Source organism: Cryptomeria japonica, chromosome 8 (assembly GCF_030272615.1).
Source record: "Cryptomeria japonica chromosome 8, Sugi_1.0, whole genome shotgun sequence".
NCBI lineage: Eukaryota > Viridiplantae > Streptophyta > Pinopsida > Cupressales > Cupressaceae > Cryptomeria > Cryptomeria japonica.
In genome coordinates this window covers 8,353,504-8,425,592 of record NC_081412.1, presented here as the reverse complement: position 1 = coordinate 8,425,592, position 72,089 = coordinate 8,353,504, and the positions used below count along the sequence as shown (strand labels likewise).

The 72,089-nt window shown below is 35.4% G+C and overlaps 2 protein-coding genes across 2 annotated transcripts; one reads left to right on the top strand and one right to left on the bottom strand.

Moving 5' to 3' along the window:
* The first annotated feature begins 39,916 nt into the window (after positions 1 to 39,916).
* LOC131045926 (cysteine-rich receptor-like protein kinase 10) lies at positions 39,917 to 55,578 on the top strand. The gene is made up of 8 exons (XM_059209796.1): positions 39,917 to 40,259; positions 40,718 to 40,835; positions 41,630 to 42,090; positions 42,186 to 42,310; positions 54,011 to 54,224; positions 54,316 to 54,547; positions 54,665 to 54,815; positions 55,264 to 55,578. Exons 1-8 carry the CDS (start codon positions 39,917 to 39,919, stop codon positions 55,576 to 55,578), a joined length of 1,959 nt encoding a protein of 652 aa, XP_059065779.1.
* An 8,324-nt stretch (positions 55,579 to 63,902) lies between these two features.
* LOC131045935 (tubulin beta-1 chain) lies at positions 63,903 to 67,898 on the bottom strand. The gene is made up of 3 exons (XM_057979583.2): positions 67,316 to 67,898; positions 66,930 to 67,199; positions 63,903 to 64,894 (listed from the first exon to the last, which is right to left on the bottom strand). Exons 1-3 carry the CDS (start codon positions 67,707 to 67,709, stop codon positions 64,218 to 64,220), a joined length of 1,341 nt encoding a protein of 446 aa, XP_057835566.1. The 5' UTR covers positions 67,710 to 67,898; the 3' UTR covers positions 63,903 to 64,217.
* Between the last annotated feature and the right edge of the window lie 4,191 nt (positions 67,899 to 72,089).

The following is a 72,089-nucleotide window of genomic DNA, read 5'->3' as shown; positions in this document are numbered from 1 at the left end:
ACTCTAATACATGTATATTTTTGGCGATATGTTATGATATATGAGGAGATCCCATTTTTGTGAGGATATGCATTTTGATGATATGTATGGATGTTTATGTAGGATGATGATTTTATGATTTTATGCTCAGATGGATACTTTATACTTGCTATATGTATGTGTTTTTATGAGATGATTCCTATATGCATGTTTTTATGATAATTTATGCCTACATGATGTCTATATGCTTATTGTATGATGTGATGCTAACATGTATATGCAAGTTTATATATGTGTGCATGATGTGTTGGTGATGTAATGCCTTATGTATGTAATGTCATGATGATTATGTATGCATAATAAAATGATGATTATGATGGTTGTTTGGATTTTGATGAGACAATGAGATAATGATATGCAATGTTTTTAGGATTTAATGCAGTAAATGAATGATTTATATATGTAAATGCATCTAGATGTTGGTTAGATGAATGTAACAAATGTAAAGTACAAAATGTTGAAATGATGATTTCTGAATGAACGTGTATGGATAATGTATGAACCTATGTGAAAACAAATGGTTTTGTTTATGAGTCTAAATGGTGAAAAATATGATGATGTGAAATGATAATGCAACTCATGAATAATTGCACCTTAATGCAATTTAAAAAGTAGAATGAATGCATGTTTGTAATGAATCCTAAATGAAAAGCATTGAATGAGTATAAAAAATGTACTAAATGGATAAATGAATTCATTTTTAACTAATGGATAAGATAAATAGATGTATGCAACGATGGGAATCTAAAGAAAATGTATGGTAAGTGAGTTTAAATGATAATAAATGATGAGTTGGTAATTGACACTAAATGAATGCATAATAATGGTTAATACAATTAAGGACAATTTATCATATGAATGAATCTAAATGTCATGATTATGCAATGATGAAATGATATAATAAGACTAATAAGTGATAATGAAATATATGTAATTTAAATGATATGAAATGCACTCGATGCAAATGCAACTAAATGTAATGATGATGATATGATCATGATAGATGAATGCAAGGTTTTTTAGAGTTTGCATGATGCACTGATGATGTATTAGAGTACTCCATCGTGATTGTATCCAAGACCAACTCAATTTTCACATAATTGTTCACATTAATTTTGTTCACACTTGCACACAAAACTATGTATACGAATAATGAATGAGTAAATGGATGGGCGATATGCAACGGAATGCCATATAAACAGATGAGATGAAATGACGATCCATAGTGCTTTATTTTCATCATTGAGCTTTAAAATGTTGTAAGAAAATTCAAGCAACTTGACATAATGATTCAAGATGACCTGAGTAGTTCTTACATGAATTTTGATATAGCAAGTTAATACAAGCAACTTGATATAATGGATCAAGTTGACCTGAGTATTGCTTGCGGAACAGACAAGGATTATCTCCTTTCATGCATGACTTGGAACATCCTCCTTGATCTTTTTCCGACCATATCCTAAGACAAGTTCATACTGTAATCAAAGATAAACCATTATCGAGTTCTTGTTTGATGCTTCGGCCTGACCATTGCCTTGTGTGTAATAGGGAGTGGAAAAGCGGTGTTGGATGTGAAACTTCTCACAGAGCTTATGAACATCTTGATTCTTGAATAGAAGTCTATTATCTGTGATGATGGACATGGGTACACCATACTGGCAGATGATGTAATTAAGGATGAATGAGGCAATCTACTTGTCGGTGACTTGGGTAAGTGGAACAGCTTCGATCCACTTTGTGAAGTATTTGATGGTGGTTATAATGAATTTGTGGTCGTTGGATGAAGATGGATGGATTTTACCCACAAGGTCAAAGCCCCATTGACAAAAGGGCCATGGTGTTGTGATTGGTTACAATTCTTGTGCTGGTGCATGTATCAGGTCTCCATGAACTTGGCATTTCTTGCACTTTCTGACAAAGTAGTAGGAGTCTTTTTCCATAGATGGCCAATAGTATCCAGTGCGCAGGAGTTTCTTGGCTAGTGACAGACCGCTTGCATGAGTTCCACAAATTCCTTCATGTACCTCTTCCAAGGCCTTTGTTATCTCATCCTGTTCCAGACATCAAAGGACAATACCATCAAGACTACATCGATATAGGGTTTCAACAATAATGGTATATCGAGCAGTTTGGCGAATGAAGGTTTTACGTTGGTTATTTGATTGGTTAGGAGGACGTGTGTGATCACAGAGGTAGGCGTAGAACTCACCATACCATGGGGATTTAGAATCGATAATGTGACATATCATCTCAGTTTCAGGGATATCATAAGCGGGGATCCAAAGTTGTTCTACCAAGAACTTGTAGCGTGTTGAATTTTATGGAAGATCTAGGAGAGATGCAATGGTATCCATAGTGTCAGCAACTCGACTCTGATCTCTTGGTATCTGCTCAAAGGTGATAGTAGTAAACGATGCCTTTAGACTGTCCACCATTTGTTTGTATGGCATGAGTTTGTCATCTTTAGTCTGATATTCATCAGTTGCTTGTCGAATGACCAGTTGAGAGTCTCCATATACTTGCAGTTCTTGTAACTTCCATTGTATGGCTAGCCTGAGTCTTGTGATCAAGGCCTCACTCTTCTATGTTGTTTGTGCATGGAAAGGTGAGCCTATAAGACTTTGTGATGCTATCACCTTAAGGTGTGATAAAAAGAATGCCTGCCCCCGAGCCATGCCTAGTGTATTAACCATCAAAGTATAGTTTCCATGGTTGTGTTGTTGTGATCATGGATATCTCTTCATCTAGAAAATTGGAAATGAGAGGATGATTGCCTATGAGTGGTGCATTGTCCAACTGATCTACAATGACTTGACCCTTAATAGCTTTTCGGTCTACATACTTGATGTCAAATTCACTTAGAATCATCATCCATTTGGCCAAGTGGCCTGTCAATGCTGCTTTGTTGAGTAAGTTTTTGAGTGGATCGATCTTTGCAATTAATTGTACTTTATGTGTCAATAGATAGTGCCTTAGTTTAGTGGCTGCCAAGGTTACTGCTAGGCAAGCTCGCTCAATAGGTGTGTAATTGAGTTCATAGCCAACCAGTGTTCGAGAGATGTAGTAAACAGCACACTCTTTCCCTTATGCATTATGTTGTGCCAATAGTACACCCAATGTTGTACTTGTTGCTGATATATAGAGTAACAAAGGCCTACTTGGATCTAATGGGATCAACAATGGCGTATTCATGAGATAGTCTTTAAGTATCTGGAATGCTTGCTGGCATCTGGTATCCCATTGAAAATGAATGTTCTTGTGCAACAGGTGTGTAAATGGGTGACACTTATCTGCAAGTTGTGCAATGAATCTTCAGATTGATTGTAGCCGCCCTTGTAATGTCCTTAGCTGACTGATGTTCTTTGGAGGTGCCATGTCCATGATTGCTTTGACCTTTGTAGGATCGACCTCAATACCTTTGTTGGAGATAATGTATCCTAGAAGCTTCCCTGAGGTTACTCCAAAGACACTTTTCTTTGGATTGAGTCGAACATGATATTGTTCTAGTCTATCAAATATTTTCTCTAATATTTCTAGATGACCTTCTCTTGTGAATGATTTTGCCAGTAATTCATCAACACAATCTTCCATTATAGTATGCATCATATCATGAATGATGGTGGTCATTACTCTTTGATAGGTCACACCTACATTCTTTAGACCAAAAGGCATTACATTCCAATAGTATGTTCCCCATGGACATGTGAAGGTCATGTTATGTTGATCCTCTGGTGTGATCTTTATCTGATTGTATCCTAAAAAGACATCCATGAGTGAAAGCATGGCATGTCCTGCTGTTAGGTCCACTACTATGTCGATGTTTGGTAGGGGAAGTCATCTTTAGGACATGCTTTGTTCAGATCTCTGAAGTCAGTATAGATACGGATGCCCCCATTTGGTTTGCCGATAGGCACAATATTGGATATCCAATCTGCATAATCAATTGGTCTAATAAAACCAACATCTAGGAGTTTCTTGAGTTCTGCTTTAACTAATACCGCAATCTGAGGATGCATCTTGCGAAATTTCTACTTGACATGTTTGGCTCCTTTTCCTACGGTGAGGTGATGCATGACTAAATCTGAATCAAGACCAAGCATGTCTGCATATGACCATGCAAAGTTGATCTGATGCTTCTATAAGAACTCTACAAACTTGGGTTGTCCCTCTGGAGTTAAAAGAGATGCAAGATGTATGTGGTGAGGAGTTTCAGGAGTCCCCACGTTGTATTCTTTTGTCTCTTCGATGAGAATTGTTGATCATTCCTGGTGTGTACTACAAGGGAGAATGTCAAACCTTTCATCCTTAGGCACCTTAGAGAGGTTTTCACCATTGGATATGCTCTTTCTTTTTACTTTTGTGGGATCAAACCGTGCCACAATGTGGCTTTCACTGGAAGATCCATGTTTTATTGTTATATTTTTGTAGCTGAAAGGTTTGGCATCTGCCCCAAAGTATGTTGCACTATTAAGTTCAATGGTGAATCTAGCTTTGTGATCCCTGCTTGGTATGTTATCCCATAGTTCCAAAAAGTTAACGATCACCTCATCATTTTGGAAAAGGTCAAGACATGGGGGATTAGGTTGGTTCCATTTAATGAGTTCAGGATGGATAATGGGCATTACCTCATCGATTAGGTTAAGTTCATTAGATGTGTCAGTGAGGGTTAAGATGTTATGGTGAAGGTCATTGATGGTACTCTCCCTATTAGAATCAGGTGTAGGATGTGATGTAGGGTTTGTGGAAGAATTTTCCAGCTCAGGAACCCAAGAGGTCTTTATCTATGCTTCTCCATAAATAGGGATGTCTTTGTGAGATGGAGGTGGTGATGTGTCTTCCTCATTTGAAGTGTTAAGCTGTATGGAATCAAATTCCCATTCATGTGAGTCAGTCTCTGAGTCACTTTCTAGTAGTTGGTTACTGTACCATACTGGCTTATCTTTTGAGTTAAACACTACAGGTGTGATTGGCTAATGTACCATTGTAGATGAAATGATCAGTGTTGTAGGTTGGATTATGGGGATCAATGAATCCGATACGGGGAGTATAGGTAGTGGTGACTTTGTTGCTTCTGCTAGAATTGCCAGTGTTGTCGATATTGCTAGGGGTTCTAATATAGTTGTTGTTGCTAATGGTGCTTTTGATGTTATTGCTATTGCTGATGGGGTTACTGGTTTGTTTGGTGGGATGATTGGTGTTGTGGATGGTTTTGCTAGAATTTTTAGCCTTAATGGGACAGTTTCCATGATGTTTGATGTTGCTTTTATAATCAAAGGTGACCTCTTTGTAATAGGCTAGTATAGAGGTTGGTTGGGTTTTCCTTTGAATCTGAGCTTAGGAAAGATCTCCTTTTGAAAGCCTAGGCCAGTTTTATCTTTGGGCTTTAATTCTGACTGCAGTGGTTCATGTTGTCCTTGCTTGCAAGGTCCTAGAGAACTCTGACCATCATAACCCATTCTTTGCATAATGAGAAGGCCTTTGCCATACTGATCTGTGGGAAGTTTAGCTTGCAGAATATCGGTGGTGATGGGATCTTTATAGATCCATTCTGCTAAGTCCTCATCTCTGGTCTCTTCTTCTTGACTCTTTCTAAGGATGAATGGAATCAAAGTACATGTTGGCTTGTCCAGTGGCATTTGAAGTAACTGTTGAGGTTTACCATGTGTTCTAGGAGAAGTGGGCATTTTTCCAACAAAAAAGAGTTGGCTGAGATTGTATTCCCCAGGACCTTCCTCTGCTATCTTCATCTTGAGCTTCTCTTGCTTGGGTATAGTAGTGTTTGAAATGGAAAGAGAGGCTGGACTTACGTATGATGTGGAGGCAATGGCTTCTCTGTTGTTGGGAATGGTAATCTTTGGTTGATGATTGATATTATGACAATATGCAAAGGGGTTTGCATCACCTAGGATTGTGATTTCTACACCATTATGCGAGAACTTGATACACTGATGGGAGGTGGATGGGACGGCTTGCATGGCGTGTATCCAAGGTCTTCCTAACAATAAATTTTATGGCAGAGGAAGGTCCAGAACTTGACAGATGATGTGTTTCACCACAGGGCCCACTCGGATTGGTAGCATCATAGCTCTTTTGGATGAACGCTCTGCATCGTCATAGGCTTTGATGGTGATCTTCTTGTGGGGATCCACTGATTCAATTGCATATCCCAAAGTTGTGACTAATTGTAGAGTATAGATATTCAGGCCTGCTCCATTATCAATCAAGACTCGCTTGATCCTATGTTGGTTGATAAAACCTTCAATGTGGAGTGAGGCATTGTGAGGTTGCTAGAAGGAGGAGTTGTCACTTTCAGAGAAAGTGAGACAAGGTGATGACCTTAGATTTCCAACCATGGATTGGAACTAATCTGTATTTAGGTTTGCAGGGACTGATGCCTCTTGGAGAGCTTGATCCAAGATTGTTTTATGGGATGGAGATAGGCGCAATAGCTCTAAGATAGATATCAGTGTGGGCATTTTGTCTAACTGTTCCACAAGGTTATACTGTTTTGGGATAGATGGGGTGCCTTGTGGAGCTGCTTTTATGGTAATCTTGCCACGACGTGTAACAACATTGCAAGTGGAGCTGGGATTTTAGTTGTAATCTATTCACTGGCATCATATAGGTGATTCACAATGTAATTATATGCAGCTTGCGTATAATTGGTGGTATCTGTGTTTCTCCCTAAAGTGGAAGGACCCCTTTGATCTTGTGATGGAAGTGGATTTTTAAACATGAGATGATCATTTTTTGTTGTCTTTGGGTCATGGCCTTCGATTTCGATTTCACCTCGGTCAATAAGATCCTGAATAAGATCTTTCAGTCTATGATAATTGCTTGTTTTATGTCCTTTCCCTTGATGGAAGTCACAATGTTCAGTATCCCTCCACCATGAAGGTTAGACTTGAGGTTCATAATTTGATGTTTTGGGTAAGGTAACCAGATTTTGAGAAACCAATTATCGTAACACTATTTTGATGGGTTCCCCTAAGGGAGTGTATGTTCATTTTGGTTTAAAAAAAATTTAACGTTGTCTGGGTTCCTCTTGAGATGTGTTGCGGCCTTGATTTGGAGGAGCAACTATGTTAGTCTTTGGTGGGGGGTTTTGTCCTGCAAATCAAACCACAAGTTGTGCACTTTTGATAGTTCTTGCATCCACAACCCTATCATTGATGACATTTTTGTTTTTGTTCCAGAAGCTAGGCTTGTCACTATTGAAGTGTGGACGAGGGCCATCCTTTGGCTCAATCCTTTGGCTCATTATATATCTTGATAAGCCCTTTTTTCATGAGAGCCTGCTCACATTTTAAGCCTTTAGTGATCATATCATTGAAAGAGTGTGTCTTTTATGTCTAGGTGAAATTCCATTTCGTCATTTAAGTTGGAAATAAATATTTCCAGTAGTTCTTGTTCAGGTAACTGAAGAGAACATCTGCTAGACATTTGATGCCATTGTTGCAGAAAGATTGAAAATAGCTCACCTAGTTTTTGTTTAGTGTTACATAGATCAGCCATTGTGATATCACGTTCAATGTTGTGTGAGTAATGTGCTAGGAACTTCTGGATGAATTCTTCAAATGTCCTAATGCCACCTGGTAATTGGGAAAACCATGATGTGGTTGTTCCTCCCAAGCTTTGGGGAAAAAGTTGCATTAGGTATGTGTCCTCGTACGCCACTTCGAGGCAAGCTTAATGGAATTCTCTAACATGATCACAAGGATCTCCTTTTCCTCTATACTTTTCAAACTTGGGTGTTTCAAACCCTTGCAGAAAAGGTGGCATATGAATATTCATATCAAAGGGATATGGACAAATGTCATTGAGTGAAAATTGATTTGTTTTTACACCACTATGAAGTTGTTGGGCAAGATTTTTGACTTGTTGATGCAACATGTCTATTTCATTTGGAGGAGGAGGAGGAGGGGGATTACCTTGATGAAGGTTGTATCTGATGTGTTTTCGACCTCTTTCATCCTCATTACGACTTTGGCATTCTGATGCTTGTCTTAGTTGTGCTACATCAAAGTCAGGGGGTAGTTTAGCCCCTTCTTGAGCAGGTCTTAAAAAGTGAGCATCTGCATTGCTCCTGAGTATTTTGTCAAAAATTCTATTAAAGAGAGGGTTGTGTTGTGCCCTTTATATTGTTACAGGAGTAGGAGTACTTGGATTTTCATCATTTGTGTTTCCTCCAAGAGCCTCTTGGAATTCATTAATATTTTCCTCCTCTTCCTCTTCAATTTCTTGTTGTCTAGACCTGGATCTGGTATGAGCCATTTTGTTTATAAGTTTTTGCTGAAGTTTTATGAAAATGATGATGAGTTGGTGATGGAATGAAAGATTGATGTTTGGTGAAGTGTTTTGCATACGGATCTCTAGCACTGAAGGTAGATGCTACCAAAGTTCTTTCTTGAATTGCTTGTTGTGTTTGATTGACAAAGTTTGATGTGATAAGGTTTAGAGAGATCTGAGATGTGTTACAGACTCAACTACCTAGTAATGAGAGGATTCACTCATAGACTAGTTTTAACCTGCGTAGAAATGTCTCTTAGGAGGAGTTTATCCTAGATGTAGAGACACTCTAAAAAGTGATGTGTTTATGTTTGTTTCAAGCAATATTTTGAAATAGAACTTAGGACAAAAACCTCTTGATGTTTTGAGAGTTTGAATAGATTGATGATGTGTGAATATGATAATGGATGAGATGTGAACTTCAATAAAAGATTTGTGTCACAAAAGGAACAAACTCTTCCTCTTCTCTTTCGGGAGTTGGTGGTTCTTCCCGAGCTACGTTATATGTGATGCAAATGTCAGGAAAGAAGTTAGGATTGATTTTGCCTCCTTTGTTTTTGTGATAACTTAGAGCTTGATATTGCATAAAAGCTCTGTGGTTCAATGAGTCTAGATCAAATTCGTTTGATTTCCCTTGAACATAAAGACGCATGTAACGTAAGAAGGCTCTATGAGAGACAAAGATTTGTCTATTAAGATAGAAGAATTTCTTCCATTTGATTAAAGCCTTTGAGCTCTATGGTCTTCTCTTTAAGTTGATGTGTTGATGAAGATTCTTCTTTCTCAAGATGTGAAGAATGGTCATATAGTTTGATGCTTTTTGTTGTTGCTCTTGGTTTTTGATCTTTTGTTGGTATTTGAAAATGTTGTGTTGGATGAATACTTGTTTTTGGAACTGATTTTTTTTTTTTTCTTTGACAAGAAAACAAAGCAAGCACACAAACACAAGAATGTCGCCTCAAAAGGCACACATAGGTGTGGGTCTAGATCAACCCAATCCTTTGAACTTTTTATGACCCTTTCCTTCAAATGTATTTTAGGTGTTTTTTTTTTCAAAGCCTGAAGTTGGCTTAGTTTGCACTTGGTCTTTGACTAAAATGAAAACACTTCAAACACTCTTTATCCCTAAGGTCAAATGGCCAGTTAAGATAATTTCAGCCCACATCTTGATATTTCTTCGAGTTTGGTACTACATAACTTATGAATCCCATCGTGGTAGGTAAGGATGTGATATACTAAGTCTTGCACAAGCATAACAAATAGATGATCCTTATGATGGGGGAGTCATCACTTTCATCAAGCCACAAGTGACTTTTCAAAAAGCTATGTTTCTACTCAAGAAAATATGTATGGTGAGTATCTTGGGAGCAAAACCATCTATGCTCTTACACTGAATTTATCACAAATATCCTCAATCAATAGAACGGGTGGGCTTCTACTTAAAGGTGTTTAGTAATTTTTTGTCTTTGGACATAAGTTCATTCTGCAGTGACTCACTTAAGAGCCTTGTAACTTGTGGTGGGGCCCATTTGTCCTTTCGACAAGTTACACTATAGGAACAGCTATACCCAAGGCTACAACTTTCGCTCTCACCTGATTTCTATAGCGGCTCGAAGGATTTACCACGCGAGGTCATTCCCAAGAGTGATGTGTCTCTTGGCAGGCCTCTCTTAAAAAGATAAAACTTGAGTGTTACTAACACTTTTCTCTTGCACCTAGGACCACGAAAGTCAAGAGAGGATAGTGTGTGTTAGAAGTAGGACCACTTAACCAACTCTTTTTGTACAAGTGTGCCAAACACAAAATACACTTGTTCTTTTTAACTTATCATTGCAATGATTTTCTATCTAATTGGAGATGTTGCTCCAACAACCGTGATGTTCTTTTTAACTTCAAAGGCAATATGTTTGAGTAAACTAGAATTTGAAATCCTGGTCAACTTAATGAAAAACACGTTTGCATGAAGTAAAATCGTTTTGCAAAATTGAAACAAGTTGATTGTTCTTTTTACCTGCATAAAAATTGAAGTGTGGATTGTGATTTTTAAGTTTGATGCAAGAAAGAAAATTTGTCTTGTTTTGTTTTAAGCACCAAAATAAAATGTATCCCTAACTTGCAATGAAAGCAAATTTGTGTTTTTTTTTTAGAGCACCAAAACAATATGGTTCCTAGCTTGCAAGAAATGAAATTTGTGTTTTTTGTTGAGTTTTAAAGCACCAAAACAAAATGGATCCTAACTTGCAAGAAATGAAATTTGCGTTTTTGTTGAGTTTTAGAGCACCAAAACAAAATGGATCCTAACTTGCAAGAAATGAAATTTGTGTTTTTGTTGAGTTTTAGAGCACTAAATGAAAGTTTTTAAGTAACAAACGGGGTTAGTTTAAAACCTGCACATGAAGCAAAAAGTTAGTAAAATCCGACCATAAGGTGGGCTTCCACAAGCCTAAGAAACTTTTTTATTATTATTACATGGCCTTTTTTACAACGTTCTGTTACAATAGCACTACTCTATGTGAAAACAAAAGCGCTACTTAATACAAACGTGCTAAAACGTGGACAAATGCGCTAAACTAAAAAATTTAACTGCTAAAACAAGTGCGCTAAAACAATGACAAAAGCGCTACTTAATACTCAAAAGCGCTAAATCATGGACAATAGCGCTATTATAAATACAATAGCGCTATTGTAAATACAATAGCGCTATTGTAAATACAATAGCGCTAGAATATCAAATTGCAATAACGCTAAAACGCAAGCAAAAGCACCAAAGCGCGACCTGTGTGTCAAGAGAAACAGTCAAAAAAGTTAGTTTTGTAACAAAAAATGTTGTTGGGTGTTGGATTCACGTCGGGTTCACAAAATGATGCTCTGTGAAATGTACAAGTGTTAGATTAAAAGCCTGTGGTTGTATAACACACAAAAACACAGGAAATTATTAGTGTTAATCAACCAAAAACTATTCTAAGCAGGCATATCAAAAGAGACACTAAAAACATGATAAGATATTTAACTATGGAAGTAAATACAACAAGGCATCTCCAAATGCCTTTTAACATGCTCTTAGCTCCTTCTCCTTTGTTCCTCTCCTCTCCAAGTTCCAAATTAGTGTAGCTCTCAGCAGCTTTTTGCACTATGGATGCTTATGGAGGTTCAAGATTGAAATGTTTTTAACTATGCTATGCAAGTATAAAACAAACTAATTAGATATATTATGAAATGAACTAAGATTTATTTTAGTCCAAAATGACAATATATGTGATTTATGCTAAATGCTCTCTCTAAAATTCACTATAGATTAAATGCATACAAGTTTTCAGGATCTGGATTATGAAGAAATGGGCTCTATTTATTGGAAAAATGGAGCAGTGGATGGTTGAGATTGAATGATATTCAATACATGTGAGGAATTTCAACCCAATCCCAGGATGACAAGTGTCAATATGAGATAGGTTGAGAGGAGAGGGAATAAGCATTAAATGCTTGACATGACCTGAGAGTTAACTTGGGAGTTAAGGTCAAGGTTGGGTTGAGTGAATAAATTCTTTATTCAAAGAATAAAGTCTTTATTCAAAGAATAAAGTTTTTATCCAATGGATAAACTCTTGTGCAAAGGTAAAAGGGATAACCATGGTCAAAGCAATAAATGCTTGAGAAGACACATGAGTCACATCAGGGTTGAGTTAGGGGTTAACCATAAATGGTCATGTAAGAGCCATAAGTGGTTTAGAAGACTTTGGAGGCTAAATTGTTGAACACACAAAGCATTAAATGCTTTTCAAAAACTTTGAAGTCTTTGAGAAGTGACTCCAAGTTGCTTAAGAATGTGACAATAATTAGGGGATGGATTAGGTTAATTGATTAGGATTAGAAGAATCTAGAAGGGGCTTTAGGAGTGCAAGTATATTTGGTGGGTGAGGGAAAATAGGATTTTAATTAAAATAAAATTTATTTATTTCAATTTGTGGTTGTAACTTGCATTTGTAGGAAAATGCAAGTGGGGGGGAATAATGATTTAAATAAATGTTTTATTTAATTTATTTAAAAGAGGAAAGGGGATTAAATTGAATAAATAGGATTTATTCATTTAATTGATTGTGAATTTTGGTTTAATGAATTAATTAAAATAAATTTATTTATTTATTTAATTAAAATGGATAGATTTAAGTGACTACAAAAACCATTCTTCAGATCAAAGAAAAGGCTTACAAGATTACTTGTTGGTGAGTCCAAGATGAGATTGAGGAGATTTTGAAGAAGTTTTTAGGATCGGTACCTGAAGAAGAAGAAGAAGAAGAAGAAGAAGAAGAACAACAACAACAACAACAACAACTAGAGAGACTTAAGGGAGAATATCTCCCTGACAATGTGAATATTAATGATATTATACCAGATGAAATTGTGTTTGTTGATACAAACAATAAACAAGAACCAATCATTATCAATGATGAAGAGACAGTGTTAACAGGAGACATTTCCACTAGTAAGGATAAGGATGAAGAGGAGGAAGATACTAAAGTAGATGCACAAACTGATGATGTGCAAATCTCAGAGCCTCTAACAAAGGAAGAGTTGCTAAAAGATATTGATGTTGAACAATCTCCAGAGCAACCATTGAATATAGGAGAAATGTAGAAGGAAAGTGTACACATGGATGTTGACCAACCAGTGAATACAAGGGCTAAGGAAACTAAAGAGCCACTGGAAAGAACAAAAGAGAAGAAGGAAGAAGAATCAATATAGAAAGTGACACCCCAATCACTTGATTCCAATAGGATTGTTGATGATGGTGAGGAAGACGACATTGTATCTATAAAAGGATCGATTAACATGGACATGTTGAGTCCAACTTAGCTGAGGGAGATTGCATCTACCATGCAATCTAAGGCACAAAAGAAAATAATGAAGACTCAGAGAAAAGAAGCACAAACAATTCAGTTTGTTGTTGATATTCTATCCAATATATTACCAGAGAATGATATAGACAATCTTCCTAATCCTATTGACAAACTGGAGCAACTGGTCACAACAACAAGAGATTAAATGAAAATATTGGAGGAAGCCGCAATTAAGAATGTGGAAAAGGAATATGAAAAGAGGAGAATTGAACAATTGATGAAGGTTATTGATAAAGACAGAGTAGGTCACACTATAAACAAGGACCTAATAAAGGAAGCATTATGGACCGGAGGTAAAATCATTTCCACAGTTTCAAACTTTTCACTATTTTGTGATGATATTGAAAAGAAATAGGAAGCTCAGCATGAGCTTAAAGTTTTGAGTGAATCATTCAATCCCTTGAATGATTCTACAATCAATTTTGGTAGATCGGTTGTTGCACTACAACAAAAGCTTAAGGTTTATGAAGTTGAACAAGTTAAAAGGACAACTTCACTGCAGGAGTTATAGACTTTATTAGTCCCTAAGATTGATATTTTGCAGAGAGGCTATAAGGAGACTGAATAAATCTTGGCTACACCAAAGATGAGTATACTTGATGCCATGGAGGAGCTTACATCTCAGATTTGGACACATACTGATATCATAGGGACACTTTTGGATACTTGGCACAATGATTTGACACTTTTGAAGTCTAGTTTTGTAGATGTATTTCTTAAGATAACATTATAAAAACTGTTAAACTCCTATTTATATATTTGGTAATGCAAATTTTGTTATATATTGCATTTATCTTTCATGTATTTTCTTACCTTTGTCATTGTTGTCAAAGGGGGAGTAGTAGTATGAGTCAAAATTTTGTTACAAGGGAAGTAATATATATGTTGTAAATTTTGTAATAGCATGTAATTGCTAAGGGGAAGTCATGTTATGTATTTGAGTCATGAGTCATTTTTGTAATGTGAGACTTAGACAAAAAAAAATTCCTAAGTGTTGCCATCAATGCCAAAGGGGGAAATTGTTGGCTTGATGATGATGTTATTGATGTAATAGGTTGATTGATGAATTATTGTATTGTCATTGATGGCAACCATGTTTTGTTTGTCATCTAAGTCATTTATTCCAACTGGTAAAGCCTAATCGATAGTGGAAGCAGTTAAACAGTGACAGAGCTATGTTCAAGTGATCAGCACTGAAGATCGATGAAGAGTTAAGTGTTGCATTTTGGTATGCATGTTTATGACATTGATAAGAGTCTATGATTTAAATCACATCAACAGATTCAATGGAATGAGCAAGTTATGATGTTCTAAGTAGTCAGTCATGAAGAAGAGTTAACGGGTAGAGCAAAGTTACTTAGCTCGATAAACCAGTAGTCTTTTTGTTATGTTTTTATGTTGTGTTAAATTTTTTTGACATAAGGAAAGAGTGATGAGCAAGATTGACTAAATTCAATGAACCTAGGAAATGTTCCAAGGGTTCTTAACTGACTTAGCAGAGTTGTTTATAAAAAGGAGTATATTGTGTGATGATATATTAGATATGAGATATACAGTGTGAATTTGATTGTGCGGTGAAAGGTGAAGCTTCGTATTGATGTCTAGTCGATGTTAGAAGATGAACTGAAGTGGATATAATTAGGCACAGAGATGGCGTATGCAGATCAATCACTTGGTGTTCCCTAATAGTTGCTGCAAGATAAAATCCTCTTACAAGGTCACTCCTAACAGAGTGCGATAGGATCCTCAAATGTCTAAAGGTTTAAATCCTTTAACAGGGTGACACATTAGCTTGTGTTTTGAAATCCCATATCTAGGTAGCTTCTAATAGGGTTGATCCTAACAGGCCTTATTTTAATATCTCTTAACCAGGCTAAGACACTCTTAATCGGGTGTGCTCCTAACAGAGCAATTGTATGACCTTAACTGGTCAGATCTCTATTCTGCAGATAGTTGAGCTTGTGGATACTAATTCCCACCATGGTTTTTCCCATTTGGGTTTCCATGTGAAAAACATTGTGTTATGTGGTGCATGTTTTATTGGGTGTTAGTTTATGTGGTTATTTTCTTTGCATGCTTGTTAAGTTTCAAGTTGATTAAAGTGGTGATCAGATTTATACTATTTTTGCTTGCACTGATTCACCCCCCCTCTCAATGCCTTATAAGTTTATCACCTTCTTCTACTTGGCTTTCTGGATATCTTCTCTGGTAAAGACCATCTATTCAGCCATTGCCTCGACCATTTTTGTTACCTTTCTTTTCCTTTCGGGCTAAGTAAACTTCTTATGCAATTCCATATCTTTTTCTTTGAAAGTGCTAAATTTTGGTTCTTGAGAGTCAACCGGTTTGCTAAAAATATGTTGAGCATATCCTTCGAGAGTTTGAGCATCAACCTCATAGCCCATTGGAATTATCCATATTGTCCTTGGCTCTATTGCCTCTATATGGTACTGGTCCTTGTCGCCGATGAAACAGATAGAATCTGCATATTTGTCCACTACTCCCTTAAGGATCCTTTCCCTATTCTTCATTCTACCTTGGAAAGTTTTGAAGAAACTCCATAGGACAATGGTCTGATTATTTTTATTTCCCAATATTTGCAAACCTTGTTTGATCTAAGTAGATATCAGTAAGTCAAATGCCCATTGGTCCCTGTCTATCCCAGGGATTTCATTCATGAAGTATATTGCTAAGCAGACAATCAATGAATTGAATTTGAAAACACCCTTCTTGTCTGATTTAATTTTCTTCAAATTTCTCATGAGCTCTTAAAGAAGAGCTATGCACAAGTCATATTGCATATCCTCTTTCACCATCTAATAAGTTGCATATATTATAGTACCATAGACCGAATTCAACCTACTACACTAATAAACTTTGTACCCAATAATCATTGATGCAAATTTGACATCATTCTCTAAGATATCATCAATCATGATTGACCTACTATCATATTGAGCACTGGTTAGTTTTTTGATGGTTGTGTTTGTTACCTTCCTCAAATTAGGTTTTCCACTAGTTTGGTACAGGCATGTGACTGCATGAACAGTTTGCTTGGTTATCTTATAAGGTATGTCCAGCCCTATGAATTCATCATGGACATGACTCAAAATATATCTTACCCATTCATCTTCATCGAACATTAGAAAATGAACAAACTACGTGAGACCCTTCTTCTATAACTATGCATATTTCAGTTTGGGATTTCTAACTTCATCCATTATACGCTTAGTATACAAGGTTAAGATCTCCTTACATTCGGTTTCCTCAATTGTGCAATGAATGTATGCCCTAACATCGTCAACATGCAAATTTATGTATGGCACGGATGAAAAAGAACCATTGGGGTCATCCTTAATAGATTTAAATGGATGTCTTTTGAATTGTGTCCTTGCTTGATCAGAAATTTATACTACCAAAGGTGTATCAACAGAAGAAGATGTCATTTCAAGAAATTTAGGTTTCAAAGGATGAACATGCTTTGGTAAATAACTTTTTCTTCTATCGGATGCATAAGAACTTCTTGTAGGATTACCTCAAGTCTTCTAATCGCCTTGAGATCTAGATTGCCTCACTCTATAGCTTCAACTCTTCACCCACAATGTGAGAAATGATTCACACTTTTCTCTTTTTAACTTTGCAAACCCTAACTTTAAGTTGAAATAAATGCAATTGTAAAGTTCAATTGGATGTCCTATTCACCATAATCCAATCCACCGGATTCCAAGATCGGTATGATGAATTTTGTATAATCATCTCCACGCATCTACAATCAACCTTGATCTATCACAGATCTCTTTTGGGGGTTCTGCAAGATTTTGCATGAAGATGCCACCCCCTAAGGTCGAATGCCTTACTTACCAGATGAAGATCCTGCACTGGATTTAGGTGTAGATCCACTAGCTACCTTGGATTCATATTTTTTGACCCACATCTTCTCATGCTTGTTCCTGATCTCCTCTCCCTTTTCCTTTCCTTTTTTATTAGCTTTTTTCTTGTCTACCAGAGCATTCTTGTTCATATTCTTGCTTCTGCAATACTTTGCAATGTGACCGGTTTTGTTGCATGCATGACAAACAACATTGTTCTTTTGACTAGTCCTATTATTTCTTTGATTTCCTCTAGATCTGCATTAATTATCCATATGTCCAAATCTACTACAAGCATGGCATTTGACATTCTTGAGACTTCTACATTCAATTGACTTATGACCATACTTATTGCAATTGTAGCATTGACCAGAGAATGATGAGTTATTCTGATTGACTTGCCATATGACCAAATTTATTACAAAACAAACATTTACCGTTGAACTTGTGAGTATTAGGTTGTCTTACCAAAGGATTCTTTCTCTTCTGATGATTAGGCTTTGCATTTCTCTGTCTAGAATCAGAGGATTCTCCTTTCTCATATCCAAGTCCTCGCATGTCTTTTCCATGTCTCTAACTATCCATCATCTCATCAAGCCTTGTTGATCGAGCATTAAATTTATCTTTGTATTCATTCACAGTAGAAAGTTCATCTCTTAAGGCAACAATTTTTCTTTCAAGTTCTTGTCCATGATTCCTTGATTGCATCAATTCAAGATTCACCTGATCATTCTCATAAGTAAGTTTGTAGCACTCATATGATATGTCTTTCAATTATCGAGTCAAAATTTCTTCATTCTTCTTCCAGTCTTCAATCTCCTTAGTTATCTTCATCACAATGGATTGCACCTCATTCTTTAATACAACATTCTCTCTAGCAACCTTTTCACATTCTTCAGTTTTGCTTTGGTCTTCAATGCTTTTCTCTTGATTCTCCTTCAACTTTCCCATCAACTCTTTGCTCTTTTATCTTGGAGTGTTGACTTGTTCTTTAAAATCCTTAATGAAGTCTTCAGTTGCATTCAAGTTTCTCTTTAAGGAACTTACTTCATTTCTTGCTGCATCAAGATCCTCAAGTGCCACACAAAGATGTCTCTACCAACTGGAATCCATTGATTCAATCTCCCGGATCTTCCTCAAGCGGTTAAGATTCCTCAGAGGAACTAGGCTCTAATACCAATTGTTGGAATCAAGGAACACTGAGAGGGGGGGTGAATCAGTATTCTATCGGTAAATAAATTTTTTAACTTATTCTCAGACCACCAAAAACAAACGCAATAATGTAAAATGCAGGAATACAAGATAATCAGCCACAAAACCATAACACCAATATTTTTACATGGAAACCCAGAAAGGTAAAAACCATGGTGGGATTGGAACCCACAATATTCATATACTATGATCAAGAGTACATAAATATTACATAAGGGAAATGCGCTTGCATTCAGGCACACTGCTTAGAACCAAAGGTTCAATTACAATATGGAAGTCACACTGATTTACAGATCATTTACAATGATAACTACAATGATTGAACTCCAAAATATCATCAAACTATGCTTAGATGAGTTTCAATTAAGTACAAAAATTCTGACTGTTACTGCTCTGCAACTCTGTCATGTTTTGCTTCTTAGTCAACTATCGAATCAAGAGTGCGCACGTGAAACTATTCCAAATAAGTTTCTTGATCACTACTCGCTCATATCATGTCTCAAAAAGATCTTCTACATCGATCATATATATCCGCAATCACAAAATAAAACATTCATCAAGTCAGCCATCCATATTATGCAATGTCACGGGTAACCAAGTGTCAGCTTAGACCAGATCTCTAAAACATATGTGGTTCAACCAAATGATGTCAAAATGATTTCTACATGTCATCCCTATCATCCTATGCACAAATTTATCCACAAAAATCACCACAAAGATTCCAGACCAAAAATGCTCTGTTATCCTAAAATACCGGTGATAGATTACCAGACCAATGTCTTTGATGGCTACCAAAATTTGCAACTACCGGATAGGATTTCCATGAAGAGTTGACATCAATGACAAACCTAATCCATTATACATGCATTGGTATCCACCAGATGAGTTTCAATTGCCAACAATTCTCTTCCTCCTCCAACTTAGTTTGAATAATGTAGTTGATAGAACCAGCATGCAAGATATCAAAAGTACCATTTGTGCACTATAGATAGAGAATAGATTACCTTGGAGGTCCTTGATACTAATAATCCTCATGCTATCAACTAGATCTTCATTTTTTAGTCTCCTCCATCTTATCCATCTCCCCATATTATTTCTTTTGATGTGCCTTATATCCCTCATTTGCTCTAGGCTAAAAAGAAACCACATAAAGTTTGAATAATACTGGTCATGTCGATGGATCCTCTTCTGCTTCCTACTCCTAATGTGGTTCCTTTTTTTGAGCCTCTGGAGATGTCTAACATTATCATTATCTCTAATGCTCTCCTCGCTTTGCTTGTCCCTTTGCAACACACCCAAAACCAATTTTTTCTTGATGTCATTTATCTCACCACTATTGATATTGATAATCCCTCTCATTATCCAAGTGAAAACTATAGTTCCTTTCACCTCCTGCTAATTGTGAAACCAAGATTAAATCACCTTCTCTACCACCTATCGATCACTCTCCACCTATATTCTCTTAGAAATGAAGACATTTCCTTCCTATGTAGTTGCTCCTAGTCCCATTGAGACTATTAGTAGTGAATAATTATACTTAGTAGAATATATTGATAGTGATTCTTTGGAATCCTCTTATGAGGCTTGAATATTTGGGCCATTAAAAAATATTGTAGCATTGTCATCAATCTTTACATGATCATTGATACTTACGTTGAAGGATGTATTCAAAACAAGACTTAGTTGTACAACTAACTCCTTATGTATAGCTACATGTGAGATCCTAGTGTATCTCTAACAATCTTTCTTCTATTATTCCATCCTTCTTCCCCTTGTGATCTAGATTATGAGGAGGATCCTATATTTTAGGATGACGCTTATAGATGTACCTCTATTTCATTTTCTTGTGTGTGTGTTTGCATGTTTCTTATGTGATCCACATAATGTTTCTAATTTTTTTGTTGGTATTTCCCAGAGGACCCACTCTATACTTCTAGGTAAATAAATATGGTGGGGGGATAATGTTGTTTCATTCATCTATTTGTAAATGTAATTCTTTTATTTTTTATATATTGATTTTCCACGTTTGGGGATGATATAAAAAGTTTAGGCATTTAGGCCTCTTACATGTTGATTCAAAGTTCTATTTTGTCTTCATCTATACTTCCTCCTTTGTACTCGTGGTTCCATTTGTCTTAGAGGATGATGACTTTTTCATTCCCTTTCTCTATATGATGATCAATGATTATTATTCTTATAGTTTTATACTTACTCTAATCTAATGGATGAGCCTAAGTGTGTCGTTTTGAGTGATGTTGTTGTTTTTTTATGTGGCATCCCTGTGTTGTGTCATGTCATTTTATGAGTTTCATGCTTACGTCTTTGTAGGTGTTTTCTTCTTATAGACATTTTTTATTTCATATTTTATACCTTAAAATAATATGCAATATCTGTATCATGCAATTATTTTAAGAAGGGGTTCTTATTTATGCACATTTCACTTTCATGCTCCTTGAAGCATTCACCCTTATTGCATTGATTTTTTTTATGCTAGTTGTAGCATGCAATTAAATTCCAATGCAAGTAGCATATGAAAGACTTAGCATAATGCAATTTCTATTTTTTTAGTTTTTATATGTCTTACCTCTATTTGATACTCTCCATGGCCACCCTACAACCCAATTTGTAGTCCCTACGCTTCATGAAAGAATTGTATTACCCCTAGCATAACATAGCTTGCTAATCATACTCGGTATTTATTCTAACAATACACTACTAGAAAATTCCCCTCAATATTTATCTCTTTGTTTCTTATTTCTCTCTTTTTCTCTTATGTGTTTCTTATATGTTTATTTTGCATGATTGTTCATATTGTGTTTTTTTATATGTTATTGTGATTGTTTTTAGCTTTTCTATTTGACTAACATATCTATTTCACAAGATCCTGTGCATCTAATATTTATATCGTGTGCAAAATTTTATTATCTATAATATATTTTATTTTGTACCTATTCTAAGCCTAGGTGAGTGTTCCACTTACTTGAAGACTATGCATCTCCTACAATATCCTTTTTGGTTATATTTTTATTTTTTAGTATTATTATTTTTTACTTTAATGTGAATATTTATTCTAGATCATACACCCAAGCGGGGAAAGGATTTAATATCAATAATTGCATACCTTTGCAATTTCACATTGTATCTTGTACTCATTTTGGTGTGTAAATTTGAATTATCCTAACACTGGGATGTTAGAAATTTTTTGTTATATTTTCTATGATCTTTGTGATGTTTATGGCCTTTTATATGCTTTCTAATTCTAAGTTATTTATATGGAAGAGCTTTATAAGAACATGTACACAATGTGCTAGCATACCACAAAATTTGTGAGTTTAGTAGTCATTTGAGAAATTACATTCTCACTATATAGTTAATGAAATCAAGTATCTATTTTATAGGGATTAGATTCACACTATTAAAATAATTAAATAAAATAAGAAAATTAATACTTTATTCGAATTTAATTAGCTTTAGAAATAATAAATTATTATATAAATCTAAAAAATAAAAAACATATATATTCTATATTTTTTAAAATATTTTAAATTAACATGTATTTCTATACCAAATATTATAAAATAATATATATTAATATTAATATATTCTTATAATCAACTAATGACAACCTCTACTCAACATCCTCCTCTAGTCCTTTGATGTCTAATGGTGGCCTCTATTCCCTCTCTCGAATCCAAAAGCTATAAGAGGAATAAGAGGAAGGTCACTCATGCCATGTAGACCTTCTTATCTAGGTTCTCACCCTTTTTTTGCTGGTTTAATTCCCTCATCCATCTCTTTGACAATAACAATAAAATAACCTCATGTACCCATGGGTCCTCACCTCTAATTAGTCACTAATATCCCTCCACTTGCATCCTTGATAATAAGAGGAAAGTGACTTGTGATGAGAAATTCACCTTGTGTTCTTAGAGTCTCTTAACCCATGATGGTTACTTTTGTCTCTCCTCTTATTCCTATGATAGAGAAGGGAAATGAAACAAATTTTGTGGGGTATTTCCCTTCCTCCAACTAAGTTTTAAGCCAATAATTGGTATGACTACTTTGTAAGATATCACAAGCACAATCAATGCCCTATATCTAGAGAAAAAACTACATTGGAGGTCCTTGATACTAGGCGTCTTTTTCCTATCAATTGGCTCTTGATTTGTTGTCTCCTCCTCCATCTCCCCCTATTTTTTTTTATGTGACTTTTATCCTTCCTGTAGTCTAAGATCACTACAAATTTTGTATAATTTTGGCCCTATTGATGGACCCTCTTCTTTGTACCCCTAATTTGGTTCCGTTTTTATCTTCTAGACACATCTAATATTAGCATTATCTCCAACATTTTCCTTGTTTCTCTTGTCCCTTTATAGCACACCCAACACTAGGTTTTTATTGATGTATTTTGTCCCACCACTATTGACATTGATATCCCCCTCCCACTACTTAAACAAAAACTGTAGTTCCCTCTACCTCCTACTAACTACAAAACCAAGCTTAAACTACCTTCTCTACCACCTATCAATCAATTGCCACCTGCGCTCTTAGCAATGAAAACATATCTTGATAATGACTCTTTGGCTTTGTCTTATGAGGCTTGCATGTTTGAGTCCTTCACGAATATTTTGGCATTGTCATCAATCTTTACATGATTATTGATACTTATCTTGTAGGATGTATTGAAAAACAATACTTAGATACACCTAACTTCTCATGTCTAGCCAAATGTGAGATACTTATCACATATCTAGAAATCCTTCCTCTCTCATTCCATCCTCTTTCCCCTTGCGTTCTAGACTAGGAGGAGGATCCTCTATTTGAGGATGATTCTTATAGATGTGTAGGACTGTTTCATTTGCTTGTGTGTATGTGTGCATGTTTCTTATGTAATCCCCATAATTTTTCTTTTCTTTTTTTGTTAGATTTTCTTAGAAGACCCATTTTACCCTTGCAGGTAAATAAATATGGTTTGGTGAGGGGGAGGGGGGATGGGGATGTTGTTTCATTCATCTATTTCTACATGAAATTCTTATATTTTTCATATATAGATTTTCCACTTTTAAGGATGACGTAAATTGTTGAAGCATTTAGGCATCTTCCATGTTGACTCAAAATTATATTTTTTCTTCACATGTATACTTCCTCCTTTCTACTTGTGGCTCCATTTGTCTTAGAGTATGATGACTATTTCATTCCCTTTCTCTATATGATGATTTGTGATTATTATTCCTATAGTTTTATACTAACTCTAAGTCAATAAATGGGCCTAAGTATGTCTATTTGAGTGTGATGTTATTTGTTTTTATGTGACATCCATATGTTGTGTGATGTCAATCATGAGCACAAGATCATGTGTTTCATGCTTACATATTTGTGGGTGTTTTCTTCTTATAGATATCTTTTATTTCATTTTTTTGTATTCTTTGTATAATGCAATCATTTTAAGCAAGTGTTATTATTTATGCACATCTCACTTTCATGCTCCTTGAAGCATTCACACTTAAGGCAAGAGTTTTTTATGCTCCTTGTAGCATGAAAAAATTTCAATTTTCGTAGCATATGAAAGACCTCGCATAATGCAACTTACTAGTTTGTTACATTTTATACGTCTTACCTCTATTTGATACTCTCCATGGTCACCCTACAAACCAATTTGTAGTGCCTATGCAACATGAAATAATTGCATTGTCCATAGCACAACATAGCTTGCTATTGTTACAAGGCTTACGATGGCTCTTGCCCACTCTTGTTTGAACGTTGCTCCTCCCACTCGTTCATGTTTGAATGTTGGTTGTGATGGCTCGACCCGCCCAAACCTGGATGTTGCTCATTGCAACTTCATTATTCCACCTATACCGTCAGCAATGATTGGTTCAGGTCCCCCTCCCCCTTGCATGGGTGTCTCTATTCTTGTTGGTGGTGCTTCTTCCCTAACAGTGAACAGTTTGTGGCCTCCCCCCCCCCATGGATTCCCTTCTAGGGGGTATTTCTATTGTAAAATCTCTGACTTATGGTGTTGCTTCTCAATTTGGTAATGTTGCTATTGATGGTGACCCTATTGTGGGTGTTAGGGTCCCGCCTAGACCTCCTTTTGCTAGTAAGTGTAGCTTTTCTCATGTGGCTAGATCTACTGCCCAACCCTCCAAGGGGGTTCGTCCTCTTCCCTGTGTCAAATCCTCCGCTATGGTAGTTTGTGGATAAGATGTTATGGATAATATTGGGTTCTACCAATGTTGTGCTTCGGCATGTAGATTCTCTGGGTTCTGGCCTTCTCTATCGAACCTCCATCGTTGGGTGACTGGCTCCTGGAAGCCTTTGGAAACTCATAATATTGAGCTCTTTCCTTGTGCAAAATTATTTTTCATTGCTTCCTTTGCATCTTTGGCTGATCAAGATTTGGTTTTGGACAATTTGTGGGCTTGGGGAGTTCACTCTCTCTCTCTCTCTATTAATCCTTTGACAACTTCCTTTAACCCTCTTACTAAACCACTTAATGTGTGTTCAGTTTGGGTTGGCCTTTTGAATATTCCCCTTCATTTCTGGGAGCAAACTCGCTACGAGGCCATTAGTAACTCTATTGGTCATTTCTTGAAGGTTGATGATGTCATCTTCAATGGGCCACTCCACCTTTGTCTGCATCTTAGTCGATATTGACATCTCTTCACCTCTCCTAGTGGATGTGGTTCTCATGGTTGGGGATAGGCCTTGGAAACAACTCTTGTATTTTGAGGGCCTCCCCTTTTGCTATCATAAATTATTCTCTATGGGTCATTTAGCTTCGAATTTCTCTATTCCGCGTCACAAAGGTGTTGCTACTTGGTGGAAGGATGTTGCAGTTGATCACTTGACTATTTATGCTTCTAATTCTAATTTTATTGGATCCTCTTAGGAGGATGAGTTCTCCTCCTAAGATGAAGTGCCTCTTTCTATTGCTAATGTTTTTGTTGATGCCACTAGTGTGGCTTCTCCTATCCCTGAGGATTCAACTCATGTTGCCCCTGTTTTGCAGCTCCACTCTACTCCTACTGATTTTTCTTCTCATGTTCCTCTACAGTATCTTGTTGTTGTTCTATAGCAACCTATTGTTGTTCTACAACAGCACTCTGATGGCACTATTGATTGTAACCCTACAAGGTCCTTCCTGCTTGATCTCTCTCTTGATGGTCCTAATGACAGTATCACCTAGATTGCAGTTTGTCACAGGCAAAAGGGGAAGTCCTCCGCCCTCCCCCAAACTCCTCATTGTCAAGGCTTAAGTGTTTCTCCCCCTCTTTGAGTTAGGTCTAGGTTGTTGATGGTTAGACAAGTGTATTCCTTTTTGCTTATTCGACCCTATTTTTTGGGGGCTTGCTCCACTTGTTTGTTGTTCTCTTACTACTTGTGGGTTGTTGTATTAAGGGTCAGCACCCTTATTTTTGCTACTTTCTTAATAAAAAACATAGCTTAATATCCATACTTAATATTTCTTCTAATAGTACACTGCTAGAAAATGCCCCTCGATATTTATCTCTTTGATTCTTCTTTCTCTCTCCTTCTCTTTCATGTTTCTTATATGTTTGTTTTGCATGATTATTTTTTCTATATGCATTATTGTAGTTATTTTAACTTTTTTATTTGACTAACATATCTATTTTACAAGATTCTACACATCTAACATTTTAATCATTTGCAGATTTTTATTATCTAATTTATTTATTTTGTAGGTTCTAAGCCTTTATGTTCCACTTATTTGAAGACTTGCATCCCCTACAATATCCATTTTGGTATATTTTATATTTTAGTATTAATTTTGCTTACTTTAATGTGCATATTGAGTCTAGATCATACATCACTAAAGTGGGGGGGAAATTAATATAATAATTTGAATATCCTTTAAATTTCTCATAGCATCTCGCACTCACTTCGGTGTGTTAGTTTGAGTTATCCTAATGCTAGGATGTTAGAATTTTTTCGTTACATTTTCTATGATCTTTGTGATGTTTGTGGCCTTGAAATGCTTTCTAAGTCCAAATTATTTAGATGGGATCACTTTATAAGAATGTTGGAACCTGTTAGCATCCCACAAAAAAATATGATTCTAGTATTCATTTGAGCATTACATTCTCACTATATAGCTATTAAAATCAGGTAGCTATTTTATAGCGATTAGATTCACACTATTAAAATAATAAAATAATAAATTAATATTTTATTAAAATTTAATTAGCTTTAGACATAATAAAGTATATTGTAAATCTAAAACTTAAAAAACATATATTCTATATTTTTTAAAATATTTTAAATTAACATGTATTTCTATACCTAATATTATAAAATAATATATATAAATATAAATATATTTTTTCGATCTACTAATAACTTAAATTTCAAATGTCATATATCAAATTATATATTAGATATCATTTTAATACTAATATCTTAATAAATATATATTATATTATATTTTAAAATAATCTAATATAATAAATTAATAATAATTTATTTATACTTATAAATAATTATGTGAGATTTTGCCAAGATCAAGGACACAATGAAAAGCACAAAAGAGGGACAAAAGTATGACAAGAATAAACTGTATTCTCATCAATATACAAATGATCAACTAGATTAACCAATAAAATGAATATAGGCCTACATATATAGGCAAGGCCAAATGGATATGTGAGCACACAATCATGACATGTAGCTCAATGAGAAACAAGGGTAGGTAAGAGAAAGTAGGGGTAGGTAGGAGAAACAATATAATATTCCACATGAGGTGGATCACCCACCGAAGGTGGAGTGTAATAACAAGATAAGACCACAAAAGGTGGAATTTCACCTACAAGCTACATCCCTGTGTGCACACTTCCCTAAGTGTCTCATATCCAAAATATGATGAGATGCATTATCCTAAGTTAACTTAAGTAAAGTGTAATTATATCCTATAAGAATAAATAATTACACCAAAACCCCCCCTTAAGTGCAACTTAGGGGAATGAAGACTCAAGTTAACAATGCAAGATGGGTCTCAACTACTAGGCCATGATAGGTACCCATGTACAATATGAAAATGCAAGAAAACCCATGCAATGCAATCTCTCACAAATGGAGAAAGGGAGAAAACCCAGTGGGAAAAAACTCCCCCCCAAAAGAGAGAAAAATGTACAAAAGACTCTCAAAGAAGAAGGACAAAACCTCAAAGAGGAAAAAGTCTTCCCCCCCCCCCATAAGAGAGGAAGGAGAAGGTAGTTGACCCCCCCTAATGAGACATCATAAACCCCCACAACTCGCAACTGTTGGAACTTACTCTCAGTGAAGGGTTTAGTAAATATGTCTACAACTTGCTCCGTTGTAGGACAATACTACAAATCAATGACCTACTCCTGAATAATCTCTTGGTTATAGTGCATATGAATCTTGATGTGTTTGGTCCGCTGATGCTGAACCGGGTTCTTCGAGATTTCAATAGCACTCTGATTGTCACAATGTATAACTGTCGGTCATGGAGTGGAGAACCCAAACTCTGTGAGAATATGCTGAAGCCAAATGGCCTTAGTCACTGCATTAACAAACCCTCGATACTCAGCCTCAGTCAAGGAGAGAGCAATAGCATGTTGCTTCTTGCTCTACCAACAAATGGGACCCGAACTAAGGTGGAAGTTGTAACCAGAAGTAGACTTACGGACATCAAGATCTCCAGCCCAATCGGAGTCTATGTAGCCAACCAAGAGAAGTCTTGTGCTTGCTGCATAGTGAATCCCATAATGATGTGTACCCTGGATGTAGTGTAGGATGCGTTTGGCGGCTTTCCAATGAAGCTCATGTGGATACTGCATGAAGCCAGAAACCATGCCAACTATAAATGAAATGTCAGGGCGTGTGTGAGTCAAGTAGATGAGACTACCCACAAGTTGACGATACAATGTGGCATTAACTAGTGGACAAGAGCACCTAACCTCAAGCTTGACTCCTGAAGGAAAGGGAGTGGATGTTGGCTTAAAATCAACCATATGAAAGCATGCAAGTAGATCAAGAGCATACTTGGGCTGCGAAAGAGTAATCCCAGAAGATGACTGTGAAATCTCTATCCCGATAAAGTAGTGCAAAATACCCAAGTTAGTCATAGAAAATTTGTCATGCAAAGAAGATTTGACACTACTAATGATGGATATGGTGCTCCCCGTAATGATCAAGTCATCAACATAGAGAACAAGAATTAAGTGTGAGTCATCATATTGCAAAATGTAGACATTCAGATTAGAATGACACCTGGTGAACCCTGCTGAGAGAAGAAATGAATCCATCTTGGTGTACCAAGCCCTGGGGGCCTGCTTAAGGCCATAGAGAGATTTCCTCAGTCTACAAACCAAGGAAGGTGGCTGCTCCATATATATCTCCTCATAAAGATCTCCATGAAGAAAAGCACTCTTCACATCCATCTGATGTACAACCCAACCATGAGCTGCAACAATAGCAAGTGTCAAGGGAAAGGAGTTCATCTTGGCTACGGGCGCAAAGGTCTCAGTATAGTCAACACCTGGAACTTGAGAGAAACCTTTCGCAACAAGTCGAGCCTTATACTTATCCACACTACTGTCCATTGCAAACTTGGTTCAATAGATCCACTTACATCAAACCATCTTTCTCCCCTTAGGGAGAGGGACTAACTCCCATGTGTTGTTCCTCATCAAGGAACTATACTCTTCCTCCATATCTTGGTCCCACTTGAGAACCCCTGATGATTACTGAAATGTCTGTGGATCGGAAGTGATAGCAATGTATGCATGTGGAAGGTCCCGATGCTATGATCGATTCCTCTATGTATCTAAAGGATCCCCAACAAGAGAACCCGCTGACTCAAGTGTCTGATGAGCCCAGCGAGGTCTAGGTGGAGGTGGAGAATGAGGCTCCTTAACTACAAGTGGACCCTACGGAGGTGTAAACCTGTGAGGCTAAGCTAGGAGAGCTTTCCTCAAAATGAACACTCCTCTCAATAAACACCTCATGTATCTCTGGATCCATCAATCGATATGCCTTAACATCCTTGGGATATCCAACAAAAATACAAGGCCTGCTCTGAGGTTACAATGCCTTGTGTTTCTGTGGAGGAATGCGAGCCCATGTTGGACACCCAAAGACTCTGAAATATCTCACAATCAGTTTCCTTCCAGCCCAAGCCTCAAAAGGAGTAATACATGTCAAAGCTTTGTGAGGAACCCGATTTTGGATGTGTGTGGCACAACTGATAGCCTCTGCCCAAAAGGAGGGATCAAGAGATCGTGCATGTATCATACAGCTAGCCATTTCTTTGAGAGTTCTATTCTTGTGTTCTCCAACTCCATTTTGTTGTGGAGTTTAGGCAACTTAATGTTGAAGATCAATCCCCTCAAATGTACAAAAATACTCAAGTCTTTTGTTCACATATTCCCTTCCATTATCTGTGCGAAGAATCTTGACCACTTTCCCTGATTGCTTCTCCACATGAGCCTTGAAGTCTATAAATCTGTCAAACACTTCACTCTTATGAATAAGAAAATAGACCCAAGTGAAGCGGGAGTAGTCATCAATGAAGGTGAGGACATAGTGGGCCTTACTAAATGAAGGTGATGGAAATGGACCTGCTACATCATTGTGAACAAGTTGAAGAACTTCCAAATCTCTCCAAGCTTTCCCCTTATCAAACTTCTCCTCGAGATGCTTACCCATGGAACACCCTGAACATACACCCTCTGAAAAATTGATTCAAGGTAGACTTGTGACCATGTCTTTAGTGCTAAGTTGCTGAAGATAGCGGTAGTTGAGGTGACCAAACCGCTCGTGCCATAGCTTACTTTCTGAATTTGAATGAGTAAGCAAGGCCCTAGAAGGAGAACTTGGCACAAAGTGGGAGAATGAATAAAGCCTTGAGTTGTCATTGACTTGTCCCACTGCTACCAAGGCATCATTATCAAGTTCCTTTACCACAACTAAATCAGGTGTAAACTCAACCTTTTTCCCATTCCCATAGTGAGTGATTTGGTAGATAGAGAGAAGATTGGTAGACAAGTTAGGATCATAAAGAACATTCTCAAATGTTCCATCATCCATGTCAACTAAACCTTTCCCTTCAACCTCAACTTGTGTATCATCACCTATGTAAATGTGGGGTACCTTTGATGGCTCCAATGAAGAAAACTACTCCTTTGTAGAGCCCATGTGATAAGACGTACCTGAGTCAAGTATCCATTGCTGTGAAGAACCTTTTTTAGCCACAACTGCTTGCCCTTTTCCCTTAAACTGTGAGGAAGTGGAAGGAGATGAATCCTTCTTGTTATAGGTGGAAGGCAAATTGGTGTTGTTCTTCTTAAGGAGATGTGTCAACTCATCAACTTGCTTGGTGTGGCATCGATGCTCATCATGACCATACTTCTTGCAATAAGCACAAGTTGGTTTATCCTTCTTAGGTGAATTCCCCTTCTTGGAAGAGGATTAAAAATCGCCTTTTGATGGAGAGGATGATTGTCCTTTATCCTATTGTGGCTTTGACTTAGATTGCTTCTTCTTCTTGTTGGAATCTTTTTCTTAACTCCCTTGACTCCCTTGATTAGCCACCAGAGCCTTGGACTTTGAAGACTTGAGAAGCCCTATGTTCAACAACTTAGATTGTTCCAACATCAATATTTCTGTGAAAGCATCAAATGAAGGCATAGTGTAGGAACTCCCCACTATCAAACGATAAGTTTGGAAGCTAGAAACAAATGTTGCATATTCAGGTGCCAGCTTGTCCAACAAGTTGAATATCAACTAAGCATCCTTTTTGTCAATTCCACAATCCTTAAGCTTTGCTCTTAGCTCATTTTCTTTGGTGACATAATCTTGGATTGTATCAAAACTCTTGGGATCCAAGTTGGTGAGCTCATTGTCAATCTTGTAACCTCTGATTTCATCAACTTGACCATACAATTTCTAAAATATTTCCCGAGCCTCTTTGATTGTAGAACACTTCTCAATGTGAAAAATGAGGTCATCTGATACATACTTACGCACAGTTCCAAGAGCCATGCAATTTTTAGTGTGACATTCTAACTAAGCATTAGGATCAGCCTTAAGATTAGGTGGTGTTGCTATTGTTCCATCTATGTAATGCGTGAGTCCTTTTTCCATTAATTTGCTCCATGCTTGAATTGTCCAAGATGCATAATTATGTTGAGTTAAAGGTGGAAATTTATGAGGACTCATAGAAACAAAAATGAAAGAGCACAAGGAAAGAGAGGCACAATCACACAAGACACCCCCTCAAATTCACTCAATCAAAGAACCCCCCCCCCAAAAAAAAAAAATATATATATATATATATATATATATGATGATTCGGCACTTTATACTTAGTGCATGTACAATGGGCCACTTGCAAAAAATGGCAAAGTGGACTGATTTCAAGTTTACAACTGCCTCAAAGAGACCAAAGGAGACTCAAATTGTTAATACAAGAGATCTAAACTAAGATCCAAGCAAATTACAAGTACCAAGTAGGCCAAAAAAGACCAATATCTGAAAGTACAATATCCACTCAAAATATTTGAAAACTAATCATAGATTATGAAAGTAGACTAAAAAATATGCACTTTCAAAAAAACGGCACCTGAAAAGTAGGTAGTATGATCCCAAACAAAGCGAGGATTAGATAGGTACAGCTGAGAGAATCTGAAAATTCTAAAAAACCTATGCACCAAAATCAGAAAATAACCACACCACTGCGGAGAGCACAAAAAATTAGCCCAAATAAAAAAAATTGCACCCAAAAAGGAGCAAAATTGAGCAAGTTATGAGCCTCCAAAGTTGACCCAAAGTTGACCCAAAAAATCAAACTGCTCAACGAAGAGGGGTCTAAAATTTTCAAAAAAGTGCTAACACAGGCTGACGTCAACAAAGCATTGTGTTAAATTTGATGGTCGTATGACTGTCAAAATGGTTGTCGCACCCCCTGGGTAACCGTACGGAAAAGCTCACGTGGCGACTAACTGGGTGTTGACTGGGCATTGACATGGTGGCTGATTGGGCGTTGACATGGCACTGTGTTTTTCCACAGACCAGTGGCCTCTACCACGTGGCAGACATGAATTTGCCTGGGGAATTAGTCAAATGTTGACGTGGCAGCAAGATGCCGGTGGCCAGAGCGTCGGTTCCGGTGGTCGGCGGGTTGTTGTTGCCAACGATCAGAGCACCAGTAACCGACAAGTGGTCGGTGGCCGGCGGGTTGCCGGAGCGGGTGGCTGGTGGGCTAGTGGCTCGGTCGTCGGTGGCTCGGTGGGTCGTCGAGGCCTGGGAAGCAGGGTCGCCGAGGGCTGCGTGTTCTGCAGGTCAGTAGGGCTGCCGAGGACGGTCGATGGTCAACGCCACCAAGTATGGTCTACAAAGTACAGAGAGGTTCGATGGTGGGGTTAAATGACCCCCCCGAAACCCAAACAAAAAAATTTCTTGCCTGTAAAATATATTTATTTTTTTTGCAGAAAAAAAAATAATTGTTTTTTTTTTAAATTTCGAAAAATTTGTACCGTACCGCCCAGATTGGGCAAAAATTTTCTCCACACCCAAAATTTGACTTTTACCAAAATAGGTCGAGTTTATACTTGATTTTTATGGAAACAACCTCTCGGACGCAATGGTGAGGTCTAAAACGCTCTAGGATGCCTCCAAAACACACAATAGCTCAGATCTGAAAATAGAAGTCTTCCAAGATGTCTCCCAAAACCAATCAATGAAGCCCCAATGGCTCTGATACAATGTGAGATTTTGCCAAGATCAAGGGCACAATGAAAAGTACAAAAGAGAGACAAAAGTATGACAAGAACAAACTGTATTCTCATCAATATACAAATGATCAACTGGCTTAACCAATACAATGAATATAGGCATGCATATATAGGCAAGGTCAAATGGATATGTGAGCACACAATCATGACATGTGTCTCAATGAGAAACAAGGGTAGGTAAGAAAAAGTAGGGGTAGGTAGGAGAAACAATATAATATTTCACATTAGGTGGATCACCCACCGAAGGTGGAATGTAACAACAAGATAAGACCATAAAAGGTGGAATTTCTCCTACAAGCTACATCCCTATGTGCACACTTCCCTAAGTGTCTCATATCCAAACTACAATGAGATGCATTATCCTAGGTTAACTTTAGTAAAGTGTAATTATATCCTATAAGAATAAATAATTACACCAACAAATTAAATAAATAAATAATGGTTTTGTGGCGCTCTACTATAGTTAGGGTTTTTGCAAATTCTAATCGTTGGGGCTCTACTCCTCCATGGAGGAATTTTCTTGATCAAGTTTCTTGTTTCAGTCAATTAGATGTGGATGGAGGGTGTTTTGGGTCTGTGGAGCGATGAGCGGTCTCCGCGAGGCAAGTTGGATGAGCAATGGTAGAACGCAACGCAATGCTCAAAAAATGGGTGAATGAGAGAAGACAGTAGAAACAGATTTTAGGGGTATTGAACAGGGTGCTCCATCTATTGACAAACCAAGGATTTGCCTTAGTGTAGAGATAGAAAGCAAAGTTAAAGAAAATGAGAAATATTTCTATGAGAAGGGCTTGATTGGTAGATTTTAGGGTTTCTCGCCGAGCCTAGCTAAACTCTACAAGTGTATCTCTATACTTATCCTGGTGCATAAGGTTATTTTTTGGTTGTCTTTGATGATGAACAAGATAGGAAGAAAATCCTCTATGAGTTCTAAAGGAGTTGGGAACATATATGCTCCTACTCAAACCTAGATATTCAGCGTTTAAATCTACTACAAAATCATTTGACAAGATCCCAACTTGGGTAAGGCTTCCATACCTTCCTTTGCAATTCTAGTTTGAGTCTTGTCTTGAAGTTATTGGACATTCTTTGGGCAAATTTTTGGGGGCAGATGAAAGTTCTTTAGGGTTTTTGCATACAATGGATGTGAAGCAAGGTTCCCTGCTAATGTTCTTATGAAATCTGGAGATGGTAGTTGGCTTCAGCTAGTGGATTATGAAGGCATTGATTTTAGATTTTGTAGATGTTTCCAAACGAGACACATGTTGATTATGAAAAGAAAACATTGAAATGACAAGGAACATGGTGGAAGAAGGTTTCTAATAAGCATTATGTGGTAGAAAGTGATGGTCATAATGAAACCCCAAAAGATTTAAATGAGAAGGTTCTCAGCCACGACTTGCAAAAGAAAGAGCCCTCATTCTAGTGCAAAGTCCTTTCATCTTATAAGGCTTTGGGTGACTCTGGGACTCTATCTACTAAGGACATGTTCCTATACGACTACTTAGCTTATTTTGGCCAGCAGTCACTACTCAATATTTTTAGGAATTATTTGTGGAGCAGATGGCCCATGAATATTTATCTTTGTTGTTTATTTTTAAATAAAACATCATAACTTTGTATTAATAATATTAAATACTAATTTGTGCACTTAAAATTTGAAAAAAAATAGAAATTTTTTTTTAAAAAAAGAGGGAATGCAAATTATGGATTCACGTGGCATTTTTGTTAATAAGTAGTCACTGCTTATTTCCAAACCCCTTTTTCTTCCACAGCTTATTTTTTATTCCTAAACAATAGCTGCTCCACCAAATAGGGAAAGATTATAAATTATCTTATTTTTCACAATTTTAAAGTTGCACAGGGACACATAACTACTTAAATTTAAGTAGAAAATAGAGTTAAGTAGCCGCATGGGAACATGGGGTAACAAAGGAATAGCTGCTCCGTCAAAATAGGGAAACATTCTAAATTAAATCTTTTTTTCACAATTTTAAAGTTGCACGAGAACACTTAACTACTTACATTTAAGCAGAAAATAGAGTTAAGCAGTTGCATGGGAACATGGGGTAACAATGTTAACACTGCTAGTAGTGAGGGCAAGTTTGGAAAGGGCAAAAACATGGTTGAGAAGGCAATAAATAGCCCAAAGGTTGGGCGGTGTGAAGTGGTGGAGGAGAATGTTACTTGAGTTGGCTTAAGGAATTTGGATGATAGGAGGAGATCTGTTGTGGAAGAATCCAAGGTAGAGAAGCCGGCTCTGGAAAATCTGGAAGATGGGAGTGAAGAGGAAGAGAGACAAGAGAGCAAAGGAAGAAAGCACCTTCAATATGATTCTTCGCTCTCATGATAGGGGTAGAGTTAAAATTAGCCTAGCATGTGATTGTAAACTTGTTAATAGGATCATGACTCCAATACTTTTCTTTAGGGGAGGTGGCTCCCTAATTGTAACCCCACCTGGTTTGAACTAGGTCAAAACTTGATAACTTAATAAAAATTAATCTATTACCAATAAAAAAATATTTAAATAAATACATAAATTGTTATATATTAATTTATTAAATTAAAGACATACTATTATTGCAATACTAAAGACAAGTATGATGACTTGATTTTTATTAATAAAGCAGCGTGAACTGGGGCAATGACCCTTAATATAGCCAAGACTATCAATTTTACAAAAATAGCAGACAAGAGTGTTGACCCTTAAAAAACACAACCCAAAGGCAGTAAAGGAAACAACAAAAGAGGGATAGGTGAAAGTTACCTATCAAACCTTAAACAACCCAAAACCCAACTCAAAGATGGGGAGAATCATCCGAGCCAAGGCAAATTTGGGGAAGTGGGGAAGATTTTCCCTTCCGCCCGTGACGAACCATGTTATAGGCAATACTATCATTAAGACCATCAAAAGAAGGATTGGGTGGGGAGGGCCCCGTAGAATTATAGTCAACAACAACAACAGGCTGCTGGAACAGAATGGCAATACATTGTTGCAACAGAATGGCAGTAGGCTGCTATAGCAGAGCATCAGCAGGCTGATGCAAAAGAACATCAGGAAAAGATTCGGTCATAGTGGATCGGTGATGTTGAACAGGAGCAGCAATCAAAGGGCCAAAGGAGGCCAAGTCAAAAGCACCAAGGGGTTCGATAGGAGTTTCAACAGCAGTGAGAGGCACTACCTCATCCTGGGAGAAGTCATTGTCCGCTAGAGAGGAGTCATCAGTATTAGCAATATTTACCATGAAATGATCAATAGTAGCATCCTTCCACCAACTAGCAAAACCTTTGTGTCGAGAGAGAGAACAATGTGAAGCCAAGTGACCCATAGAGAAGAACCTTCGACAATGAAATGGGAGGCCCTCATAGTCCAATGATTGAGTCCAAAGCCTATCCCCAACCATAAGAACCACATCCCTAAGGAGAGGCTTGAAAATGTCAATGTCAATTAAAATGCGGGCAAAGGTAGAGTGACCCATGGAGGACGTGGCATCATCAACCTTCAAGAATAGGCCAATAGAGTTACCAATGGCCTCATAGCAAGAGTGCTCCCAAAAATGAAGAGGAAGATTAGGTAGGCGAACTCAAATCGGATGCACATTGAGTGGTTCGTGAGGGGTTAAAGGAAGTTGTCCAAGGTTTGGCAAAGAGAGAGTCATCTCCCCAAGCCCACAGATTGCCCAACACCAAATCATGATCGTGGGAAGAAACAAAAGCAGCAATGAAAAAGCCTTTAGCACAAGAGAAGAGCTCAATACTATAGGCAACCAAAGGTTTCCAGGAAACACTCACCCAATGATGGAGATCCAAGAGAGAAGGCTAGAGACCTATAAATCTGCATACCAAAGTAGTGTGCTGGTAGTAATCAATATTCTCAACAACTTCCAGACCACAGACCACCACAAGGGAGGTCTTGGCACAAGGAAAAGGGTGGATCCCCTTAGAAAAATGAACAACAGATCTAGCCACATGAGAAAAGCTACGTCCACTAGCAAAAGGTCTGGAAACCTTAGAACCCGCAACATTAGCAGCAGCAGCGGTACCAAACAGAGAAGCTTCAATACCCACGACAACACCCTAAATAGAGAAGCCCGTGACCATGACATCCTCAATAGAAGGGAGGGTAGAAGCAGCACCCATCCAAGAGGAATCACAAGAAACATCGATACTAGAGTGCGTGAGTGCAGAAAAACTAGGCAAATCCCCATGGGGAACAGCAGCATCACCACTCACTCGTGGAGCATCACACCCAGACCCAGCAACATTGGCAAAGGAAAGAGAGATGGCAGAAGGCTCTATGCTAGGAAGAACACCCACAACACTGTAAGGAACACCAGCACCAAGGTCCATAGCATGAGGGAACACCGCCACGACAGAACACTGCAAAGAGGGTGCAGAATGGTTAGCGCCATAGCCACCACCAGCACAAACAAACACCCCAAATGCCTCAGACGCACGACCAGCAAGAGCAGAGGGCGTGAAGTAGGCAGGGGAAGTAGTAGCAATGGTCGAGTTGTAGCAAGAGCAGGATAAGGCATTTTGAAATCTTAACTAACACCTATGATGAGAAAATGTTATAGGATGACTTGTTTTTTATATTAAAAGCAGCCAAAATGCAAGGGGGGCTGACCCATGAGAAAAACATAGAAACAGTGGCAGCCCACTGTCAGCAGATCATCAGTAAAATTGCAACCCTCTTACTTTCCTCTATCAAAAACTATGATCATTCTACGTAAGTTCAGCAGATATAAAAAAGTTGATAAACATTTTAAACATTTGCCATGCGGGGCAATATGTATATAAGTTCAAATATAAATAGAGACTAAAACTATTCGCATGTAGGCTACTAGGACTAAACAAAAAACTAGACTTCCTCGGCATAGAAACAGATTACTTCTTTTTCCTGTGGCTCCTCTTGGAGAGGAGCTTCCTTGCCCATTCCTTGGTGAGGAATTTGAAAAGGGCCTTGTAGTCCTCGTTGTCCTTGCTTTTTCCTTTGGAAGAACTTTCTTGTCAAAGGCACAAGGTGGTCGCCGAGCCACGCATCACATTCAATGCAAATTTCGAGACATCATGTATCTTGTTTTCCATTGCCTCCATCCTAGTGGTGATTTCCTGCACATTATCAAACAGGGCCTCCACTTTCTTACCCAACTCTGCCAAGTTGTTGTCATCCTCCTCCTTTATGTTGCTCGCCTCCTCCACCACCATCATCTTCTCAAACTTGAGAGTCGGGGAGGGAGAATTTGTTTGGGACTTAGGGCCAGTCTTCGGACTCCTAGAATTTTTTAGGCTTTCAGAGACATGGGTGGAGCTGATAGAGTGGGGGGTTGAAGTAGAGTGGAAGAGGGCCATATTCTCAATATGGCTTGAGTTCCCAGTGTCATGCGAAGAGGAGGGGTCTCTTAGAGGTTTTTCAGAGGGTTTGGAGGCCAGTCTCATTGAACGGCAAGGAGTGTTGGCCTCGTCAGTGATTTCAATATCAGAATCAATCTCCTGGATTCTGACTTTCTTGGGGGTTTTAACATCTTCGGGGGGGCGCTTTTTACTTTTCTTGCTGCAAGAGCCAATTTCTAGTAGCCGAGGAGGGCTAGCATCAGGTTTATGACTTGTTATTTACTAGCCTATACATATTTAATAATATGTATAAAATTAATTCAAAGATAACTTTTTCATGTCTTATTTTACTTTAATGTGACAAATTGATTAAAAAATAAGTACGTGAAAAAAAAAATTTATAAACGTATTCTATATATATCATTAAATATATAAACTAATTTTAACATGAGCAAATTCTATTTTAGCTTGGGACCACTACCCTTTCTTTGGCTTAAAATTTTGAAAGAAAGACTGTATCATATAAATATATAATTAATCCTCCCAACACTTACACTTGGCTCACTTTCATCATTTCTGGTAAAAGGTCATGAGTAAAGCAACAAAGAAAAGCAAACAAAAAGAAAATCCATACTGCATTTGCTTCTTAATTAATTTATGCCTGAATTTATAGTTTTTGTCCTTTGGCTCCAAACAATGATATTCCTTACATCTTATGTTTTTTCTGTGGACAAAACGGTATTTCCTATATTCTATCAAGAATCCCTTTTTTAATTAAGAACTTAACAATATATTAACTTGAAATTTCGAAGTTTAAGTTTTAATATTGCTATTGATTAGAATTTATAAACATTTCAGATAGAGCAACGCAAGCAGTCTAAAATCACACTTGTTTATTGCCTGTCCTTAATCAAAATTCTGTTAAAAAGTTCTTATCAAAAGTCTGTTAAAAGTTCTTATCAGCCACTTTGTTAACTTGATTAAGAAACAATAGCTCAATGATAATAATTAATTTGGGTTGGTCTTCAAAGTATTTTTTTTATTATTTTGTTTAAAAAGAAATTTAATTGAAAGCTCTTTTTAATGAATAAGTATCTTTATTATTACACATTTTCAAATAAAAAAAAGTGATGCAAAGAGTCACATTTCAACGAATAAATATATAATTAGTACACATTTTCGAATAAAAAAGGTGGTGGAAAGAGTCATACCTGAAAAATTCAAAAGGAATAACAGCTCGAACCAAAAAAAAACAATCACAACAAGCCACAAGACCAAGAAAAGGTGGTGGAAAGAGTCACACCTCAAAAATTCAGAAGGAATAACAGCTTGAACCAAAAAAAACAATCACAACAAGCCACAAGAACAAGAACACTAAGAGAAGGAGATTTTCAATTATTCAAGTCTCAAAAAAGATTAAATTGGATCGATTTAGTTCAGTTTGATCCATGATGAGTGATGATCAAGCTCTGTACAACAGTATTGTTGATCATAGACAATGAAAATCCATGTGGGTCTCTGTCTCAGCTATATTTGTAGCTTGTTATTGTTGTTGGGTGTATTGGAAGTGTCCTGTGATCTTTGCTGCAGCCAAGATGGGTATTCTGAAACCTCTATTGTCTCTGGTGAATTTAATGTTCTCAATCAAAACAGAACTAAAGAACTCTTCAACAAGATTCTATCCAATACCTTGGAAGAGTGTGAAGGAAAGAGCTTTTATAACTTTGATTCATTTAGCAATGCATCCAATGCCTTCCCTGCTTTTGGAAGCACAGGATCATCAGATATAGCAAAGAGAGAAGTGGCAGCATTTTTGGCTAATGCCGCATTTCTAACTGGAGGTCATCAAATTAATTTATATATTTGAAAGTTTTTAGATTTAACTGTTTTTATCTTATCTGAATATGCTTCTGGATTTGATTGTGTGAGTTAAATTGCATCAACGTTTTGGATCACACTCTGTGATCATCAACAGGATGATAGTAGAAAGCACAAGGAGAAATTATGCAAAAAAACTCACACAATCAAATCCAGAAGCATATTCAAATAAACTAATGGATTGTGGAAATCTAATGGCATTGTGTTTATCTTTTTGAATTTACGTTTCAGATCACACTTCATGATCTATCATCAGAATAATAAACTATAAAACAGAAAATTGTAAAATAGAAAGACCTTGAGAACTCCTCTATTCTATTCTAAAAATGTTCTACTTAGATATATTGATCTATTTCAATAGTACATGCAGAGATTCCTCCTTTGCTTAGTCCTAAACTATGTGTTTGATTTTTTGGTACAGAGTTCTGCTATATCAATGCAATACACTCAGATTTAGATTACTGTGATGAGACCTACACCACCTATCCTTGCACTGAGGGAGAGAGTTACCGTGGGCGTGGTCCAATTCAATTAACTTGGTTAGTTTTACTTCTCTTTGATATCAACAACATCCTATGTTCTATACAACAAGGTGCTGAAGACATCCTTTTTGAACAAAGATACTAAATTTTCACAGTCTATGCTGATAAGAAGTGGTGTTTTTAGATTGAAGTGGTGTTTTTAGATTCAACTGTGATATCATACAATCGAATCCAGAAACAACATTGATTATGCTTTTTAAAATTTAAAATCTTTCTAATCAACAATTTATATGCAACACATAGATTGAACTTAACATTTAATATTTTCACTGAATTATTGCTCATTATTGATATATGCAACTGAGAATTTTAAACCCAGGAAAAACTATTCACAAGGTTTGTAAGGATAGAAGGCCGCCTACAAATAACATCCCTGAATTTGGATTGGCAGTAGCAATGAAAATTTTACAAGCCAAGTTAAAAACATTCAAATCGTTAAATTTAGATAAATTGATTGGATACTGAGATTTGCATATGATTTTTTTTTGTATACATGTTTTTTTCTGTTTTCTGATTTCCATGCCAATTTGCTCTGGCTCAATATTGCTCCCAGCAACTATTATTGTTCCATTTACTGAACAAAGAACAACAAATACTGGGCTACTTTTATATAGGATTCTCCACAGAAAATGTGATCCAATATACTTGGGTTCATTAATGGCTAACCCTAACACAAAATATACTGTATAGAATGTTGAGTAGAGAGCACTGGTTCAGAGTCAAATCAGTAGAGATTCAAAGGCTCCATTTCTTATAACATTGACTCAATTATTGCTTACCTTTGCATACAGGAACTTCAACTATGGAGCTGCAAGAGATTACTTCAACTTGGACTTGTTGGACAAACCTGAACTTGTGTCTACAAACTCCACAATCTCTTTCCAGACCGCTCTCTGGTTCTGGATGATAAATTCTGATTGTCACACTCATATTGTTTCTGGAGAAGGCTTCCTAGAAACTGTAAAAGAACTAGGCAATTCAGGAGGCAATTGCCCTGAAGATATTGCCTCCAGGGCTAAATACTACAAGACCTACTGTGAGCAACTTGGGGTAGATCCTGGACCAAATGTAGAATGTGACACAAAATCAAGCTCGCCAATTCCAAGTTCAGGGGAAGGCACAAGAAAACCCAAGAAACAAATGTCCAAGATTCTGGGAGAAATCATAGGGGGGGCAGCTCTCATATCTTGCTTGATTTTCTTTCTCTGGAGTTTGCACATTAGAGACCAAAGAAGACATACTGGAAATAGAGGTTTGGGTATTCATCTGAACAACTCAGGGATTATTGACTTCTTAGTTAGGTTTCTCATACATGCTTGATCTCACATTTTGAAATTGAAAACTTAGGTGTGGAGCAAATAAAACCTGCAACTGTTAGCTTCAATTACAGTTACAGAGTGATTGAAAAAGCAACCGAGAACTTTTCTGCTGCAAACAAGCTTGGAGGAGGGCGATTTGGTGAAGTTTATAAGGTAAACTGTAAGTCATTATGGCCATTTATATCTGGAGCATGTTTTTCCTGTTCCTTTCTTTAAATTTTCCCTAGAGTTGAAGTAGGACATTTCAAATAATACCAGAGAGTAGTAGTGCATATGAGAAGGTTAGAAAATATGAAATGTACTTTTATTAATGCTAAATGAGTAACAATATTACAGACTAGATAAATAATCTCAACCTTCCAAATAATAAAGGCTAAATAGTCTCCCCTCTATTTACCTAGCAAAAACGAATTGGTCTATTTCCCAATAATGAGGTGTGATTCCTATATAAAAGAGGAACCTTCCTCTATACACCTAGAAAAAAATAAAAATTGATATATCTAGTTGGACCTATAACTAGATGATTTGGATGATAAATTAGAAGGTGAGATAACAAATATCTAAATTGAAGGTAATAGACCAACAATTGAAATAAGAAACAATGATATGCAAATCATACACAAGAAGCATGGAAACTCCCTAAATTGCCTTATTAGAAGAGGAGGCAAGGAATTTATTATATAGAATCTCAAATTGTACATGGGCATTATTTCAAACCACCATATTTACCTATATCCCAACTATAATACTTATTGTAGTATGAAGACAAAAAAGGTGGAAAAAAAAGCCCAATGGGTTTATTGTTGTCATTCTCCCTCACAATGACCATTGGGAAGGATGCGAAGTAGATATTTAAGTGTCTAGAACCTTTTGTGAGCTAGAGGCTCTGTGAAAATGTCTACTATTTGATTTTTTGCACTTTTAAACACAATCCCTATCAATCTTTATTGAACCAATTCTCTATTGTAGTGATGTTGAATGTTAGTGGGCTTGGTCCTACCATGAAACATTGGATTCTTCAACATTTGTATAACACTATTGTTGTCATAATACAACAATGGGTTCATTCTATATAATGTAGTTCAAATATTCTAATAATCGACTCAACAATATTATTCGGCAAGATGCTAATGTTGTTACTTTATGCTCAAAGTCTACAATAGAAAGTGATGTAGTCAATTATTTCTTGGAATTCTAAGAAAATGTTGTAGAACCAAGACAAAAAGTGTAATTAGATATAGATTTTTCATCATCTCTACAAGCTACCCAATCTAAATGTATATAGTTAATCAATCTACTTTCTTCTAAATACTAAAATATGAGCTCATAATTCAATTTCACTCCATCTAAGATCCTAGATGGTAGTGAAGGAACCTTGAGCAAGACCTCGGAGGTAGGTGTATCCATAAACTCTTGACCAACCTTAACAATACTTATTAGGTGGAATTCTCCTTATTTGGTTAACTTACATGAATGAAGTATTGCAACTCCTTGAGGCACACTGATTATGTGTTTAATTTCTTTTTAGGCTTTCAGATTATTCCTAAATTTCATGCTATTTAATTTGTTTCAATAACTTGAGTATGAAATTTATACATTATCTTATAATTTCCTTGTTAATGTTGTGACATCATTGTAAGAAGATCCACCAACCAAGGAAGTCAAGTATGAATATAAAGGATACATCCACACCTACAAGATTTTCTCCCCATGGGTTGAAATTGGGGGCATAGAACTTGGACATGTCCACAAGTTCATCATAAGAGTCGACATGAAAGGAGAGAGGACACTTGAGGATCAAATCATGGCTCAAAGTGGATTGGTATAGGTAGTTGCATTCCTAGTAGTCCTTCCATTTCTAAAGTTGGTCCTAGCTCGTGTCAATCTTTATGATACCAAACAAAGGAAATCCTTTGGACCAACAAACCAAAATGTTCTAAACATCAACCCAAATTCCATTGAATAAGATTTTGGCCTACCTACCTATGTATAATATGACAAGGTAGACATGAAGGAGGCCCTGCACTTCTACAAAATCAATACCACTACAACATAAAGGTACATAAATGACAACTAGCTAGTTACTAAGAGAAAACTAGCCACCAAATGGTACTCCACAAGAGTGAATTCAAAGATGATTCTCACAATACTAGATCAATTATTGAACATGATAGATAGTAATATTAATGCTAAGGACTTATATCCTTGGATATTCTTCTTCATGTTGTCCGTCTTGGATGAAAATAGGATTGATTGGAAAACATTCCTTGGTGGTAACCCACATACACAATTGATAGAAGTGCAAGAAAACAACAAATTTTATATGACTTCTTATTTGGTCTTCCTAGTAGCAAAAAGGAAAACGTTCCTAGTCTACAAAAAGTAAGTAGAATACAACATGGTGGTATTGTGGTGTGTGATCATTATTCTCATTTTTTACTCAAAGGAAGATGAAAGAGTTATTACTAGGTTAATGATGCATTTGTCTTCTCGCTTATCATATACTTAAAAAATGATTATGCAAAGAGGTTGTCCATGGAGGCAACATAGCAATTGGGAAGAAGTTTGGGAACCTGGTTCATATAATTCAAAATATTCCCTTACATCAAAATTATGAGATTCCACAAAGCTCCATAAAAAATTACAAGATATATCAATGCTAAGGCTGGCCTATTAGAGATTTGTAGGTAGTTGGTGGAAGTCCAAAGAATGATTGTACGAAAGTATAAGGTAAGTTTCCACATGCATATATATTTATGGGTGAACACTTATTCTCTAGTACCCATCATGCTAAGGTAGCTAAAATGGATTTGGTAGCTAATATTCAAAATAGGTCTGAACCAATAAGCAAGGTTAGGCTCATGATTGCATCATTCTACAGACATGAGGTAGAACTAGAAAATTATTGGGTTGGTTGGTTAGCTAAGCATGAGGTATCATGTGTCTCTCCAACAACTAAAACAATTAAACATCAATGAAATCCCTAAGGAACTTAACCTGAGGATGGGAAGACACTAGACCCATCATACAACTAGGATAATGTATTAATTTAGCCTCTAGAAGGATTGATTAATGTAAACATGAGGATCCCTCTATTGAGGTTAGGAACCAAAAAGTCATGAAAATAATAAAGAAATGGATCAGTGGCCTATTTCTCAAGGATGGCATTAACTCTCTTAAGAATATTCGAAGGGAGTTTGTCACATCCAAAGAGTAAGGATATCTTCAAGAGATACTAAAGAAAAAGATTTAATAGAAGAGGGTGGCCAATAAAGAGACCTGAAACAAGATATCAAATAAGAAATATAAATTTCTAGTATATGAAGTCTAGGATGAAGATAAAGAAGGAATTGAAGATTCCTACCCTTGGTAAGAAAGAGATTGGGGGGTAGGTAAAAAATGCTAGCCCCTTAGGCCTTAATCCCTCCTACTCTAAGTGCAACTCCATCTCCATTTTTTTATACTAGTGTTATAATTCTAGAAGAGCAACTAGAAAGGGATGACATTTAGAAGTGGAGACACTAAATATTGTCAGGCGAAAGCACAACATTGTGTCGCACTTGAGGCCAACTAAATAGTTTCAGTCGAACGGGTTTCGATTCAAACTATTTCGGCCGAACCTATTTGGTGGCCGTGTGACACCCAATGGTGCATGTGTGGCGCCTAATGGCATAAAGCAGTTCGGCTGAAACAGGTTCAAGTTAAAACCATTTCGACCAAACCTATTTCAGTCAAACTGCTTTATTATATATTTCGTGAATTTCTTATCCCCTACCATTTAGTAGCTAGGTGCTTTAGTGGTTCGGTCGAAACTCGAAGATGGCTAAGTCTCCCATATTCCAGGTATGTATATTTTTCTTCCCCTTTTCTTTTGGTTTTGTTTTTGGTTTAAAAAATAAATATATTTTTTATTATGTACTTTTTTTTATGAATGTATATATGTTGTGTATATTTTTTTATTATACTTGGTTTATCAATCTTTTAGATCGATAAACAACATATTTTAAAAACATGACAAACTACAAACTAGACAAATTTTGAAAACATAACAAACTATAAACTAGACAAATTTTGAAAACACAACAAACTATAAACTAGACAAATTTTGAAAACACAACAAAACTATAAGACATTCCACTTAGAATTCGCCTTAGGTGCACAATTATCCAAATTATGTCTAAAAAATTATTTTCACTAATCATTAGAATTAAATATTTTTTAATCTGCTTCATAAAAAGAGAACCCCATGACAAAAAAATATGCATTTTCTGATTACCCTTACTATTAAACTGTAAAAAATTCTAATCAACACACACACACACGCACACACACACACATACACATGTATGTGTGTGTATATATGTGTTTATGTGTATGTGTATGTATGTGTGTGCATGTGTCATCTAATGTGGTAGCCAAATCACCATTTTCCCTGCAATTCTGAAACTTTCCACTTTTGCTGTATTTTTCTTTAGGCAAAATATATTTTTTTACAAAAATCTAAAAATACCCTTTTGTAGAATTCAAAGTCAGGAATCTAGACATAATTTTTTTAATGTTTTGATTAATTTTAATATGTTTTATTTTTTAAATATTGCAAGCTTAAGAAGCGGCTGATTTGAAATTAAAAAATATTAAGTGATATTAAAAAAATTACAAAATATATCTTTCACTATCTATGAGAGAATCTTCTCCAAAAGGGTATAATTTATTTTTTGATAATGATAAATTTAATTAAAAAAAGGTGATACCGAATGAAAACTATCAAATTCAACTATGTTGGACTTTAAAATGTTATTATGAGGAAAATGTACAAAATTTTAAATTCTCTTTTTTTTAGCACTGCATATATATGTCATATATTTGGAAAATTAAAATCAAGAAAAAATAAGTTTGTTTTCATTTTTTTGGTGATGTCGACTAGAACCCCTAATTTTAAGCATTTTTTAGCAATAAAAAATATATCTTTGAATATATATAAAAATATCAATTTTTTAAAACAAAAAAAATTAAAAATAACAGACATAAACTTGATTAATATTTCTACATATCATCAATTTACATCATTTAGAAATGTCACTTTTATGCGGTCAAAGTTAAATAGTTTTAGTTGTGTTGGCTACTTCTTTTATAAAAGTGTGACACGGGTTTGTGCTTTTACCCTGTTTTCAAATTGAGAATAATCCCCCTATTCATAAGGTACTCCTACTCAAATAAAGACTCCAACACCCTATTGTTCTTCCAAATTTATCTTTGCTAAGGAACTTATAGACACCAAAAATTAACATCCTTCTAATAATCAATTTTCTTCCATAATTAAATATTTTATTATTATTTAATCAACCTACTAACTACCCCCTTTCTCCACATTAATTAAATAATATTACATTATTTAATTAATTATCATTTAATCTATAATTAATTGATTTTTAATCAATTAATTATTCATACCCTTTTCTTCTAAAGTCCTTTTATAATTAAATAATCTTTATTATTTGATTTTCTAATTATTTCCTCCATGGTTGAATAAATAAGTGCATTTATCCTACCATTTCCCCTTTCATCCATCAATCTGGTAAAAAGGTGAATATTTGTTTACTATTACCCTTCCCTTGCTCATGAAATTAAATAATTTTATTATTTAAATCCATTTTCCCACTCACCTTCCTATCTCTCTCCACTTTCTGGCAACCTTCACCGTGTGTCCTTTCTCTTCCAACCACCGCTACTTACTTCCTAGTTCCTTTCACTAAATTCTTCACCCTCTCCCTGTCTTAGGTAAAGTTTCTCCTATGTGATCTAAACAGTCCATCTCTTCTATGTTCAATTCAAACTCAACCATTGATCATATTCCCTCCATGTCTATAAATTTGAATCTATGCCTCCCTTTTTGTGTTAACCACCATACTTGAGCTTTCCTTTTACCTTGTTTTGTGCTTGCAGAGGGCAACTCTACCAAAATTTTGAAGGAGACTTGGGAACTATGGAGATCTTCAAGAGAGATTTTGATTCATGCTTTTATGTTTGATGTTATTACTGCTTTCATTTCTATGATTTTCTTGTTCATTGCATGTGTTTGATGATATCACTTTGTTTGCATTGTAGTTCATAGAGATATCGTAGTTGTTTGGATCATAGTATGTTGAATACTTGAGTTTTATGCTTTCATCTCCCTTATCACATTCTTCAGAGGTTCATAGTTTAGATTAGATGTTAGCTTAAATTCGACGATTTGGTGGTTATCCTAGGATGATCTTAACGTGGCAAATTTCTAGTTTATAGAACTTTTTCCCAAAAAATAATATTCCTCCTTAAAAAACTACAAATCCTTCTCCAATCCCACACAAGTTCCTCAAAGAATTTTGACTCCTCCAATCCCAAGTCCTCCTCAAAGAAAACCTACTCCTCAACCTTTTGGCAAGGAAAAGAATACAATAGATAACTCAAATTTGCTAGTATTGTTAGAAAAAAAAAATTAAGAAAAGGAAGATAAGCTATAAGTTAGTGATAGGAGTGTAGACAATGAAATAATTCCCCTTTGATTATTCTCCTAATTCATAATTTATTAGTTTCCATTTATCATTTATTAAGCCACTCTATTCATTTAAATAATATTTCATTGTTAATTGTGAGTTAAATCCTATTTTCAAACAATTTCTATTTTCTATTTTCATTTCTTAGACTTCTTCATTTAGAAACTTATTCTTCTTCCTAAATTAACTCTTCTTCATTTTATCTAAACATATTCTTCTTTCCTAAATTAACTCTTCTTCATTTTAGAAACATATTCTTCTTTCGTTAATTAAATTTTCTTCAAACTAGAAACATAATCTTCTTCCTAAATTAACTCTTTTTCAAATTAGAAACTTCTTCTTTCTTTAGTCAACTCAATTTACAAATGGAAACTTTATGTGCATTTAGCCATCAAATAAATGAATAATTTAATATTATCTCTTCATGACTCAAAATTAAAAAATTTCTATTTTTAGTCAAGTTAATGCCTCTTATTCTTTAGTTAACTAAGGTATTCATTCTTATCTTCATTTCCCAAGTCTATAACTACATCATTTCCTTCATCATTTCAATCATATACAATCAATAGGAAAATCCACTTGGACAAATGTATTACACATTATGCTACAAAAATCAAGCACCCAGATATCTAGGAAAAACACATCAAGTCTTTTATTTAGGTTTGCAATAGATTTGATCGGTTAAGATGGTAATTTGATTTCAGTTTAAGCTTTTAATTTAATTTTATTTTTTTCTTATTTACATTTTGATTAGGTTGTTGTGGTGGAATTGCTTAAGGATCAACCAAAACCTAAGAGAAATGAATTTCTCTACTATCTCTATTAATGTGCAAGCAACTAGGATTGGAGATATAGTTGTCCCTCTTAAGTGACAAATAATTAAGACTCCTACAACCAAAGGATTACCAACTTAAAAAAAAATCAATTTGGGGCACCAAAATATAAGGGAGAGAAGTTAAAAACACTCAAAGAAATAGTTTCCACCATCTTGAGAAGGATGGACATACTACATAAGAGATAAAAACTTAAGATGGTGAATTGTTTGCATATTTTAATACTTCATGGGCCCCATATATTCAAATGCACTAGCTTCAATAGACCTTGCTAAATTAGACAAAGGAGTCATGAAGGATACATTGGGAGGAATTGTTCATGTGATAGGAAGTTGGAGGGATACTTCAGAATTTCAAGGAAGAAGATTCATCAAAGATGCAATCAAGTGTTACCATCTTATCAATGGCATGAATCTAATACATTGGGTAATTTCTTAAAAAATAGTTGGGAGAGAAATCATCAGCTTTGGGAGAGAAATCATCAACTTGAGGATCACTTTCCTATGCTCCAAAATTTGTCTAGCATGCTATTTTGAAGCATAGGAAATTTTTCCCGAGTCTAGCATGCTATTTTGGAACATAGGAAAGTTGAACTCTTCTATTTCCACAATGATAGAATTTTTTTTTATCTCATTCTTGCTAATGAACTTCTCCTAACAATATTAGTAGCATGAGGAAAGTTGAAACATACTAGGTGATTTTTTATTTATTTATTCAATCATATTATTCTTTGTTATTTGAGGTCTAGAATAAAGTAACTCCATAAATTTGGAAGGGGTACTCAATTGTAATTTTGTAAGGCCTTTGTGGTCAATAAAGCCAAGTTTTGAAATACAATAATTTAAAATTTTGGTTCCTTGCATACTTTAAAATGTAGGTTTTTTTTTTGTGTGATTCTATTAGATCTACAAGAGAACGTAAAAGACATTGTAAAGGGTTGAAAACTTAAAATAGAAAGCTAGTGAAGGATACAATATAAGTAGTAAATTTTGTAATTGTAATTCATACAAATTAAATTATGTTGTAATATAACAAATTTAAAAACATATGAGAAGGATGGAATGTGTTATGATATTTCTTGGAAATAATTGTAAAAATAAAATGTATAGCATACCAGTTCAAGGGGGTAACCAAGATTTAGATAATGACATATGAATTGAATAATAAATGATAAGATGGTATGGAAAAGAGTTCTCATCCTTATTTGTAGGCTTAACTACATAGGAGCATACCCCTTCATTCAAATTAAGAGGGATTAGTGTATTAAGTAATATTTATGTTAGGGTTAAGCATGCGCCACAATTTCTTATCCATATTATACTTAGGAATATATAATATATACTTAAGAATATATCATATTAAGATAATATTAGTAAATACTCACGCTATATAGGTACACTCTAGATAGAGTAGAGCTTTGCAATCACAATGTAACAATCAACAAAAGAAGAATGCATAAGAAACATTTTAGTAGTCAAAGTTTGGTCTAAATAGAAAAATAAAATTCTCGCTCATGCCAAATAATTTCTTACCTTAATAAATATTAAAATAAAGATATAATTATTTAAATCATGTCATATTTAGGATTAGAGCACCTTTCTTCATATATAAAATGTAAGGACCCGTTTTATTTTGCACCACCTAAAACTGAGGAAAGAATTCCACAACACATGAAACAAGGATACATTTCATTACAGAAAATTGTTTTACCCACATGTAAAATCTTTCGGTGAGGGTTTATATAAGTTTGCAAAGGATTTTTCATTAAAATTAATGTCCAAAAGAAGCCATCAAGATGGGTACAACCCTAATAAACCAAATCAAGGGACTAGTAAAAGTACAAAACTATGTCACATTTTAGGCCAACTTATCAGTGCAAATGAAATTAAGTATTTCTAACTAAAAATCAATTTTAGTCAAGCATATGGTCTATATAAATTCATAATATCTAACTTATATATGGGCCACAAATTTTCCAAGTGGAAGCATCTACTAAATGTATATTTTATACCATTCAGGGTCCAATTACCAAAAAAAAAATGAAAAACTTGATGTTTCAACAACTCCTACTCTTATAAATAAATAAAAATTTAAATACAAAAATACGTTTTGTAAATCTATAAGTGAATTTTGAATAACATATATCATTTAATATTTTAATTATTTGAAATTTTTTATATTTTATTTTTATTGAAAGTAGGTCATCAACACTAAAAAATAAGGTTGATTATCTTGTCAAGAAAAATTTATTTAAAATGTTTGAAAAAAAATATGATATAGTAGAGAAAAGGATCTATATTATTATGAGATAACTTTTTTCTATTTTGGATAAATAATTAAGACAAAAGGTGGTGCCAAATGGAAAGAGTTATATTTTAGTACACAACTTTTCAAATCTCTATAAAAATATGTATTAATTAAAAATAGTGAAAAATATATACATGCACTAAAGTTTCAAGTTATCAATACAGACAAAAAATTGAAGAAAAAAAGAATCTAAAATTTACTATATAAATTGTGACACCTCGTGTAACTTCATTTTCAACATTTTATCAGCAACTAAATGTTTGTGTCTACTATATAAAAAGCTATATTCAAATAATTTTCTAATTTTTTAAAAAAATTAAAAACATAAAATACACTAAAAAATATAAATTTTATTAGTTTACATCATTTCAAAATTCAAAAAATATGTGTCAATTTCTATTGATTCAATTTAAAAAGTTCAATCAACGTTATCCATTTCCTTTATAAAAGTGTGACACAGCTTTGTGCTTTTGCTCCAGACCTTTTTGAAGTTGAGAATCATACCTACCAAGAATAAACATTCATTAATTTGATGGTAGAAATGTAGTTCCATGGATGAGCCTCATAGAACAACAATTTAAACTTCCAAATAATGCCATGGTTGACATAGCCTTACAATATTTTGAATTAGGACCTTACCAATGGTATAGATGGAAGATGAGTGATAGACAAGGACAAATATTTAGTTGGCAAGAATTTTGTATCAAGGATTCTCCTACTAGCATGTAGGTTTAGGGAAAAGTCTAAAACATCAAGAAAGAATAAGAAACTCAAGACAAAGTAAACGTGAAGACCTCTAACTTGAGAAGAACCAACTTAAGGAAATAAAAGAAAACAAGAGGAAAGCAAGGGACACGTCCTCATTTCTCAAGAAAAGTGGGGCATGTGTGCAAGACACAACAATATGTGATGATGAAATAACAACATCAAATGGATAGGTCATTTCTCATAGGTTTGTGATGACCAAATGATGTTGTTATGTCATCACTAATACAAAGTTCCAACACCTTGAACTTTGCCATGTCACAATTGAGATGATGAAATTATCATTTTCTCTCCCTCTACAAATAAATGTTACCCAACTCTACCAACAAAGCAAATTACTAACAATCATATAGCTCAAGGAGATCAATTCTAAGCTTGCTTTCATTGGATTAATATCGGAGATAAAGTGTCCACTTAATTCCTACAATTGCTTTGATCTTGACACTTTTCTTAGAAAATCAAATATATTATAGAAGGTTACCAAGTTCGTTTTGAATTTTCTAATATTATCTAGGATTTTATCTATCACTATCAACAAGTTTTTCATGCACAATTACCTTCAATAGAAGTTGAACAATTGGCCCAAAATACCTACGAGAGTTACCAAAATTTGTGGAGATTCTCTTTATAATATGCAAAGGTAGAAATACTATATTATTTTGAGATCTATTGTGGACACTTTTCTCTTTCCAATGTGATGTTACAATTACAAAGTGGGGCAATGCAAACATTCACAATGACATTGGGGCAATGCACCTCATACTATTACTCGTGTTTCACTTTCTCGTACTAGTCAAGATGCGTTACTATGACCATAGCCATTGCTCTACACATGACCCTTGTGGTTTGTAGGGTTTCCCCTATCACCAACATTGTTATTGACCTCCATTGCCATGTGACCAGTCTTCTACCTCCTAGCGCAATCATAGACATCTCGGTTCGCCTAATAATGAAAAATTCCCCTACTTGGACATTGCTATTTCTCCAATTCTTGTAACTCTTATTCAAAAGAAGAAGAAAAAAATCATAACATTACATGATAGGAGCCCATTTCAAATAATTAGAATCTCTTGAATGATTGCGGTTCACACCCTATTAAGAATCATCCTCAAATCCTCTTCCTTTTCCTACACTTATAGCTTTGGCTGCTTGACAATATAAACTTTTTTGATACATTCTTATTGCTTCTTAATTCTATATGATACCATTCCACCCATATAATATAATTAATGAATTATATTTTTTAATATTCAATATGAAATATTAACACTATTCATCAATAAAAAGAAGAAAAAAAAAGAGAAAGAGCACCTAAATAAATGAGGCCAATGGACATTATTGCTGTCTAAAAAAAACACGGTTGTAAGGTGCTTTACAAATGCTCTGCAAATTAATCAGTGGTATTTTGTTTGCAGGGGACACTTTCTGATGGCGAGAAGATAGTTGTCAAAAAGCTCCTTGCAGCTCAATCAACACGAGCAATGGAAGAATTCGACACAGAAGTCGAGAATGTTTGCGGCTTTCTTCACAAAAACCTTGTTCGTTTGCTTGGATGTTGCAGTGAGGAGCATGAAAGATATCTTATATATGAATTTATGCCAAACATGAGTCTTGACAAGCATTTGTTTGGTAACTGAATTGAATCAATCCAATTTCAATTTGAATTTCAAGCTGCAAGATTATAAACTATAAGATAGTCTGATACTCTTTATATAAACAGAGAACAATGGAAAATGCCTCAGTTGGGCAGAACGTTTCGAAATAATAACAGGAATTGCACGGGGTCTCACATATTTGCATGAAGATTCTAATGCTCAGATTGTACACACAGACATCAAAACTTCCAACATCCTTCTGGACAAAAATCTCCAACCTAAAATAGCAAATTTTGGGTTAGCAAATCTCTTCCAAAAACATGAAAGTCCTCTTACAGGGAGGGATCACGGAAGCATGTAATCAATTTTCTTCATTATTGCCAGGAACTAATTTATTGAAACATTTAGTATTAGAGAAAATATCAATACCCATATCATATATTTTTAGTCTAATAATGGTTCGTTAAAACACAGGGGATATACTGCTCCAGAATATGCTGTACATGGTCAATTAACGCAGAAAGCAGATGTTTACAGTTATGGCATAGTTGTTCTGGAGATCATAAGTGGTAAGAAGTGCAACAATACAGGATACCCAGCACCTATGGAGCTTCTGTCACAATGGGTATGTATGTTTCTTAGATATAAGCTTCATTCAAATCTATTTGGTAGTTAAATCGTAATATCTATGACTCATAGATTTTTGGATTAAATTGTGTAAAAAAATTTCATCAGAGTTTCAAATGATACTGTATGATCCATCATCAAAATAAAATGTATAGAGAACAGAGTCTTTCAGATCATACTGCACAATCCATCATCAGAATAAAATGTATGGAGAGAATTATTCTGATGATGGATCATGCAGTATGATCCTAAATGTGATATGAAAAATTTTGCACAGAGTTTAATCCAGAAATCTACTACATATCTTCATGAACTGTAGAAACTACATGACTTTAATCTGTATGTCATTTTGTACCAATAATGGATTAATAAAATTCTTAATTTTGTTTCAATCGGTATCAGTACTGTACTATAAGGTGATGTTAATATATAGTTGATTGATGCAGGCCTGGAGTTTATATGAAAGAAATGAAAGCATCAGTATTGCTGATCCAAGACTGCAGTTAGGGACTCTGTCTCCCAATGAACATTCACAGATTTTAATAGCAATACACATTGCTCTTCTTTGCATTCAAGCAACTTCAATTCAGAGGCCATCAATGTGTAATGTTCTGTCAATGTTGTCAAATGATATGGAGATTGTAGATGTACCCACTCAACCTGCATTATTGGATTTTCAGAACAAATTAGCTGCCTCAAGTTCTGAACCTTCACCCATAACCTCCCATTCCTCAATCACTTTCCCTCTCTTTGCACGCTAGTAAGTAGAGGAATGTTATATTCAAGGGATGTTTGCAGTGTGCACAGTGTATCATTACCTGTAATATGAATTTCATAGATTTAGCTGTGATGTTTTGAAGTCTGTGATGCATTCACCTATCCTAGCAATACTCAGTGCTACATTTCATGTGATTTTTGTAAATATATATGCTTAGACACCCATCCAAACTGTGAAAAAATAAACTGCATAGTGTCCATGGCTTGAGCTTCAGGATTCAATGCAAAGCATAGGAGATGTAGATTTCGTTCGAAGGTTGAATTATTGGATTTTTTTCTTTCTATGTAATAGTTTAAGCTGCTAAATTAGCAACCTCAAAACTTTGAGTTTGCTTTTCTGTTAAACTGGACCCTTTTCTAGGAGTTCTGTAATTTTGGTCAGAAGTAACAAGGAAGACCTTTTCAGTTTGTCATCCTCTTCTATTCACTGTACATATTATTTGATATGTTAGTTGATTTATTTTAACTTTTTATATGAGATCTGTAGATGGTTATATTGTGGTTTTAGATTTATGTGTTAGATTGTTGATCTAATGAATTATGATATGTTATAGTTTATTTAATTAAATATCAATTATAATATTGATTTAGGTATTGATTTTTATTATTTTATAAAAGTGATTCTTGAAAGGGTTTAAATCTTTTTATAACAAATATAAGATAGATAGTAAAACCTTATTTATAATAAATGAGAAAAACAAATCACAAAGAAATAGAGACAGGATGTTTTTACTATGGTAAGTAAGAAAATAGGATCATAAGTCCAATACAAGTGCAGCCAAAAGGGCAAAGCAAAAATAGCCTTAAACAAGCCAAAAATTAATATCATATTGACAAAAAGGCCATAATTTAGACAAAGCAAGATAAAACAACAAGAAATAAAAACAACCTAGGAAATAAGAGAACCCCAGTCATCACATATAATGAAACTTATACATACCACCCTCACTTTTCGCCTACTTCTTCAAATCCTAACCATGAAGGTTAGAAGGGTAGTAATAAACCTATGCATTATCTCGACACTGAATTTCATCATAACCTTCATATTGTTCTATATCTCATCCAACTTGGCTTTTCGGTCCTCCACCTCTTTCACCATTTGGGAATAAGATATTGTATTCAATATCCTAAGCATTAGTGTTATCAATCACAATGTAATGGGTAGAGTGAGAAGTGTTAAGGGAGTCCCCCATCCCCATTTGGGGAGTCTCAAGAATACCCTTCGTCTCACTCAGGAACACCCTTCAACTCATAATCCATGTTTGGGACATTCATCTCATTAAAAGATTGTTACCTTTGTATAAGAGAGGAGAGGGCTCGTTCTAATTACTCCAACAAGGAGAAATGCAGAGAATTCAGAATCCAAAAGCGATGCCAATAAGCTCTATAAATTATGAAGTAAAATGGATAATCATCAAGTTTTTTCCTTTGAGAAATGGAGAACACGATGACAACCTTATGAAAATCCATATGAAATTTGAAATGAAAAAGTAAAATAGTTGGAAAAGAAAGGAGGGTTAAGCATGAACAACAATGTCGTCTTGGAAAAGAAAGGAGGGTTAAGCATAAAATCTTGCTGCCGTTGCGACGATGTCGTCTGCCCTAAGGCCGTCTGCGACTGCTGCTGTCGTCGCCGCTGCCCTAAGGACGTCTGCTGCTGCAACCCTTAGATCGGCTGGTGATGTCGTCCAGTCCCCCGTTTCCCCTGGTGCGGCTGGTGAGCCTAGTGTTGTGTATGGGAGCTCTATAGGGGTTTCGAATGGTGATACGGTGCTTCCAATGCCCTCTGCTGTTGATCGGGGTATTCGTAGCTTGGGGCTTGTGGCTGTTTCTATTTGCAAACCTCTGGTTTTCAAGGTGTCTATTGATACTAACCTGGAGATCATCCACACTTCCTCTGTGTTTGAAGCTCATGGTCTGATCAGTAGGTTTCGGGGTTTTTGGCCAAGCCTTCCTCAACTGCACACTTGGATTTCCCAATGCTGGGAACCGATCATAAAAGGCTCAGTTAACATTTTTCCCTCAGCCAAGGGTTTTTTCATTGCTAAATTTGAATATGCAGAGGACACATCGAAAATCTCAGGGATTAATCCTTTCAGCTAGGAGGGCAAATATGTTTTGATGGTTAAACCCTAGTTCTCAAGCTTCAATCCATCTACTGATTCATTTAATGAGATTCCTATTTGGGTTAGGCTCCCCAACCTTCCCCTTCATCTTTGGACGGATTCTCTGCTAGAGGAAGTGGGGGAGGCTTTAGGCGAATTCCTAATGATTGATAAGGAATCTTACCAAATTTATCATTCTACTTATGCTCGTATTTTGGTTAACATTGATGTCTCTAAAGGGCTTCCAGCTGAGTTAGAGATTGAATCTTCCTTGGGATCTTGGGTCCAACCACTCGACTTTGAAGGTATCCCCTTTAGATGTCGAAAGTGCTTCCAAACTGGACATGTTGTTGTAGGGTGTGAAACAGATAAAAAGAAAAAAAGATCTGCTTCTTGGTGGAAAGGTGCATCCTCTGAACACTATTTTGTTAAAAAGAAAAGCTTCTCCCAGGTGGTGGCACAGGTTCCTCAGACTGAGGGTATGCCTCTTGTTTCTAGTGTTGCCTTGCCTCAGGAATGTGTGGATGCCTGTGGTGGCATCCCGAGTGATCGTTTGAAAAATGATGGATCTTCTTCTTCGATGGATGACCCTCCCGCATCTCAGATTGTTGTTGGAACTTCTACTGTCTCTGCCTCTCTGGATGCTGGCTCTGTTCCTCCTGATGATGGGAGGTCCCCTATTCTGGACCCATCCTCTTGGCAAAAGGCTGCTGCTAGGGTTGAGGAGGGATGGATTACTGTTAAAAGTAAAAAATCTAAATTGTCCCAGTTCTCTTTTGATATGACCCTTCGATCCCATAAGGGTAGGTCAAATTCTTGATCCTTCCTGGTTGGGTTAGGGCTGCTGGTTTTTTGCAGCCTGTTGGTTTTTGGTGGGGGTTAATGTTGTTCCCCTTCTTTTGATTGGTTGGGCCAAATCTCTTTTGTGTTCTGTTTCTTTGAGTGGTCTTTCAAGTTTATCTTTCGGTTTGGGTTGCAGGTCCCTCTAAAACCTGTCTTGTATAGGGTTTCTGGTCCCTTTAAAACTTGTTTTTACTTAATCAAAAACAATACCACCAACTCAAGAAGTTAAGAATATACATCTTTCATGGATGTTGAGAAGTCTTTGTTGTCTTAAAAAATGTTTCCTTTAAGAAAGATCTAGACATATAGAATAGATAGTGTCTCTAAAAACTTGCAAGCTCAAAAGAAAGAATAAAAATGGACAACACAATCCAAAATAATGCAAACTCGCAATCATTGATGAATTGTAGCAATATTGTAGCTCTAGATTCACACAAGAATGTTGTAGTAAATTTATAAATTTTAGAAAGCTCCCAAAGAGAGCCTTACTCTGACTAGACTAGAATGTCAAAAGCATCTAGTAGTTTAATGCTTGTAAAGAAGGAAGGAGAATCCTAGTAGTCACTAAGGTGGCTATTTTTACTCGGGGAGTTAAGGAAAATCGGTTGCACAATCAATAAAACTTGTTCAAAGAGGCTTTATGAAGTAAATGAAGTTGAAATATTAACTCATCCATTATATTGAATCAATAGGGTCATACTATCATGAGGCAATTGCACAATTGGAAAATTCTCAACAAGCATAATAACATAAAGGTAGAATAAAATGACCATAAGAAGCAAGTTTAAACACAACAAATCTAGACATACAAAATATAGAAATTGTTTGCGGTTAGATTAGTGAAAAGGGTCATGGACAATATTAATGATCCCTAAGAAAATGCTATGAGAATGAAAACTAAGATGAGGATAATTTGTAATGGCAGAAGAGTAGGGTATGTAATTTTGGCCAATACATGCTTTCTCTTTCACTTTTGTAATGTATTGCTATGCCAAAATATTATTAAAATTTGTATAGATTGTAATTAGTATCAAATCTTAGTTTTGAGTTTTGATATAAATATTGTTAAGAGAATTTCCTTTTCAGATAGAATGCAATTCAAAATATATAAGGAATATGCAACAATGTGAAAATGGGTAAATGTGGGAAGAGATAGTATGAAGAACGTGTTGTGTACTTAGAGAAAGTATTATTAATTATGAAGGAGAGCATGTTTCAAATGAAAAGTTTGGTTAGAATATGAATTTGAATAGAAAAGTTTGGTTTATCTTGGTACCATTTTTGAAACAATGTGATTCATATAAGCCAAGAAAAATTGAGAGTATCATGCATTAGACCAAGCCTACAACTGTCACTAAAAGAAGGCGGTTTGTGGGGACAAATCAATACCTAAGAAATTTGTTAAGTCATTTTCTTATGTAGTGTCAAATTAATTGTAATAATAGGGCACAAAAAGGAGCTTCATATGAAGTAATATGCAACAAAAAAAAGCCTTTGATGAGTTGAATATAATAATCAATGCACTTGTGTTGGTTCTTCCAAATTTGCAACAACTATTTGAGGTGGGGACAAATGCTAGTCACTAAAATGTAGGAGTTTTCAATTTACAATGTACATCTATGTGATATCATTCAAATATGTTTTATGAATCCATTCTTCAATGTTGCACCTATGACAAGGATCTTTATGTAGTGATGCAAGCAATAAAGAAATGGAGACATTGTTTTTTGGGCAAAGAGACCATCACTTACATGGATCGCCAACCATTATAATATTTGTAAGCACAATTGATACTTTAGCAAGCATGTTAAGGCCACCATTGTTGACATGTGCAAGTGCCTTATCTCTTTTAAAACACTTTGCTTGAAAATTTTATGTGAAAGAGAATGAGCATGACAATTAACAAATTAAGGTAAGAAAGATAAATTTGTTCCTAAGACGATTGTTAAGTAAAAGATGGTTTGCTCTTCAAGTTAGGCTAATTACGTGTTCCAAAAAAGAGCATATTAGTCTTATTGAGGCAAGCTCCCATCTCTTAGGTGGCAAGGCACTTTGGGGTAACTAAAACACCATGTTCAATTTTTAGCAATTTCATTAGTCATATATGCAAAGTGACGTTAAATCTATTAAGTCGTGTGATGTTAGGAAAATAATTAATTGAAAATTAGGTTTGTATCAATCACTTCCAATCTCATCACCACCATGGGAAAGTATATTGTTAGATTTTGTAGGTAGTTTGTACATGAAAAGAAAACATGACTAACTCTCCATAGTTAATAGGTTCGAGAAGATATATCTTAGCCCCATGTGAAAAGACATAAATTGTTATGGATGTAGTTGAAAATTTATTTTCAAACATGTGGACACACTTTGGTTTGCCCCAATAGCATCATATTGGATTTAGATTTGAGGTTCTTTTATAAATTTTGGTGCACTAAATGGGAAAAATGGATATGTAATTGAAAAGTACATAAATCAAGGTAGTAAATAGGCCATTGGTTCAAATTTTTTGATGCTACAATGTGAAGCATCCTACAAAATGGAATGAATCTTGTGTGTATTCGACATAGACCAAAATTTTGGACAAATTTTTAATATTTAAAAAGTGTTATGGCCTTTTATCTCCAAGCCCAATTGATGTTGTGGTGAGAATCACAAGAAAGAAAAGAAATTATTGACTCAAGTTGAGAAAGCTATGAAATTCATAGGCCATATCTAGCAAATGCATCTTCAAGTGCAAGAAAAATTAAAAGCAAGTAAAAAAAGGTACAAGTGAACAAATGATAGACTCCACAAAGGTATAAGTTTGGTTGTGCTTGGATAAAGATAGACTCCACGAAGCAACTTAAAAGATTAAACCTTTGCTATATGGACCCTTTGTTATTATTAGAAAGAATGCCTTTCAACTTGGTTCGCCACTATACGTGTAAAAGCATATGTTCGTTTGAGCCCTCCATGTTGTATAACAATAGTTTTACCTTCAATATAAGATCTTGCATAATTTGTTGGATGAAATATGGTTGTTTAGTTTAAAGTTTAGCAACATACAACCAAGACAAAATGGTATACTCTAAAGAGTATGTTGAAAAAAAATTGCATCTAGTTTACAAGGAAATGTTTTCCCCTAGCAATATCATCAATTTGCTCCAAAACAAGTAGAAGGTTGGAATGTGGAGTTTCAACTATCCATTTAACTTCTTACCATTCGTTTCCATACTAGAAACCTAATGGAACATGAAAGAGTTTATAGCAACCAGATTTGGACATTATATAAGAGATGGCTCTTATTTGTCATCATTGAGTAGTCTCTTTTAGTTGCATAAACTTTCTACAATACCTATACAAGCTCTTGTATATGAATACATGAAATGTGTGCCTTGCTTGGTCATGATTTGACTTGTTCACATTTTTATCTATATGTACTAAGCATAAATATCTTAAAAACATATATTTAAAAGACATTGAGAGATACCTACCAATGTTGAGTCCATATTGACATTCTTAAATGCAATAGGGGAAGAGTACCAATAGTCTTCATAATTCCAATAACCACTATCTTATTGTCATAGTGACTCCCCAATAGCTGTCATAGTGAAAACACCATTAATAAATCTGCTTTTTACCAATACCCGATCATTTTTTGTAATTTTTTGTTCATAATTGGCCCATTTGTGCACCACTATTGGAACATTTGTGCAAAACTTTTGAGACATTTGTCCACAAGTATTGGCGATTTTGAGTGGACGGTTACTAGAACATCTTTAGTTAGGTATCAAGCAACACTTTCAAATAACTGATTCCACGACATGCATCGTTACTACCTAGAAGCACAAATATCTATAAAATCATTAAACTTTATTACACTCCAACACCTTGGTGAGCTAGGAATCAACTTCTTCAGAATCAGCCGATATATGATTCCACATAATATAGGAATTATTACCTTTCCATTGTTTAGAATTTTCTCGAGGACAAACTTCTTGTCTCAATCATTGTCATGTCATCTATTGATTTATGTTTTTATGTCCTACACCAACCTAGATCTGAGAACGCCAAGAATCATAACAAACTAACAAATCATGCGTGTGAGAGTATTTGTGAGAAACATTTGTCAATGAGCCGTTTGGATATTTTACAAATTATAACCAACTTCACATTCTTACCCCTATTGAAGCTGCTCAAACACTAACCATTTTTCAACTACTTCCGATTTACTTGCACACCACTCCTAACATCGACTATTATTAACGCAGCGGTCTATATCTAACTCCGATTTTTATGCTCTTGTCATGATGTATTTAATGCAACGCGTGTATGTTTAGTGGATAAATAACTAATGATGCCGACAATTCATGTTGAAAGGGGTGTTTTTGGTTAGCCACACAGAGCATCCGTTGTCAATGAGCTGTTTCAGAATATCTTTGCTCAGTTAAAAGATTATAACCAACTCCAAACTCAAAATTCTTTAAGATAGAATTCAATCCTTCTTCCGCTTTTAGAAGTTGCTCAAACAAACTACTACTTTTTTCCAACGAAGTTGTGCACATTCCTACTAACATCACCTAGATACCTGCAGCTCTCGGAACCTTTGCTCAGACTTGCTGCCTCCTAGATTTTCAAATTCAACCATTCAGGTGTTGCTAAAACAAATTGCTGGTTTTTTGTGGCAATGAGGGCGCACACCCCCTTCTAACATCAGCTAATAATGCATCGATTAATATCAACTGTTCAAATTTAGTCAGTATATCATACCAAATAAACCACCTCACAAAAGCCCTTCTCACCCCACTCACTAAAAACGAACATCAAAAATTGTTCTCATAAAACAATTCTCAGGCAGTCTCTTGACTGTTTCTTATCCTTGTAAAATTTCTCTTTGCATCTGTAAGTTCTCTCTTGCTGCTAATCTCTTGTAATCTGATTTATCTATGTAATTTGATTTTCTTCATCCATTCGAATAAAAAACATCAAAAACTGTCCTCATAGCAAATAATGCATACAAGTGGAATACCACACTAAAAAGATAAACATGTTATATAGCAACGAAAGACCATCCGAATAATTCAAAAAGATTTTGTTCTTGTAACTGATTTGTTCAATATAAATAAATTAAAAAATCAAAGACTTCAGCAAAGCAACGTACAGCTGATATTTTCACGTAGTAATTAATGGCAGCACCTCCACATCAGACATCTCAAAAAAATGGCAGAAAAGTCCAGCTAAAAGATAAAACTATCATGCAAATCAGCTAACGAACAAAATAAAAGGAAGGTACAGCAATCGAATAAGGTCAAAAGCAATACATTCATATCCTATAATAACCCAAAAGAACCCATCTCTATCAATCCATTCAAATAAGATAAAAGGAACTATGAATAGTTTATACTCGTGACAAATATTACGGCAAGTGCAAGTTCACATTACAAAGATGTTTAAGATAGTATATAACAGAAACAGATCTAAGTCATTCAAGTAGCCGACTGAGTAAACAAACCACTGATAGATTTTTATGGTAATGTCTGGATCTCCCAATCAGAGATTAAAAGAAAATTGAATAGTGTCTTAATGCTTCATCTACTCAATTAGACTATTAATCCTACTACATAAGCTAACTACAGAACATAGGAAAAGGAGGCCACTGCAACTAAATGTTGCCGAAAATCAAGCCTATAGGCTTACATTTCCTGAAGCTCTTCCTCTTCATCATCAAAATCAGCCTCCTCATCTGCAGTTGCATCCTGGTACTGTTGATACTCTGACACCAAATCATTCATGTTACTCTCAGCCTCTGTGAACTCCATCTCATCCATACCCTCACCAGTGTACCAATGCAAGAAAGCCTTTCTCCTGAACATGGCAGTGAACTGCTCACTCACACGCCTAAACATCTCTTGAATGGAGGTTGAGTTCCCAATAAAGGTTGAAGCCATAGACAGTCCCCTGGGAGGAATGTCACAGACACTGGATTTGACATTGTTGGGGATCCACTCCACAAAGTAGGATGAATTCTTGTTCTGCACATTGATCATCTGCTCATCCACTTCCTTGGTGCTCATTTTGCCTCTAAACATGGCTGAGGCAGTCAGGTAGCGGCCATGACGGGGATCTGCCGCACACATCATGTTCTTAGCATCCCACATTTGCTGGGTGAGCTCAGGGACAGTGAGTGCTCTGTATTGCTGGGATCCACGGGAAGTCAAAGGAGCAAAACCCACCATGAAGAAATGTAGGCGAGGAAAGGGTATCAAATTCACTGCCAATTTTCTCAGATCTGAATTCAGCTGCCCAGGGAACCGGAGACAACATGTCACCCCACTCATGGTGGCCGAGATCAGGTGGTTTAAATCTCCAACTGCATGAAACAAACCATATAAAAGGCCATCATTAAAAACTCCATCTCTTATGCCAGCTCCTATCCATCTATTACTAGTATTTCTGAATGGGTTCTCAAAATTTTGATTCCTCGAACTAAAATAATATCATCTGATGTCCACTTATTATGTAAAAATTAGAATTCCGCCAGCATTTTAAGATTAAAAGCAATATAGATACTGGAGGCACACTCATTGGGCATGATGCAAATTCAAATCCTCCTACTGCCTTGTGGAAAACATGTGGATTAGAAGTTTACAAATCCTAAGGCTCTTGCTCAATCTATACCATGTCAAAGTCAACTCAACAACTTACAAAGACAAGCACGTTATAGCGATTAATATACAGGTTAAATGGATGATTGTTTGCAAGAATTAAAATAACAATATAACAAACACTGACTAATATTGTTTTCTTCCCAATAAGATTTTATGATAGACTCGATTTTGTTTACACAATTACGCAAAATATTACCCAAAAAAACAACCAGCACTCTCACAATGGTCACCAAAGCATAAATCGTGCTATTTTTTTACCTTATCCAGTTTTCTCTCAAAGATGTGCAAGCCAACAAAGCAAAGCTAGGAAACATTGTTCACAAGAAAAATACATCACAGATGCCTTCAGTTTTCCTTGAGATGCACCATCTCCATGGTGTAAATATATTGTATCAAGTTTAACTTGAAATTTGGCCTTTGGGAAGCATCTTGTGTTACTTAACAATAGCAGACAGTACATAAATCGTTTCTTTAAATCTTTTCACAAAACCATAAATAAAAAGAGCTCTTCAGATCTATCGAGAAAAGATCTGACCATGAAAGGAGAAAAGTGGACAAACACCTTTGCAGAAACTTAACAGTTTACCATAGATATTTTAAAACTATAAACAAGATAAAATATCAAATTACTTTTTAAAAATAGCATCTTCCCCGAATTCAACTGTTAAATAAATTCTTTGAACAATTGCTAGGGAAAGGTCTGGCCAATCAAAACAAAAAGTGCACAATTGTTTTTCCTAAATTTATCCGTTCATCAAAAGATTACATCAAACATAAAATTGAGTAGAAAAGTTTCTAAAGATCAAAAAGAGATTGAATTAAGGGTACTGAAATTGAAAATATCAGCATCTGTCTAAACAATTTGAGTACATAAATTGTAAGATACAACATTATGAACTGTATAATGCAATCCAGAATGACATATTGAAAAGATAAACAGCTCTGTGGTTCATCAATGACAATTTCTAATTATGAATTACAAACTACCAATGGCAGAAATTGAAAAGATCTATATCTCATTCATCAATGATAATTTCTCTACGCGGTAACTGAAAAGGTAGATAATTGAAACCACACAATGGGGTTCACCAAAGATAAAATTGGGTCCAAAGAAATCAATAAGACTTTCATCTCCAGAGCATCAGTGCATGTTTCATATGATATCGTATACACAGAAATTTATTAGATCTGCATCTCCAGCATCAGTGCATGTTTCATCAAAGACAAAATTATGAACATCCACAATCAAAAGATGTAGAAATTGCGAGCACAGAAATTGAAAAGGTAGATATCTCCAACAACAGTAAACGTTTTCAAAGACAAAATTGTGCACACCCGCATTCAAAAGATCTACATCGATGTACTGACAATCACGTTCATCAAAGACAAAATACTTGCAAAAAAATAAGAAAATGGTTCACATTTCAAAAAACAGAGAAATTTTATAAAGTTCAACATCTTAAATCATTCACTGTAGCTTACTTGAAACATACTGCCTACAGAGAAGTTCGGTAACAAGAAAGATCTAGATCTCATTCATCAACGTTAAAACTCTATACGAAGAAATTGAAAGGATTTGCAACCTCGAATACCACACAATGTGACTCGACACACGATTGCTAGACTTTTGCACACAAAAATTGAAAAGATCGGCGTCTCAAACCACACAGTGAGATTAATTTAAGTTTGAAACAAAAGATCAAACCAAAATATTTTTAAAAAGGCAGTCCAGCTTACAGCTTGGCGTGGTGAGCTTAAGCGTTCTGAAGCAAATGTCATATAGCGCCTCGTTGTCCAAAACCATGCATTCGTCAGCATTCTCCACCAGCTGATGCACCGACAGAGTAGCATTGTAGGGCTCCACTACTGTGTCCGACACTTTTGGGGACGGAAACACGGAGAACGTCAACATCATGCGATCAGGATACTCTTCTCTGATCTTTGATATAAGCAAAGTCCCCATTCCAGATCCAGTGCCTCCTCCGAGAGAATGGCACACCTGAAACCCTAGAAATGGAAGGAAAAAAGAAGCACAGACAGAAAGACTAAATCAGCGTTCAGATCTAGGGTTACTAGGGTTTAAACGAAATAAAAATAAAACAATTAACGGACTTAAAGATTACCTTGCAGACAGTCGCAGTTCTCAGCCTCCTTGCGCACGACGTCCAAGACAGCATCAATGAGCTCGGCACCCTCAGTGTAGTGACCCTTGGCCCAGTTGTTTCCAGCGCCGGACTGGCCAAAAACAAAGTTATCAGGCCGAAAGACCTGGCCATAGGGCCCTGTCCTAACGCTATCCATAGTGCCAGGCTCGAGATCCATGAGCACAGCCCTGGGAACAAATCTTCCGCAACTGGCCTCATTGTAGTACACATTCACTCTCTCAAGCTGAAGATCAGATGAACCGCTGTAGCGGCCAGTGGGGTCGATCCCGTGCTCCTCGCACACCACTTCCCAGAACTTGGAACCGATCTGGTTGCCACATTGGCCTCCCTGAATGTGCAAGATTTCCCTCATTTTGCTTCTTTCACTTCTCTTACCAGGGAAAATCAAATGAAGGAATGCTGCGCAGAGCAGAGAACAAAATTGCCACCAAGCGCAAACGAGGACTGTTTTCCCTCTCGATTTTCTTCTGTGGCCAAAAAGAGAACGGCGGGTGCGTTTTTTATAGTAGATTTTTCGCCCCCATTTTTTCTTTCCCAGCTGTTTAAACTCCGCCGGCCGGTAAACCGCACGGGACGGCAAGGTGAAATTTTTAGCAGATAGGCCTGGAAATTTGAATTTTTGGGTTTTTCTATTTTCCTTTCTAACGTTCAGAAAGCGCCCGTGATTCGTACCCGCGATCTAGTGGTCGATTGACATGTGTTGATTTTATGCTTTTCCGAGATTTTAAATTGGTGGAAGATGGTAACATTATGTCTTATTTAAGGGACTGATCATTTTAATTTTAATTTTAATTTTGAGTAGGTGTGGGGTGCATTCTTTTTGGCTTTTTTTTAATGACCTCTCATTTTAAGGTTGGTTGTTATTACTCCAACCTAGGTGCCATTGTGAGGTGGTTGTCTATTTAGGTTTCTGGATATTTTTTGAAATTTTATTAATGTAATTGGACAATACTTTTTTAAGAGTGGGTTAGGGGAGAAGATCTAGTAGTTGAGCACTCTAATTTTGCACTTCTCAAAATCTTATTAGAAATTTCAAATCACTCCCAATTTTTTTACAGAGCTTATTTGGTAAGTCCCCTACTTATAACTAAGATTTCAGGACCACATTATCAAATGTGATGCCATATCAGCATGCTTTTTGCCAAGGTGTCCAAAATAGCCAAAAAAAAGTGAGACTAATACTTGTGCGTTGATGTGGCATTAAATGATTTGTTTCTTTTTAGTGCTTAGGGATACATTTCATTCAATTATAGGTAGTCATCATCACAATAACAACTTTAAAGTCACAACTATTGGTGCAATGTTGTCAAAAATATTGGGCATTAAATCAACAAGTATGGACATTAAATCAACAAATGTTATCGTAGTCATTGGAACACACTCAACTATTGGGTCATTTTCCCTAGTGTGAAGCATTTTGTTGTAGTTCTCGAACTCACAAAATGTAAGTCTCAATTATGAGTAAATTGTAAGGCTTTGTTTAAGTGATATTGTGATTTAATTGTTGGGAACTTTATGATTAAGCGCATTTGCATTGGAATGATGCTGGGAAAATTGAAATCGTGATTATAGGGAAACTTCACCACTTAAACATGATTTAATCAAACAAATATTAGTATGAATAATCTTGGAGAGTCTTGTTTAGCTAGTCTAAGTCTCATGCACAAGTATTAGTGGTTCATTTAATAAGTTTTGATTACATCTCAAGTGTAAGTGTTGAGCATTATTGAATTGGAATAAATTCTAGGATGGATGATCTAGTAGAGAGACTAAATTATAGACTATAAGTCTCAATCGTTATTCATTACGGGTTCATTTCCTCTTAAGTGAAGTCTCAAACATGACTATTAAGGGTTTATTCAATAAGATTAAATTCAATCCCAAGCATGAGTTTAATCATAAGTATTTATGTTCAGTTCATAACTTTAGAACCCACCATGAGTGTAAGCATCAATTAATGGTTTATTCCACATGTTTATAATGGTGTGTATCAAGTTTTAGTTCCATCTTGAGTGTAAGTTTGAACCACGAGTACGAATGGTTCGATTTGGTAGGTTTTAATTCTATCTTAGTTCACTTCTATCTTATATTATAAGTACCAAAGAGACCAATCATTCAAGTGTGCATCATGTTTTTTATAGAACAACTAACTATACCAATAAGAAACAAGTAATTGGAAAAAAGAATCGGGTCATATATATTGCATGGAGATTATTCTAATGACAATAGAAGTAAATATTTAAAATCAAGTAAACCATGGAGCAAGGAAGCAAATTAAGGATATTGATCACATAAAATTACTCTCACAAGTTCACTAAGAAAAGTTATTTTCTAATATATGTAGATATTCCACTACATAATTTATCACCACGAATTCTTTTCAACCTTATCATGAATTAATTGAAGAATTTGGTTAATATAGAACTATAGAAAATAATGGTCCCTATGATAACAAATCTAGTAATGCACGCATGCTTAGAAATGTAAGTCCAAGCATGTAGTAGGATATAACAAAGCTTGCAAATAAAACAATTCACTAGAATATGACATAGATAAATCCATTTTGAATAAAAGGTTTACATGAGTGAGTGTTCGATCTTAAAGCCATTGTCCTAAGAGTTGTACAAATAGTTTATCACCTGCATAAATACACTTTCTCAAGAACGACAATATTCAAACACCATATGACTCCAAATTTTCTCACACTTCTCTAATCACAATATTACTTTAGTAATACTTGTAGGCTAATTACCTCTCTTAGAGGTTGAGACAACCAATGGTAAGGGACTTTATGGTCATTATTTTATTTTCTTGCATTTAGTTTATTTACTTTAGTGTATTATATGCACTTGGGATATAGTAAACTTACTTAGGTAGGTTTCTACTTCGAAAAGTTGTACTTGTAACATGTGCTTTGTTATTTCCTTGTGTTGGCAAAAATGTTGTGTACAAATGTGACTTCATCTCCTCTATCCCACATTAGTTGTGCATTTACATCTCTTGGTGGTGTATCCTATATATACTCAACTCATGTACTCTTGTATTTCAACGCATTGTAAATTGTATCATTTGACTATAATATAATGTATTGTGCCATAAATTGATATGTTGAGTTCTTTGTGCTTTTATTTAAATTTCCTTAATCTTTAGGGGAAGAGCACCAATAGAACCAACACCTGCACACTTATTGTCATGTTGACCGCCCAGTAGTCGTCATAGTGAAAATACCATTAATTTGTTTTGTACTAATAGCCGATCATTTTTTGTCATATTTTGTTCATAAATTGGCCCCATTTGTGCACCATTATTGGAACATTTGTGCAAAACTATCGCGACATTTGTCCACAAGTACTAGCGATTTTGAGTGGACAGTTATTGGAACATCTTTAGTTAGGTATCGAGCAACACTTTGAAATGTGTACTTTTTGACCTATGTGCGCATAACTGATTCTGCAGCATGCATCATTACTACCCAAAAGCCATATCAATAGCTATAAGCAATTAAGTCACATACGAAAACAACTAAAAAATAAATCAAAATCCGATGTACCGTTTAGAATCTATGGGTGTGCGAAGTTAGCTATGATAGCTACCAGTGCTCTTCCCCTAGTGGCTATCTCTAATGAATGAAAAGGGTTTATTAAGGAAATTTTCAACTTTCCATCAATATAAGATATGCCTTATTTTGAATTTAATAGATAATTATTATTGATTTTCTACATGCATTATGTTTAGAGTTGTTCACATTTTTTGAATCCAAATGATGTGTCACGATATATGCATCACAAACTATAGGTTAATCTTTTTTAACCAATTTAAGATGTCTAAACAAAGAATTTTTCATATCTTGAAATAAATCCTAATAAAAAAATCATCTTATTATTTTATTGCAAAAAAAGTATAAAAAAAATTATGCGCTACGTCCAAGCACGTGTCATTTACTTATGTTGAAAGCCTCAAAAAAATAAAATAAAATCACTTGTACCTAGGTTGGAGTGACATAGCTTTTTTTTTTTTTCAAAAAAAAATAGTATTACTACATTGAAATTTCAAATTTTTACCAAATAGTTTTTTTTTTCAAAAAACAACTAGTATATTATAAACTACATTAAATTTGCTACAAGTTCCATTCTTACGTATTTTTTAAATTATGTTAATACCATATTCAATTTTTTATGTGAGTTGTCTAATGTTATTTTTCTGAATTTTCATTGCAACTTAAGAGCCTAGTTTAGACCCCCATGATCTTGCACTAACCCATATGTAATTTTTTTGTGATTAGATTCATTTTTTTATTTTTTTATTTTTTTATTAATTTTGTAGAAAACAGATACATAAACTTGAAATGACAGATTTTCGTATTTTTAATAACTTTTAATTTTTAAAAATTATATGTAAGTGATTAATTTAACTCAAATTTTGTTGGTCATGCGTGAGGGGTTTTGAAAAACAACAATTAGGGCCAATAAAAAATATCTTAAAAAATATAAAAAAAATATCTTCATTAAACTTCAATATAATATGCATATTCCCCTAAAAAGAATTAGAAAAAAAAAATATTTAGGTCAAATTATGGTAGGCATGCACATGCATGGTATGGTCATAGAAAGGTGACTTTCAAAAAGTGATTTTTGTACATGTTTATCAAAAGATGATTTTATCATATGGGTATTAAAATAAATTACATATTAATTTATAGTGAATGAGAAGTGACAGGCAAAATGTTTTTGCA

Bases quoted from the DNA above. Each gene is read 5' to 3' on its own strand.
- LOC131045926 (XM_059209796.1), top strand. From the start codon at position 39,917: ATGAAAATCCATGTGGGTCTCTGTCTCAGCTATATTTGTAGCTTGTTA. The intron at 40,260-40,717 runs GTCATCAAATTA...TTTTTGGTACAG, and splicing joins TGCCGCATTTCTAACTGGAG to AGTTCTGCTATATCAATGCA. The intron at 40,836-41,629 runs GTTAGTTTTACT...CTTTGCATACAG, and splicing joins GGTCCAATTCAATTAACTTG to GAACTTCAACTATGGAGCTG.
- LOC131045935 (XM_057979583.2), bottom strand. From the start codon at position 67,709: ATGAGGGAAATCTTGCACATTCAGGGAGGCCAATGTGGCAACCAGATC. The intron at 67,200-67,315 runs GTAATCTTTAAG...TTCCATTTCTAG, and splicing joins GAACTGCGACTGTCTGCAAG to GGTTTCAGGTGTGCCATTCT. The intron at 64,895-66,929 runs GTAAGCTGGACT...TGTTTCATGCAG, and splicing joins TAAGCTCACCACGCCAAGCT to TTGGAGATTTAAACCACCTG.